The sequence below is a fragment of the Centrocercus urophasianus genome, unplaced genomic scaffold (assembly GCF_019232065.1).
Source record: "Centrocercus urophasianus isolate 14NV4802_14NV808 unplaced genomic scaffold, USGS_Curo_1.0 seq_1498, whole genome shotgun sequence".
Taxonomy (NCBI): Eukaryota; Metazoa; Chordata; class Aves; order Galliformes; family Phasianidae; genus Centrocercus; species Centrocercus urophasianus.
In genome coordinates this window covers 1-51,831 of record NW_024884695.1, presented here as the reverse complement: position 1 = coordinate 51,831, position 51,831 = coordinate 1, and the positions used below count along the sequence as shown (strand labels likewise).

The 51,831-nt window shown below is 38.8% G+C and overlaps 2 protein-coding genes across 2 annotated transcripts; both read right to left on the bottom strand.

The window, feature by feature from the left end:
* Window positions 1–4,966: 4,966 nt before the first annotated feature.
* On the bottom strand, window positions 4,967–7,535 carry LOC122158599 (cerberus). The gene is made up of 2 exons (XM_042815352.1): window positions 7,011–7,535; window positions 4,967–6,824 (listed from the first exon to the last, which is right to left on the bottom strand). Exons 1-2 carry the CDS (start codon window positions 7,533–7,535, stop codon window positions 6,531–6,533), a joined length of 819 nt encoding a protein of 272 aa, XP_042671286.1. The 3' UTR covers window positions 4,967–6,530.
* A 5,227-nt stretch (window positions 7,536–12,762) lies between these two features.
* On the bottom strand, window positions 12,763–51,802 carry LOC122158600 (FRAS1-related extracellular matrix protein 1-like; the record flags this gene model as incomplete). The annotated part of the gene is made up of 23 exons (XM_042815353.1): window positions 12,763–16,789; window positions 17,719–17,804; window positions 22,943–23,058; window positions 23,757–23,882; window positions 24,149–24,331; window positions 24,568–24,615; window positions 25,320–25,558; window positions 26,681–26,830; window positions 28,907–28,979; window positions 30,234–30,363; window positions 33,057–33,201; window positions 33,731–33,932; window positions 34,597–35,011; window positions 39,478–39,742; window positions 40,486–40,681; window positions 41,812–41,953; window positions 45,179–45,323; window positions 46,536–46,758; window positions 47,279–47,475; window positions 48,000–48,185; window positions 49,345–49,542; window positions 50,860–51,112; window positions 51,710–51,802. Coding segments are annotated over 23 exons (4,011 nt in total), but the record flags the coding sequence as incomplete, so codon positions are not given.
* Window positions 51,803–51,831: the final 29 nt, after the last annotated feature.

The following is a 51,831-nucleotide window of genomic DNA, read 5'->3' as shown; positions in this document are numbered from 1 at the left end:
TAGATATTTATAGACCTGGATCAGGTCCTCTCTCAGTCTTCTTTTCTCAAGGCTGAACAGACCCAGTTCACTCAGCCTTTCCTCATAGCAGAGATGCTCCAGGCCCTTCACCATCTTTGTGGCCTCCGCTGGACTCTTTCCAAGAGATCCCTGTCTTTTTTGTACTGGGAGCCCAGAACTGGACGCAGTACTCCAGATGAGGCCTCACCAGGGCAGAGTAGAGGGGGAGGATCACCTCCCTCGACCTGCTGGCCCGCTCTTTTTAATGCACCCCAGGATGCCATTGGCCTTTTTGGCCACAAGGGCACACTGCTGGCTCATGGCCAACCTGTCGTCCACCAGGACACCCAGGTCCCTCTCCGCAGAGCTCCTCTCCTGCAGGTCATCCCCCAACCTATACTGATGCATGCAATTATTCCTCCCTAGATGCAAGACTCTACACTTCGTTTTGTTGAACCCCATCCGGTTTTTTTCTGCCCAGCTCTCCAGCCTGTCCAGATCTTGCTGAATGGCAGCACAGCCTTCAGGTGTGTCAGCTTCGTATCATCAGCAAACTTGCTGAGGGTGGCCACAATCCCCTCATCAAGGTCATTGATGAAGATGCTGAACAAGACCGGACCCAGCGCTGACGCCTGAGGAACACAGCTAGTTACAGGTCTCCAACTGGACTCTGCACCGCCAATGACAACCCTCTGTGCTCAAGGAATGGGGCTACCTCAGGAGCTGCTATCTATGTATGGCTGCAGGAGCAAGTGACTGAAAACAGGGTGATGAGTTGGAACAGTGAAAACGTAGGTAACAGAATCACTGGAAAAGTCATTGTAACAACAACAAAAAAAAAATTAGCCTCCATTCCATTACAAATTGTGCATGCAAATTTATATGTGAAAGGCATAATGTGTGGTTTTGTGAAAACACTTCACCTTTTGAAGACTAAATACAGATGGGAAAAAATCAAGATAGGGGAGTAAGGACTTGGGAAATACAATTGAAAAAATAAATAAAGAGGGGAAGTATGACAGATGAAATTTTCTCATGCAATGAAAAACAAATAATGTCCTCATTTAGTCAGATGCCAGCTGTCATGGCATGATACTGGCCAGTCATTGGATCTATAGTCTTATCAGACTGATTGTATTTTACTCTTTTCTACTCCTGGATTTTCATAGTAAACAGATTGTGGAATAAAGGCAGTAGTCTGCTCAAGTTCAGTAGTGAGAACATCTGTTTCCATTTGTTTGTATTTCTGCTACAGGAAGAAAAGCAAGCAATCATGTACTTGGTGTACCAATTTAACTTAAAGACTCAAACACAGAAATTACATGACACTTTTACCAGAGTAGCAAATGCAGATAATTTGATTTTGGACTCTGTGATAGATAATGATGAGTCTTTATTAGTAAACTCTATTCTGAAGAAAAGAACTCACCTAGGTGAAATACTATCTGCATAGTACAGACTTTACATAAAGTGGATGTATTACACAGAGACTAATAAAAGTCTGCAAAATTAGAAAAATACCCATATTCTTCGGTGCTAAATATTGCACAATAGTAGAGAATCCCTCTTGGAGTTTTCTGATGTCTGTGTTGTGTTGTTGTTGCTGTTTATAAATTACCACACGACCCACCAGCTGTCATCATAAAAATTTTACTGGCACTCTGTAAACATTAAATCAGCATGCTAAAATCAAGCCATGTGTGGTAACAGCTGATGCTCTGTTATGGAGCACACATGCAGGAGAGAAGTGTGCACCATGACTCCCTGGATTCCTACTGCTTACAAGTCCCTTGCTTCATAAGACTGTGTTTCAGGATTCATTTTGTACCCAGTTGTGCCCTTTGATTGATGTGCAGAAGGTTGTCTGTATCTCGTGGGCTGAGTAATTCACTTTCTCAATAGTACCTGCTTTCCTGGATCCTTCTAAGTTGTGCAGTTTGTTACTGCCACTTCTTTTCTTTGGCACCGCTTACTTCAGTGTAAATCTTGCTAACATGTACACAAGGCTCTTGTTAGCTTTTGAATCAGAGTCAAATTCTTTCTGTCATTGAAGGACCACATTTCTGATACATAACAGCAGTCTGCATTAATGACATGCTACAGTGAAATGAGATCAGTCCTGATCTTGGCTCAGAAGTTTTGTCAGCCCTAATGTCACATCCTGAGGATGAATCATTTTCAGTTTAAAGGAAAATTGCTCTTGGACTCCATTTACTCTCTCTCTCTTCGACCTAATTACCAGAGAAATCAAAGGCATGATACATTTTGTGATCCATCTGCCTCAGTGGTAAACATGGTGAAATCTACTGATTTCAACCAGCCCAGAGAGGGTACATGGGGGCTATAGTAGAAGTAGACCAAGCAGCACTCTAATTTAGTCCACAAGCACAAGGAGCTCTTCTGCCAACGTGTCCTGCTGTAGAGGTTTGGGCATTAGCTCTTTTAACTTCTCTCTTTCTCCAGGGTTTACTGCTGGAAGTCCAGGCAGGATGACGGGATGGTCAAATGCCTCTCTATTAATGTGAGTTTGAACCAGCTTCAAAAGTATGTAAAAGGCTGGTAATAGTAAAACCCTAAACCAACAAAATAAAAATGCCTCAGATTTTTTTTTTCCTTCTTTTTTTTTTAATTAATTGTAAATTTGGATCCATTTTTCATTATTTGAATTGAAATGCATTTTGCTGGTACCATGGAACATGAAGCTCTGTAAACAGGATGACTTTGTTCTCAGCAGGGAAATTTGGCAATATTCTTGCAGTGGGCTAAGTACAAACTTGCTTATCTTGTCCCCATTCTTTCTCATTTGAGCAAAGTAAGTGCTGACAGCTGCCAGGGTGAGCCTTCAAGGGAGGAGGAGATGGTAGCTTCCTACCAGATATTCAAGGAGTTAGCAAATATCTGCAAAATATCATATGTAAATTATTTGTAATTCACTATCAGTATATGTTTGCTGTTCCCACTGGCAAAGTCTCAAAATGCAGATCTGCTGATGGAGGACCCCAGATATTCTCAACCCTACTCCACTTTCCTTGCACCCTTGCACCCTCCTGCACAGCACATGTGCCCAATTCCTCCACACAATGTGATTATGCATTTACACAGACTGGCAAGGGGCTCTCCCAAAGAGCAAGGAATCTCATTGTCTTGCTATTGCTGTAAGGAGGTAGGAAGTTTGGGAGATGAGATTTCACCACCTGTCAATAAAACATGCTAAAGCTTGTTAGCTGACAGCCATGATGTTAGCTGTGAATATTTCATAAGCGTGGTGGACAAAGTACCAAGTGTAAATTACTGAGGGCAGCTTCTGAGAGGGTTTCCTGGAAATTATGGTGGGGTGAAATTCATTAAGAGCTACCCTCTGGTATTTGATGTAATTACAGGCATTAATGCCAGTATGATGAAATCCTTACTCAGGAGAATAGTGTATAGCAAAGATACACTTCCCTCAGGCAGTAGGAATAAACAGTGCCTTTCCTCAGTTATTTCCAAGGTAAAGGACGTAACTCTGAATGTGTTTGGAAAATGTCTGAATGTGTCTGGTAGCTCAAATAAATAGCAAAAATGCAGAAGCTCAGACAGTTTAATAACAGTTTAATAAACTTGCTCTGTGAAGTTGGTTTGCAATAGAAACACTTCCACCGTAATCAATTGCAGTGGGAAAAACATTCATTACATGAAGCATAGAGTTTCTGAATGGATGCAGCTAGACAGAAGTCATGCAGGCTTACTGCTGTAATGGCATTACTACAGGATGAACCCATATATTGATAAGGGCATAGACCCTCACCTTTCTAACCCACATCATTATACTAGCAGAGGCCTTTGTAGCTGTGCTGAGAGAACAAAATCCTGCACAGGTTACTCCTAATAAGAAATTCTAGAGTCTGAGAAATCTGATCCAATTAACACATTCTTGATTTTGCAGGATGCCGTGCTAATTACATGCGACCAGTCATTGCTGGGTTAATTAAACATTCATCCAAAAAAACTACAGCACTAATCTAATTAGCAATTACTACAGCTGTCATTACCTCTTTTCACCTACTTTAAAGCTGTGCAAATTCACACTAAGCATCCAGTCCAGCAGACCCCTTACATGAATAGATTTCTTTGATTACAATAATCATCAGCATACAGAAAGAGCTTTAAAAACTGGATTGAATGCTTTACAGTCCAAAATACAAGCTCAGCTCTGCCATTTTTATGTGGAAAAGTCACAGTTTAGGAGTAAGCCATTGTTAAAATCATGAGACTGAAGGATTTCTCGTTTTAATTGTCTTGTGATCTTATTGGAAGTATAGGTCCTACCTTCAAATGGTTCTCTCTAAGAAGAAAATGCAAACAAAGATTCCTATATATCCATGCAGCTTTAAAACATCAGAAATAGAAAACTCTGAAAATTTACTTCTTAGGGTTAAATAACAGACTTAGGAATAAAGATAGAAAAAAAAAATTAGGAACTTTGTTTTTTTTTGTGTGTTTAGACTTTATTAAAATTGAATGTTAGTAATCACAACTCAGAATGTTTGATAAGGTACCTCGCAGTGAGACAGTGGACTCTTAGCTTTTCCACTTGCATACAGCATTCTTTAACAAAGCACCAGTTTTTGGGGTTGGCTATGCATTTGGATGTGCCCAGTAAGGAGAAATTGCTACTGTAAAAGATTGCATTACTTGTTCAGAACTACTTTGTTCTCTAAAGCTGTGTGGTTTCTAGCTGATACTGCCTTTTAGAAAAATATTTTTTCTTTGTTCATAACCTTTGCTTACTCATCCTCCTTTCAGTCTAAAGTGATAGCCCATTTTTGAATCTGGGTGCTAGTTCACTTCATCAGCTGGCATCCTGAGAATATTGATCGATATAATAAAGATAGAACAAATGTTAAAATAGGTTAAAATAAATATTTACTATGTATAATGCATCTGATACAGGGATCACAAAACACTAACAGCTTGTTATTTGAAATGACATTATATATCATACCATAACATACAAAGAGACATAGAAGTTTCACTTGTTAGTCCTCAGTGCAAAAGGACAGACAGAAAGCTTTTCTCAGTTTTAATATTGCAATTTTTATTATTTAAAAACAATTTTCTTTATATTTAAAAATATCTGCATACTATTGTTCAGTTCACTGTCTGCAAGTAGTGTGCAAGCAGCTATTGCAGCAGTCCAGACTCTGTACCAGGTTGTCACTCAGACAGATGCTCTTTTCTATAAAAATTAAACATGGGCCTTGCATTATGAAGCCATTATGGTGAACATATGTTTTTGACAGGTTATTATGACACTTCTGATCATTGTGCAGTCCATTTACAAAGGGATCATTTACCTTGAATTGACCAGCTGTATCAATACTTATTTCCAATACCCAAAGAAAAAGGTGCAGATAGTTCCATAACAGGAACAAAAGTCTGATAGTTTGGCAATAGCACTTGAATAATATTCCCAGCAGATTACAGGACCTGGATTATACACAGGATAAAGTCTGGTTTCTGAAAGGTGATCCATGTCTGATATGTTAGGGCTGCAAGGCAAACCCAGAGAGAAGCAACTGGAAAGCAAGCAGTCAGCTAACAGCCTCTGGTGCTGTGCTGGCAAGGACTGGAATCAGACCTTTCCCAGTAAAAAGCTTTCTAAAATTATTTTGCTGTTTTTCTATCACAGATACGCATCTTCTTTAGTTTAACTGTTGAGAACATGACTTAAACTTATCTTGCTGTCACTGACAACCTTGAAATTCATCAGACAGAAAATGTTTGTCGCCTTTCTAAAGTGAACTCAAACAACAGTAATAACTATCCATTAAATTCTGTGTTTAATATGGAAGTAGACCTGCTTTTTTTCCTCCTTCTACTATGTTAAACTTTCAATAACAATAAATGCAGAACAACTGCAGATTTATAAAAGGAGAGTAAATAGTTTTTATGGCAAAACACCATTTGCAAACATTATCTTAAGTGTGTAAGCTGTCAGGTATGTTGATTTTACTGGAAAGTGAACTCCAGCTGGGAACAATCAGAGGAATTCGTCACAGCTTTCTTTCTGCGTTCTGTCCATTTATATTTTAAATTCTCCAGTCACTCTCATGATATAAAAGCAAATCTGTTTTTGCAATGAAGAGTCTAAAGCCTCCTCTGTGTTACCGATAGAACAATACTGGCGTTCTCAGGAAGTAAACGCAGCATAAACTATCTAGTACTTTAGTTTTTGCAGAAATAAATCACATTAGTTCTTCAGCTCTTGTCTCCTAGTGTGCTAAGATGTTAGGTATAGGAAGGATGGAAAACATTTTAAGATTTATCTTGCTAAAATAAGGCTGTACCCATAAACCACATAATCTTGAGCAAGGAAATATTTGTTAAATTTTAAGTAAAGTTGTTGAAGCAGAGATGCGGTTTAAACAGAAAGTCTATGTCTTTCATATTATGGTGTATGATGAAAGTTTTGTCTCACTGATTATTTTTTTCTTTTCTTTTCTTGGCAAATCCTTATAATCTGGGATTTCAGAGTTACCTTGAATGGGTTAATTGTGCTCTGGTACGTTTCCAAGAAAATCTGACTGTAGAGATCCAGGCAGAGGATCTTCTATCTTCTGAGTCTCACAGTTACACTCTTCCACAATCATGACTTTTTTAACCACTGGGACAGAACTGGTACAGTTGAGATCCAAGTGCTTCATGGAAAACTTGGTGGGCAGGCATTTAGAACAAAAGGTGTAAAGGCGATCCTCTGGACCAGGTACATGAAAGGAACTACACTTGCCAAAACATAGATTATTCTGGATGATCACCTTCTCACAGTTCTCATGAGCAATACGCTGAAACAGAAAGCAGAATGAAATTCACAATTGTAGCAGTGATACATAAATCGAAGATAGTACTGAATCTTTCTCAGAGGCTAATGTTGCATATTCTGAAGTGGCCCTGTGTCTTAGCAAACAAACTAACCCATGTATCTTAGATTGCTGATTGTAAGAGGCAGGAGAGAAGACACCTGTTCTTACCTGGGAAAAAGGCAGAGTTCTGCAGGTTTCTTGGTGCATTTCATTGGTCTTGATTGGCAGAACAACCTCTTCAGAAGCTGAATTCTTCTTTAACATGAAATGGTCCCAGAATTTTTTGGCATCTTTCCTATAGGGAGGTTCAACCTCCCTCTTACTGGAGTAGTAGGATGGAGAGAAATTTTCCACAGGAGAGATCTCTCTGGGTGCTGCCCAGGTTCTCAGATCTTGGTGTGCATAGAGTTCTGCATTAGGAAGGATGAATCTGGACATTTTTTTCTCCCCTTGCTTTTGACTGTCTCCCGCTGTCTGTGGAAATGCTATAAAAAAACTTGGCTCTTCCTGGGTTTCCTTTACACCTACTGGGTTTTCCCCCACCAACTCATGAAAACTCTGGCTTTCAAGTAGATTTCTGTCCAAATAGAAAAGGCGCTGAAGTGGCCTTCTTTTCCTCTGCTGTAAATCTGACTGTGGCTCTGTGGCTCCAAGACACAGGAGCACTAGCAGCTGAAGGTGAAGCAGTGACATGATCCTGTTAATGCTATAGACCTGCTAAGGTGGCAGAGAGCACTGCGTGCTAGCTTTATACAGGAGCCTGTTGTCTGCTTGGGTTTGTGTGCTGAGAGGAGGGGACAGCTCAGAGGAGACCCTTGTGCAGTTAATTGCATTAATTTACTGAAGATTACAATTACGATAGTGGAGTTTGTGCTAATGAAATTGTTTTCAATCTGTATAATGTGTATTAGAAGTTCCTATCTAAAATCTAGTAGCCCAGGATGGCGTGGGAGACAGAGAGAATCAACAGGAGGAAATGTTTGGATAAGCCGTCTGGCTGAGGCCTAGGAATTACAGAAGCATTTGAGGTTGTGTATTAGCATGTTCAGTGTGGTCTGCATTGTTTATTTTGACTTTCCATTCCACAAAGCTAGAGACTGTCAAAACAGGGAGGATTATTTCATCGCTACAGGAAAAGGCAAACTGACTAATGTTTTCTAAAATATGAAGCTAGATGTAGAGATGTCTATCAGCTTGTGTTTTCAAAAGCTGCTTCTAATTTTGTTCTTTAGGGTTTGGAATATGATTCAAGGCCTGCATCAGCACTGCTGCAAACTGGCAGATTTGTGCTTGCTCACCCAGAGGAACCCAGCAGAGAGCACTAAGCCTAGATTGACTTCTTCTGCAGGAGTTTGGCAGATAGTGGAGTGCAGAAATACCACCAAATCAGAATAAGTTCCTGTTTTAGAAGCAGCACTCTAGATTCTCAAAAATAACACTTTTACTCCCTGTTCAGTCGCCTCATTGCAGGCATACAGTAAAGTTGGCAAACAAAATGAGGATTTAAGTGAAATACTGTAGGAATTATTTTATTATTCTAGACTTGCATGCCTCACATATATAACAACTATCAAACCTAAACTGAAGGCCACGTTTTTATAACTTATGCTTAACATCTTGTGTGAAAAAGGAGATATGTTAGTACAGCACACTAAGGGAAGTGTTGGGAAAAAGATACTTTCGATAAACTTCTCAAACATTGTTCTCAATCCGAAAACACTAAAAAAATTCAGATAGCTTGCAATTTCAGTACTCTATTCTCTACAGATTCCATTTTCTAATGGAAAGTCAATTTCAGTAGGCTCTTTTAAGTTTGTAGCTAATTCATTCATTAATTTGAAAACTGAGCTAGTCTGTACCAGATTTATGAAATAATATGAGTGTGAGCCTATTTGTGCTTTGAACTCAGTGGAATGATTGTATTGGCTGTCAGCCACATATGTTATTGACCTGTAGCTTCTGCCCAGAGAAATTTAATTCTGCCTTGGGTTTGGTGCCTTCCTGAAATCTCAGGTGTGCCCTGGGATGCAAGATTCTTACACAGCTGTTAAAAGTGAAATTGTAGGAAATTTTGGCACTGCAGCAAGACTACCTGTGAAGCATGCCTCCAAAATGTCCTTGCATCATATCTATATAAACATGTACAGTATAAGAGAGTAAAAGCAGTGAGTCAGGAAGAACAATGAACTGTACAAATGATTGTAGATAGTTAATTAAGTAGCCTAAAATTGCAGTTTGAATCCTCACATCCTATTTTAATTGCCCAACAGGTCTAGCTGATAAAAATGACGTTTGGGTCTAAAATTCCCTGTATTTGGTACAGGTTGGTAGTAGTCCAGTATTATTCAAGGAATCACAGAATCGTAGAATGGCTTGGTTTGGAAAGGACCAAATCCCTTGCCATGGGCAGGGTTTACATTATCTTTGGACACTTTGTCTTTTTTTTCTTATCGTATTGTAGTTGCTAGAACATTACAAGACAGAGACGATACTGGAACTTGTGTATTGTATTATACTGACACAGAAGGGGTTGACATGTCTGTTAATGTCTTTAATGTTAATGTCTCTCATGGATTTTATTGTTTAAAACAATACGTATCAGTTTTTAGCTCTTTGCTTCATAATTTAGAAGTAGAAAACTCAGTAAAACAGTTTAAATATTATTGCTTCTGGATTATAGCAATATGAAAAAGCAGTTATTTCTGTTTACTCGTAAGCTGTTTTTCACTTCCTTTGCCAGAAGTGTCTTTTTACCAAATCTGATCAAGTGGTGTACCAGCTCTCTATTTGAAAAGCCCACCTGTGATCTTGATCCTGTAATGCCTGTACTAAATTTTATCTATATATGCAAAACTTCACTAAATATCTCACACATGTGTTTACAGATATGATCACAAAGTGCCCAAAGGGCCCAATTTAAAACTCCTTTTCAAAACTTCCTGAAGTTCAACTTCAAGGTAAAAGAGAGCAGACTTCTCAGTTCTTGGTGAAATTTTAACCTAATCTACCTGGAAGAAAAGGCATACATATAAGGTGTTTTTTATTATGTGGTTGAGGCATGGCATAGAGTTTCTGCCAGAAGCTTCTCTTTGTGGCATGAATATGAGTGAAATGATTTTATTACTGTAGCATATGGATGGTTCTTCCTAGCTCTTTGCAAAGAATAAACCAGGTTGCAAGCAACAAATATGATGCAAATAATATAAGGATTTTACTGCCAACAATTGGATAAAAATTAAAATGATGATACTGGAATGAGTGTTCCAGACAGGTGTATCTAAATTTAAATGGTGTGGATTACTGGTGCAGTGCAAACGTTAACAAGGAATGCATAATAACTTAGTAAGATGCATATCACAGAATCACAGAACCACAGAATCATAGGGGCTTGAAGGGACTTGTGGAGATCATTGAGTCCAACCCACTGTTAAAGCAGGTTCCCTACAGTAGGTCACACAGGAAAGCATCCAGTTGGATTTTGAGTATCTCAAGAGGAGACACTACGACCTCTGGGCGACCTGTTCCAGCGCTCTGCCACCCTCAAGGTGAAGAGGATTTTTGTCATGTTTTTATAGAACTTGCTGTGTTCCAGTTTGTACCCCTTACCACTTGTTGTGTTGCTGGGCACCATCAAAAAAGACCTGGCCCCATTCACTTGATTCCTGCCCACTAGATGTTTATAAGCATTGATAAGATTGCCTCTCAGTCTTCTGCAGGCTGAACAGCCCAGGCCTCTCAGCCTTTCCTCGTACAGAACATGCTCCAGGCTCCTACTCATCTTTGTGGCCTTGTACTGGACTCTCTTTACAAGTTACCTGTGTTTCTTGAACTGAGGAGCCCAGAACTGGGCACAGAACTCCAGATGTGGCCTCACCAGTGTAGAATAGAATGGGGGGATCACCTCCCTTGACCTGCTAGTCGTGCTTATTTTAACACACCCAAGAATTCTTGGTTGACCTTCTCACCCAAAAGGGCACACTTCTGGATTAGGAGTATATGTGTAGATGTTGCTTCTGCTGTGCTGTTCTATCCTATATCCTGCATCGTATAACAAGAAAGATGGCTCAAGAAAAATAATGCAAACAAATCACTCTGCAACCAAAAATCAGAAAATAGAGCTCTGATCTCCTCTAGGTTAAGCCAGCTCTTTAATTTTCTTCTTTACCTAATGATCTTGGAGCCAAAAGCTGTGTGCCAGCTCTAGTTCCACTAGGGTCAGTACTCCGTACCAAGCTGTAGATATTTTTCAAAGGACAAATTTGGGACAAAATGGGTCCTAATACATCAGGGTGCAGTTTGTTCTATATCTGCACAAAGACTAAAGCTGCTTTGGAGTCAGCTGTGTGCATACCCATGCATGTAGTAGGATCTGTCCTCAGCATCTGCATTCCTCCATGAGTCTGCTTGCACTATCGAAGGGCATTCCAGCTCAGAAAGCGAGTTAGGACAATCACTCTGAAGTTAAAAATAATGAGTATTTATATGTCTGTTTGTGATGACATCCACTGCATAGAATAATAACTGACAACAGTCTGAACTGGGCACATTATCATTATATCCACATACTGCTAATCTCAGATTTCTATGAAAAGCAACCCTTTTTGCATAAAGTATCCTTTATAAAAACTTGTTTTCCTGCCTGATTACCCTTTCATGTAAGCATAGGCACATGTTTTCACTGTGTTTTGGTTGCTGAAACTTGTGGCTAAATGGAGCAGTGTCTTTCAAGCAGGCTTTGATTTGTCTTCGTAGTCACATTTCATTCAGGACATTCTGCTTTCACTAGAAATAGTCACCATGAATGTTTGCCCATTTTTAAAAACACTGTCAGGCCTCTAGATGATAAGTGCCATGCAAATGCAAAGTGGCATTATTCATTTGTTTCAGAGCTGGAGTTTATTCAGTCATTATGGACATAAACTGAGTAATTAGTTGCACTGCCAGTTGATGCCTAAAAATAATTCTTAGGCAGGGTTTGAATTACTTGCCTTCTGTTGAGCTAAATAATCTCATCATAGCGTGATTGATGATTAAATCATTAAAATGGATTTTATATTTTATAGTTCAGTATCCTATCATTTTAGAAACACATTCTATGCAGACAAACTTGTATCCAGATATATCTTTTACAGAGCCCATACGAAGACCTCAGAACTAATGAATTAGCACTATGCGGTTTACTCTCCAATTATTGCACTTATCAAAGAAAGCCATCTGTGGTCTTTGTTTTACTGAATTTCAGGGAAACAGATCACATACAGGCCTCGCGGGGAAGTTACAATTATGAAACCAAAAGGCTTTTATGAGGTAAAATATGAAAGAACAGACAATAAATCTGTTTAATTTTGTACGTTCAACCTGGGTACTATACATTATGAACTTCACCTTTTCACTATTCGAAGTCCTCTGTTATGCTATTTCTTCCCTGATTTTATATCTTTCCATTCACATTTTCCATTTTCCATGCTACACAAACAGAGCTAGAATCCAAGTTTAAAACCGTCGCTACAATTTAGATGCAAAATGTTGTTTGTCTCCAGCAGAGCTGGGTTAAATTTGTTTATTTTTTATGTGCTGACTCATTCATTGCTCCATCAGAAATGGACAGTTCTAATTCTTAACCTGGAAGATTTGGGGCAGGTACCCACTTTTGAAGCACTTCCTGAATCATACCGGTACATACCTACCAAGTAATTGACAGAATACCAAATTCTAAACTCAGGTTGAGGGGCCATATTTGGCAGGTGCTTGATTGCCTTAGCTTGTCATGCCATATGACTATGAGCCAAAGGGAGAGGGGAAAATTCATTCTTCAGGAGAACATGCCTTCCTTCTTGGATTTCCAAGAATAACTTGTAAGAGCTATGGTGATTGACTTTGACAACACACACAAAAAAAATGCTTTTAGCATAAGCCAACAAAAAAGATGCATGTATGCTTTATTTTATTAGTGTAAAAATGTATGAAGACTTTTCTGAAATTTTTATCCGTATGCATGATAATAGTAGCCTTTGTTTATTCTGTTTAGATCCAGTTATTTAGAGATCATTTTTCTAGACTTCTGCTGACTTCTCAGCTCTACAAAAATAAACAAATAGTAGTTAAGCAGTAGAGATAGAGTAAATATATTTTGTTCATCAAACAAATGTGCCTGACAGACTAATTCAGGAAAACACTCATACAAAAGAAGAGACAGAATTCAGAAATATCACAAAGTAAATAGGTATATTGTGCAAGCTCATTTCTGCTATGTTCAACTCTATGTTTTTTTTTATCATTAGCTAAAGAAAGAAGAAAGCAACCCTCTGCGCAAGGAAGTAAGCTGAAGAAATGTATTTTCACCAAAATAATATGTTTCCGTTTGTATTAACATTACAAAATCAGGCCCATAACAATATATATAGCATTCTGAATACAGTCATTAGGATAGCACCAGTCTTGTGATGTAAATAAGGCAGAATCACAATACTTAGTTAATCTATTTTTATAATTTTAGAATGAGTGAAGACTTGAATGCATTCATTATGTTTAAGTGGCACAAAAGAGATCTGAAAAGCTTCACAGATTTTTTTCCAAATTAAAGCTTTATCTCTATGAAGTTGGTAATAACACACTCAAAACAGCTTGTTCCTAAGTTAATGAATCTTGGTCTCCCTGTGTTTGGCTGAATGTGGGGGACGAAGAAAGGTCTTTTCTCCAGTTGCAGGATTACTTCAGAAGGTCTCCACCGACTGCAAGATCTCAGTAGTGTAAAAGCACAAGAATTCAGATCAGAAAACATTGATTTGGAAAATGCTTCAGGGGCCAGTTGCCTAGAAATGTTTTACACAGCTGTCATCTTTGAGTTATCTTCTCTGTCAAACTTGTCTGAAGTTGGTCAATAGATAAGATGTTTAACAGAGAGAGGAGGTGGTTAAAAGAAGCAGACAAATAAGAAGCTCACATTACATCATCATTCCCTTTGTAAAAAGCCGGCCTAAAGACTAAGCTGTTGCCTCTTAATTCTGAATTCTGTTGCTTTTGAAAGGCATATGGATAGTTCCAATGAAGTAGTTCTCATGTTTATCCAGAACATCCATAGGTGAACAGCAGCATTTACATGACTTGCACCCTCTCAAAATTACCCTGCTTATGTTGATCCCCTGAATGCTCCTTTCCCCCCTGAGTTTACTCAAAGTCCAATTTGAACAGTATTGAAGACTAAAAATGTTCCCAGTAACTTTTTAGGAATTTATTCTCTTTCTCATAGAGACATCACCTTCCTAATGCAACAGGAAAAAAAAAAGTGACTTATTCGTGCTTTCCCTGTTCTGAGTTTGTTGTTTTCTTCAAACTCAGGCATTCTAATAAAAGATACAAAAATTGCTCAAAAAACATTTCATTTTTTAAGATAGGCAAATTAAAATTTATGAGTGCATGCTCAGAAGAGTTTGTTGTACTGAAAAATAATTCTGCAGCATTTCAGGTTAGAAATGTCCTTGTGGTATCATATAAAAGTTTTAGCTTAATTAATGAATACATTGTTGTAGATTTAATGAAAAAAGTAAACACATACATTTTGCAGAAGTAACAATGTGTTCCATAGTGAAGGTTTCATATTCTTCAAACACTTGAATGTTCTTTAAGAAAGGTATAATATAGAAGAACTATCCCCTCTTCAAAAACCTGAGATCTTTGATTTCTCAGTCTAGGCATTAGCCATTTATTACTTATTGGTCAAGTAACAAGAACTCTATGGCCAAAATTCCCTCTCTCTGTTATGGTCATTCATTAAATAATTAGGAGAGGTATTTAAACAATGCTCATAATTTTCACAAAGATAGCACCAGTAAACACAGCAGGAAATCCCAAAGAAATAAAAGTTTCTGGTTATCTTAACACGCTCTCTTAGTAGTTTTTCTCAGTGATTCCAGAATGCAGTCAGAGATCCCACATGTGCTTTACTGGACTCTTACTGGCAGAAGTGTCTAGAAGCTTGGCAAAAAGGTAACAACAACAACAACAAAAAAGTCCTGGAAATGTGTTAGGTTGTATCTGTTGATATTAGCATTAAGGGTGATAAGGTTCTGTCCACAGAGTTTTACATCTAAACTTGTGATGCACCTGTGCTTATTTACCATAGCAACTTCACAAAGGTCCTCACTAAATGGAAGGGTTGTCCAGCTACTGACATGCCTATTCTAACATACCATAGACAAGAAGGAGGGATAACTACAACCCCGAATGGTATCCTGCAGCTTAGAGAGGTGATTCTGCTGCATCTGTTCCCTCACCAGACTTTGTGGAACCTTAGAAAGAGCAGAGTTGGAAATGGTGCAGAAATGCAATTGGTTCAGAGGCTGGACAAATCGATGAACTTACAGAGGGCATGGACAGAATCCATTGCTGGCAGCAGGCAGGCAGACAGGAGGGCTGAGATTCCATATAGAACAGGGCAAATTCTCCATATGCTGTACCACACCACCTGTCACTCTCTCCTTCTGGGCAGAGAGAATGTTCGGGAGAAGTGGGTTTGTTTGTTTGTTTTTTAGGAAGCTTAGGACTTGTTTCTGTTTTAACTCTGAGGCTGGCAGTAAGAAGGTCCTAAAACAAGTCTTTTGACAGGTCAAAGTGTTACCAAATGGGAAGTTACAGGCAGCTGGTTGGCTTTTTTTTTTTTTCCTGTTAAATGCTGATTTTTAAGCCTTTCTCAGAAATAAATCTGGATTTTTTATTATTATTTTTTAAAAACCTCAAATCCCTGATAAGGACTGAGATAATACTTAATACTTTTGAAAATCCATAGCTTCTTTAATATAATGTGCCTATCACAGTTACACTGTGTACACACATATTAATCCTATTGATGTTCGTGTATCACTGAATATCCCATGATATTCTGGGATTAAGCTTCCATATTAATTTTGTGTGCATGTGAATTATCCTTTGAGATAGCATTAGATCTAGAGAGCCCACATTATTTAATTACATTGCACAAATGATACCACCATCCTGGAACTCCAAAAAGCATTGCATGATTTTAGTCAGAATGTCAAACAACATGCAACTGTGTGTGAGAAGATTAATTTGGATCTGAAACTGTTCTTGGAAGGCCAAAAAAGTAACAAAAAAGCTTTGCTTGTATGGTATGCTATCAGTAAACCCTTCTGCGGTTGCTCTTTTTGTAAAACACTGTAGTAGGGCATCCACAGAATAAGCACCAGTATTCTGATAGTGTCTCTCCCATCCTCACCCAAGAGAACTTGTTTATAGCCACTCAGCAGAGTCTGCTCTCGTGTTGGTCCCAAGTTGTCTTTCTTTCTCTGTGACTGCAGGACAAAACTGCAGTTTTCATTGCAATTTAATTAAACTATTTAAATTAAAGCCAATCCACATTCAGTCTTTAAGACTGAAACAAACTGACTGATGATGATGATGACTTTTCTTTTTTTTTTTTTAGTAAGTATGTTTACACAGAAATTTTATGTAGGCTGTCAGGCCTAGTTCTTTAGTGTGAAAACGTGAATGAATCAAGTGACAGAGATGTATTTGGAAAGAGATCAAAGCCTTGACCAGTAAAGTAAAGTAAACTTGCTGTTTACTACTGACCTCTATTTCTTGGTAAGAGACCAAAACATCTGGATCTCTGGCAGCGTGTAAAATAATCTTTGGTGATAATTAAGATAGTTTTCTATCTGCATATCACTTGTCTGCAGATAGACAGAAACAAAAGGAATGTCCACATGCTTTCACAGGGATCCCAATTTTTTACAGCTTTCTTGAACATATGTAGCTGTTCCATCTGGCCTTCCTGCAGTCAGTTGCTTGCCATTTTCCTCTTTTCTGCACCACTACACATTTGTTGCCTCTCTTCGGAAAGTGATTGGAGCCTCTTCTCCAGTTTATGTAGGTAACAGGTTCTCCACCGTTCCACTCCCAGTGTCCAGGATTGACTTGGTCATTCAGGCCTGTGTGAAATCAGTAAGGACAAATTAGTGGCACTCGTCATCACTGCAGCCATATGCTAACAGAAGCATGTTTTTTTTGTCCTTCTGTTTAAATGGCATACAGACTTATGCTGCAAGAAAAAATAACATCTGGAGGAATACAAGTAAAATACACTTGAATATTTGTATGGCAATTAGATTCATCTGAATACAAGAAAATATCCTTCTCCTCATTGTTGGCTGAATCTAAAATACTTCCTTTCTTTCTTTGATATCTTGCATGCTTATCATCTCGCAAATTTCTCTTTTGACGCTGAAGAAGCCAAACAAAATATCTTATAGCTTCAGACTTCATCTAGATTCCACATGAAAAAAAAATCCTTACAGATCTTTGTAAATTTTATTCACCTTTTTGAAAGCATATTAGTTAACACCTCTTAAAACATGCATTTTCACTTAGCTTCTGAGTTCTCAAGACCAAAATGGGTGGCATATTTTCAACTATGAACTGTGTTCTTAGCTACAAGAGATTACCATCAGAAATTTGACACAATGGGTTTATAGTCTTTATTCTCATCAGAGGAGTTTATTTCCATCAGATTAATAGAATCATTATACCATTAAACATGATTCCAATTGACTGCAGTTTTTGAAGTTGGTACCTTGGATTTTCTAACTAGCTTTAAAATGGAAAAGGTTTCAAGGCAAAAAGCACTTCAGCAATAGTGAACTTCAATAAACTTTTCTTCTGATACAAAAAATAAAAATAAAACAGCCAGGTAATTGATGGGTTTTCATTTTTAGTTGATCTGAAATACCAGAAGACGCAGAAATATGACGCTACATTTGAAACCTGGGCGTAAACCTTTATTGCAGTTTCTTCTTTCCAAAGTGCAGAGAAACTGTAAGGTTCTGAGGAAACAGACTTTACTGTCAGCTGATGTACTTGCCTATCCAAAAGGGCTTCCTCCCACTGAAGTCCCACAACCACTGCATGTGTTGTTCATTAGCCACACTTGTGAGGCTCCCCAGGTATCTAGGATCAAAAAGAGAGGATGAGAGTGACAGACATCTCCCATGGACTTACCAACGAGAAGCACTGATTCTAATATAAAGCACATACCTGAAATTTTACAGGAAACTCAGTACTAGAAGGAAAGAATAATTGTATTTAGTGTTACTTGTAGAAGAATTGAAGTCATGACTTATGCCCCTTTGTACAGTGGGTTCACGACTCTACTTTGTGCAAGTACACCAAGGCCTGCAGGACATCTGCATGTTAGCCCTCACACTGTGTGCAATCATGCCTGCCCTGCACCAAGAACTACGTAGTAAAATGCCCCACCAAGAGCCTCCTAAGTTCTGGCACCATCAAAGAACAAAGTGTAGAGAACCTTACTGACATTTCCTGTTCACAGCTAAACGTGTGGCGGGATGGTCTCAGAAACACAAATGGTACACTGACCAAACAGAACAGTAGTTAGAAGCATCCTGATAGGGATCAGGCATTGTGCACCCCCTCATGGAACAGGCTCCCCAGGTTCCACTGGCTGATTGCAGTGCTGTCCTGCCAGCTCCCTATAGATGCTTTGACCAGGCTTCTTGGCAAAGTTTAGCACATGCTCTCCATTCCCTTATGTCACAAGAGTGGCATGTTTCCACTTCTCTAAGCCCAACCACCATGTCCATCTAGCAAGTTTCCAGTGAAAAAGGAACTAAACAGTTATTTTGGCAGATGATCTTGGAATGTTTTGACTTCTTCTTCCCCTCAAAAAATATCCAGGAAAGCAGAGCAGTTTACTCAGGGCGTGCTCCCAGGATAACTGGTTCAGTAGCAGAATACCACTCCCCTTTGCAGTGGCCGTTGACTACCAGTTGCTGAAGCTGGGGCTGAGGATGAATTTTCCTAGCAGCCTCTGTGGCATTGCCATTAACTAAGCGAGAACAATAGAGCATTTTATCTGTCTGCTACTTAAGAACAATCAAAGCACCAGAACTTAAGTCATTTGCTTTAGATAAGTGTTGTTTATTCCTGTAGTTCCAATTGCTTTAGGAAAACTAAAAACAAACAAAAAGTGTCAACTTGTATCACTGACTGTATGTAATATTTTATATACAGAGGTGGTTTGAGCAATAACAGTTTCAGACTTTTACTTCATGTACCACAGAGACTTCAGCATTGTGAAAGCATTGCAATAATTATAATGTTATCTAATCTTTTCTCCATAGGAGTGCTTTCTAAATACAGTCTGAGAAACACACGGCTGAAGGGAGAACAACCATTCTAATTGTTACACCTAGTCAGGGGTTTTGCTGTATTGTAGGGAAATGAAAGCAGTTCTGAAGTACCACTTAGGATAATTTTACTAACCTGTACCTTTAGAGATTCAGACAAGGGAAATGACAAGATAATCACAGCATCACAGAACTGTAGGGGCTGGAAGGGACCTCTAGAGATCATCAAGTCCAGCAACTTTCTGCAGGCTGCTCAGGTAGGCATCCAGGTGGATCTTGAATATCTCCATAGAAGGAGAATCCACAACCTCCCTGGGCAGCCTGTTCCAGTGCACCATCACCCTCACTGCGAAGTTCTTTGCAATATTGGTAAAGAACTTCCTGTGCTCCAGTTTATAGTCATTCCTCCTTGACCTGTCCTCACAGACTGCTGAAATGAGGTTGGCCATGTCCCTTTGACTCCCACACTTAAGAGACTTATAAACATTAATCAGATAATGTTATTTATGGAGTTGTATACATCTACCATCTTCATAATATGAATTACTCCAGAGAGGATATCATACTGCTTCATAAATTTTTTAAAAAAAGAAAAAAAAAAGAAAAAAAAATCAACAAGCAAAACCAAATCACACCAGTGATTCCTGTGCTAAGTCAGTTAGTTACTATTAGTAAATTAGTTAGCTATTAGTTTAGTAAATTAGTTAGTTATTATTAGTAAATTATTCCTTTGTGCTTCAAAAGTTATATGCAAAACACTTAGCATGAAGACTTTCCTGATTTTACATGAAATTAAGCAGCACACTTAAAGCAGCTTTGTACCACTCTGATAAATTGAACTTCTGCAAAAGCACGCTCAACTAGTTGTGAAGATCTTCACAGCCTGGAGGACACCTGATACAAACTGCTTCAGTAAATTCACATCCCAAACTGACAGTGAAGGAAGGGGGAAGTGTCTGAAAGTCTCTGCTCTCATTAACCCAGGCTTTTGTTTGACTGCCTGGGGAGTAATCCTGGTGCCTTGAAATAGCTGCCTAGTGTTGCTTCTGACACCTCTTGGTATTCAAAACATTCAGTTGAGATTGGTAGACATGCTGTAGAGCTTACAGCAGCCCTACATTTTTGGAGTGGCTTTTGAAGGTCAGACAAGACACCCTCAGCCTTTAAAATGACTTTAGATATCTGAGTCATCAGCACTAACATAGGTTACATCACTTGGAGGACTAAGCACTGCGTTAGCAGAGAGCAACAGGGTCCATCCTGCTTTGCATCATGCAGTGCTGAGTTGTCATGAAGGATCTAACCATTGTGGTAGTATGGCTCTTCCTTCCTTCCACAGAGAACAAAAGAACAGCTCCTTCCTTAGTAAGCTGTTTATAAAGGATCAAAAATTGGATCATACTTAGATTCTCAGTAAATATTTAACTTCAGGAAGATGAAGGCATGATTTGACTAATCAGGCAGAACAAGCAACAATGGATTCTGTCTCTCCAGTGAAGAGTCCCCTCAGTGGCAGCAGTGAAACTGTCTCCTGTCAGTGAGTCCTGCTGCCCTGATGCCTGTAGAAACAGTGTTCCTGTAGTATAAACAAGAACTGCTGCATAAATGACCAAAATGGCTACTGAATCAGGCTGCTTTGTGATCACTGAGCCATAATATCCCTCAGATGCTTCTCTGCACATTGCCAAGTCTCTTCATCCATAAGAAACAAAACTAGAGGAATGAATTTGCTTTTCTCTCTAATGTATTGCAGGAGGTTTTGAAATGATGTAAGGTTTTCAGAGCAGTGAGCTGAGTTGTTTTCAATTTCACTGTCACCATGGCACACAGCAACTTGAGTGAAGACAAGCACATCTTTCTGTTGTCTTTTACCTTTGCACATGGAAACCAAAGACTGGTATGCCTCTTGTAACAAATGGATGCAAAGCTCAGTGATGCAAAATGCAGCAAAAGAAGCCCAAACAGGTCTGCATAAGCCATGTGCATACACAGTTACATCCAGACAGTAATTGAGAACAAAATAAATCAATAACATTGCTTTCACTGAATAGTTTGGTCTCAAGTCCATCAACTTGGGATGAGAGCGTTTTCTTTAAAAGAACAAATGGCTGACTGATTAGTTGCAGACTGTTATAGCTTTAACATTGTGTTTTTCTCCTGTTTTATATACTATCAGAAGTTTAGCAACAAAATTGAATAAGAATTGAAAATAACATATTTTTTGTTTAAATAAGAATTATTCATTTTCAGTGAAAAGTAGCTGATATTCTGACTGTCAGTTCTTTTTTATTATTATTATTTTTTGATTCAGTACCTAATGTTTGTATGATATACTAAAAACAGAGGAATGACAATCATGCCGATCTCATTTTCTTGTTGGAAAACACCAGTCATTTAAATGTCAACAGTGGAAATATTAGGAATATTAACTACAGAAATTACCAGAACTGAGAGGGGTGGATGATGAGGGTTCAGAGAGGAGAGCAAAAGCACAAAATAAGTATTCAGTTATCTTCTAGCAACACTTTTAAGTGTGTGCCTGGGGTCACACTTTTGTAAATCAGTTCCAGGTGGAGGTCAGGAGTATTTCATTTACCATGATAAAACTTCCCCAGTCTGTGGTAATCTGACATTAATTAAATTGTCACTGCCCTAGGATTCATTTGCTTGGGGATTGTGATATGCCTTGACTCTTTGTGTGGCTTTTTCACACTGCCACTAACTTACTGTCACTGAGTTTAACTTCCGTATTACACACTGTAGCCTTCAGCACAAAGTTATCTCCTACAAACAGTATGTGTCCTCAGGAACACACTCTTTTAGGAAATGGAAATGCCTCCCAGCGATTAAAATGATTAATTCACTGTGAATTCCCCAGGAAGCAACTGAACGTTGAATCTTTCAGAAAAAAAAATCAGAACATCCACAACTGACAACTTTTTACTTGGATAAATTGAATCGTTAGGTAAAATAATCAACAGTGTGAAATGTGTGTTGAGTTTTCATGAAGAGTATCTTGCATCACCTAGAAGGTCAAGTTTCCATTTGCCCACTACCAAAACAGAATAAGCTAATGTAACTGTCTAGAATGAATCAAGGTTTGTTATGCCTGCTGGTCCATGTTTCATATTCCCTGCATGCTCCTTAGCTGCTTACTGAATATATTCTGTTTCTTTCTTGTCCAACCTGTGTTTCAATTTTCATTTCACAGAGCAATGGAAATGGACTATCAAACTCCCTTGTTTTGTTCAATCTGGCGCTCAGAATTTGACACAGTATCCAGAACATACATAATCCCAGGGTAAGGTAATGTTGCCATGGCTAGCATTTCTTTCAATCCTAAACTCTGAAGACCAAAACCATAAAGCAGGCCTCCAAAGATCAAGACTAGCTTAAATGGTGGATTTTATACTTGCCTCCTTCTTTGAGATAACTATTATTATTATTAATTAGTTTTCTTTTATCCTTAGAAGTAAGAAATTTTCTGGAAGATAAGACTGGATGTTGAGATTTTTGAGTAGTTACAGATTCTGAGAAGCTGCATCTTAAGAAGACTGTTATGAGGAACGCAGGAGCTGGCAAACTGTGCTGTTGTTTTAATCTATTGAAGGCATAGCAAAGGAAGTACTGAATCAGAGAAGGCTGAAGAACTGAATTTTTGCTACATTTTTCTTCTTCCAAATTAAGCCACATCTCCCAGTGGGAAACAGCCATGAATTAATATAGTGAATAAGGTAGGATAACCAAGGAAAACGTAGTGAGACTAATAATAATATTTCCGTTTTCCACAGGGCCATAATGCTAGGCTTGTTCAATCATTTTGGTGCTGTGAAGCATAATAGAAGTGGGACTTAGCCAAATCACCACAACCTTAGGAACAGCAGCCATTTCAGGAAAACAACCAGTGCACAACAAATGTGTTTGAAAAAAGTCTCTTACTGTTCTCTGCAGACCTGAGCAGCAGTATCCCAGGTGACCTTTTGATTCACTACCAGGAAATAACAGCTGCCATCATGATGACGCCATCCAGAGGGACATTTTTTCATGTCTGCCTCCTACAATGAAAGATGAAAAGGAAAAACAACTCTTGCTCACACTAGTCAGCTCTACACATTAATAATCATGCTGGAGGCTGGAGGTGCTGCTTATGGCCTCTGCAGGATCTAACTGAACATGGACATTGACGTATGTCAGCAGAGCTAAAATATCATTTAAAAGACATAAAGAACTACATACCTACTAGAGGATCCTACTATTTGTAATTAGTAGCTTAAAACCAACATAGTCTCAGATCTAGAAACCTTCTCAGAGTGTAAATTACTTTGGATAATTTTTCTGGCTCCTGTGGTTTGTGTAGGGAATGCAGTGTCGCATGGTTCAGTCTGAGACTGTAAGTGGTGAATGAAGATCCATGCTTATAGAATGCCTAAGTTTTCTGGTTTTATTAAATCACATCAATTACGTCCAGACTTCATTCACTGGTTCTCTCATACTTATTCCCAGAAGTGTGTGTTTGTGCCCACATGGCTGGTCCAGAACCACCCACGGGTGACAGATGAAAGGTAATCCTAGCAATAAAGCCCTCATCTTGTCTCTGGGAATCATCTCTTCTGGTGACAGCAGACCTGGCTCCGGACAATTCTTTCATCTCCTGTGCAAATCAATTATTGTTACAGGGTGATCCATAACTTCAGAGTCTTGCTTATTGTAGATTCCATATTCTGATTTAGATGCATACTCATGACATTTTTACCTTGCTTTGGGAACTCCAAAATTTCCATTCTATCCCATCACACTGAAATAACTTTTGAATGCTTCCTTCATAATGCATGAGCCCCTTCAAATCTGGTGTACAGGCCCTTGAAAAGGAGTGAATGTCCTGGAAAAGGGAATAGCATATGAACATTCAAAAGAAAATACTTACACAAAACAAGCTACATGAAACTAGTGAGACAGCTCATTTTAAAACTTAGTGACATGAAAACTCTTAAGGGACTGCACTGTTATTTATCTGTGTATTGTTTAAACTTTGTTTTGGAACAAGAAGAGTCAGGCTTCAGATCTCAGAGGCGTTAACTCATTTTGGGAAAGAGCATGACTGAAAACAGATGGTAAAAATGTCTGTGGAAACAAAAGGTTTCATACCCGATGTCTTGAGCTTGGTTCAGATGCCAGTTCTGCCTTATCAGCTTGTGGGATTTCTGTCTTCCTAGTGGAAATGGCATTTATCTGTGATTGTGCTTGGTTAATTACTGACACTTCAGCCTTCTTGTTTGCTTTAGCTGATGAGATGTCATCCTCTGTTTTGAGTGATACCATCCCATGGTACTTGGTTTCACAGTATCAGACACAAGCAAAACAGGAGAGGTAAAAGAGAGAGTTAGCACTTACAAGCAACTTTTGAATACTGCCTTCTCCTCCTGCCTGCAACCAATCCAATTGTTGTAAATCAAATTATACCAAGGAAAAAGAAAGATACATAGAAAAAGAAAGTACTGGTCTACATAAAGCCAGTAAATAACAGAATCACAAATAAATCATAGCAATATTCATTATACTCTTACTTTGTAAACCACATCTGTTCCATTTCTAAATACAGATGAAGGATGAACCTGAAAAAAGGGTAGAATATAAGAATGAAATGAGTGTATTTATGCATAAAAGAAACAAACAAACAAAAAAAAACAACATGTGAGATTTACTGTGTAGTGTAGGTTACAAATCACACACAGCATATCTTGGGCTGAGTTCTGAAAAAGGAAATCGATGGCTTCTGAAAACAGCTCACATTAAATGTGTACTATAATCCAGATTAATTTTTAAGATCACAGTACCTGAATGTGACTAAACCACCTAGTTAAACCAACTTTGCTTAAACAGGAAAACTCAATGGGCAGTAACTATATCCTGCTTAAGATGACAATATTTTCATCTTTACAACTTCAAGACCAGACTTACATTGGCTTGACTCTGGTGATTCCAGTGAAACTCTGTGTCTTTCTTGTAACTGACCTACAATTTAGACAAGATCAGAACCTACATAATTACTGGTGTTGCTTGTTGCATGTTTCCTTGAGCAACTCTTTTTTCATTCCTCCCTTTTATATACATAGATCTTCAAATTCAGGAAACATTCCTATGCCCTTCCAGCCCTCCCTAAAGAATATTAAATAATTCTACAGCTCCTAGGCCAGACTCAAAGCAAACTGGTTGTTTATAGTTACTGCACAGTCACTGCAAAAACAGAACAAATATAAATGAAGACAGCAAATACCAATTAATTCAAAAATCAGCTAAATCACACAGACGTTCTTACTATTCTGCCATTTCCAGTCACTCTCAGCCTGGCCCTTGACCGATTTGCCAAGCTGGGCTCCTGCAGTATGTCACCTCTGTGTTCTCTCATCCTTTTGGAAGGAGGTGGTGGGATCCCTTCCAAGTTAACGCTGCCAGGCCTGGGAGGTGATGAGGAGCCTGAGGAAACTGCAAACAGTGTGCTTCTCCTCCAGAAGTCTTGCTTGCTTTGGCTGGAAGAATGTAAAGAACTGCATTGACCTGAAAGCATTAAAAATGGCAGGTGGTCAGTTCCAGCTGCATGAGCAGATAACTGGTCACATTGACATGGCCACATAAACAGCTCGTCATTAAAAGCTGGAAGATTCTTTCACTTGATGTGGTTGGTTTTCTGTTTGTTTGGTCATCCTTTTTTATGGAGTTTCTTTAATTAAAATTGCCTATGACTGCAACAATCAAAACAAACAAACAAAAGTGTATGCACTGTGTCTATCTAACCAGAGGTCAGAATCCCTACCAAACATAGCAGTTTCCAGGTATAAATTAGGGTTTGAAGTGCCCAGTTTTTGGGCAAGGATGGGTATCTTTAACTAAGATTAGTGGTATTCCCATCATGACTAGCCAGTTTCCTATCCAGAAACTCAGACATTGTTGCTCCTTCGATCTAACTGAGTCAATGAATATCTTTACATTATGAGAAAAACTAAATCTGCATTTTTAAAAGGATTTTTTTTTTAATCAAGCCTCAATCATTATAACACATTCATTTAAAATATAGCTTCAGTAAGCTGCTTTGCTGAGTCATTTGTATGTTTCTGCTGCTTTCTGGTGAGCTTTTAGGCACCACATTTACTTACTGAAAAACACAATAATAGTAAGGAAACAAAGGCTTGAACTCTGTAGTAATCACTGCTGTGTACTGTAATGTTGTAGATTGTGATTGTTAGGCATTAGAAAATGTACTTCTGAGAGCTGAGTGTAGTTGTTAAGATTCTTTTTTGAGAGGAAAGTCAATCTTTTTCAGAAGCGTGTGACTAGTGTTATACAATCACTGGGGGAAAAAAGCCAATTCTAATGGAGTCAAAAATCCTTTTTTCACTTCAATAAATGAGAGCTGGACTCATGTTGTTATGAAAAGTGGCTTGTTTCCCCTCCACTCTTCTCATTTTGTACTTGTTGCTTTCCCCATGCTGTGTTTCCTAAGAGGACGGATGTGATTGTGTGAGGGAATAAATGGTCTGCAACTGCCAGGCTTGTTTTCTCTAAAAAGAAAGTAAGCATTTTGAAGTGAAGGTAAGTGTTAGGAACAACTTGTGGTTGAAAATAAGTAGCTACCTAGCCAAGACTGTCCCACATTTAAAGACGAAGATCAAAAGAGAATACCTCCTTTTGAGTCCAAAATTTTCACTACAGCTTTTGTCTTGGTGCCAAGAACAGCATTCACAGAGGAGTTCAGAATTACTTCAAAGACTTCATCATCTTCCTCTAATCTGTCATAAGTAATTGCTATATTCCACATCTTGGTTGACATTCCTAACAGAAATAAACATTTTAATTACTCTTTAATTGCTGTTTCAATCAATCAGAGTGTCAGAAATATATTAATTAACATGTCTGCAGCTAGAATGAAGTAGCTTGTGTATGCTATTGTTCTGCTACCAACTGACTGGACTCCTGCTGTTCTTCTAAATAACTTAAGGTTCAAATTTGTTCCCAAACAATGTTGATTCAGTTTGAGAGCATATACTGTAACAAAAAAGCTGCTTCAAACATGAGAAATGACACTACAATATATAAATTTTGGACTTCTGGAATTTTCAAGATAAAATGTAGCATATATATGTGCTGAAAACTTCATCTAATATACCTGCAAAAGGATAAAAGAATTGCACAGGCTTGAAGTACAGCCTTTCAGAAGACATATTTTATACCTGTTTACAAAATTTTGACTCAGTTGACTGTCTTTACTTGAGGTAACTTGAGACTTGGGTTAGTGGGAAAGAGAAAAGATCATTCCAACATAAAGGATTAGGCTGGTTATTACAAAGAAAGCTTTGAAATTTGTTTGGAAAAAGTCAGAGGTAGTGCAACAGAAACTGATCTAAATATACACACTGCTATCATAAAAACATCACAGAAAATGTTTCTAAAAACCCAACGCTGACATCCAGAATTAATCACAGAATCACAGAATTGTAGGGGTTGGAGAGATTATCGAGACCAACCCTCCTGACAAAGCAGGTTCCCTACAGCAGGTCGCACAGGTAGGCATCCAGGCAGCTCTTGAACATCTCCAGAGAAGGAGACTCCACCACCTCCCTGGGCAGCCTGTTCCAGTGCTCCGTCACCTCACTGTAAAGAAGTTCTTGCGCACATTGGTGCAGAACTTCCTATGCTGCAGTTTCCAGCCGTTTCCCCTTGTCCTGTCTCCACTCACCACTGAAAAGAGCCTGGCCTCGCCATCCTGCCCCCCACACCTTAGATATTTATAGACCTGGATCAGGTCCCCTCTCAGTCTCCTTTTCTCAAGGCTGAACAGACCCAGTTCACTCAGCCTTTCCTCATAGCAGAGATGCTCCAGGCCCTTCACCATCTTTGTGGCCTCCGCTGGACTCTTTCCAAGAGATCCCTGTCCTTTTTGTACTGGGAGCCCAGAACTGGACGCAGTACTTCAGATGAGGCCTCACCAGGGCAGAGTAGAGGGGGAGGATCACCTCCTTCGACCTGCTGGCCACGCTCTTTTTAATGCACCCCAGGATGCCATTGGCCTTTTTGGCCACAAGGGCACACTGCTGGCTCATGGCCAACCTGTCGTCCACCAGGACAGCCAGGTCCCTTTCCGCAGAGCTCCTGTCCAGCAGGTCATCCCCCAACCTGCACTGGTGCATGCAATTATTTCTCCCCAGATGCAAGACTCTACACTGTTTTATGTTTTTATTAAACCCCATCCGTTTTTTTTTTTTGCCCAGCTCTCCAGCCTGTCCAAGTCTTGCTGAATGGCAACACAGCCTTCAGGCGTGTCAGCCAATCCTCCCAACTTCGTATCATCAGCAAACTTGCTGAGGGTGGCCACTATCCCCTCATCAAGGTCACTGATGAAGATGTTGAACAAGACCGGACCCAGCACCGACCCCTGAGGAACACCGCTGGTTACAGGTCTCCAACCGGACTCTGCACCACCAACAACGACCCTCTGCGCTCTGCCAGTCAGCCAGTTCTCAACCCACTGAGAGAACCCTAGTCTATGCCTTGCACAATGTCTTCCAAAAATTCAGGCTTGCATGTGCAAGTGGAATTATTATGATAACAAATGGGCTCTCATTACTAGATAATCTATTTAGATGGGCAAAAGCAATTTTTTCAGATGAAACTGAATCTCCGAATGCTGAATCCTGCAACTCTCTCCCAGATTATTTTTTTGCCTAGAGACACCTACAGTGTGACAGTAAGGGGACCTACTGCACTTCCAGAAAATGAGCTGGGGCATTTTTATTCCTACTCAGTTCCTCTATCTATGAACACAGAACATGTTTCACTCTCCAAAATGAGAGTTTACACTTTCAAAATCAGGGAATACATTTTAAAATGAGTCAGTGCTCTTGTTCATACCTGGATCAAACTGAATAAGTTTGGAGGGAGTCACTGTAAAGTCCTTTCCCAGCACAGCAGATATTTCATTGACCTGCAAAGAAATTAAGCAATACAGGGCAAGCTGTGACCTATGTCACCAAACCAGTGATTCTGCTCTACGGTGAAGGTACTTTTCTCTTCATGGGGTCCCAGTGAGACATGCCAAGCTGTACCTGTGCTTAGGCTGAAAAACAAGATGAAAGCTTACAGGATAACCTTGTGATATGCAACTGTCATTTTATCCTCACTTACGGTTTAAAACTTGCCATTAAAAAACAAAAACAAAAACCATTCACTCATCTCAAAATCTTGCATCAGATTGCAGCTGGACAGCATCAGATCATGCTGCTGATCACTAATCCTGGGAACCCAATTTTGGGAAGGACACATAATGGCTTCCTGGAAGGGCAGCATCAGCCAGGATGTGTTTGCCCATTCTGCCCTTTGAGAGGCCTTGGAAGAAGAATTTGCACAGAGATCTGCCTGCCTGCCAGACCAACAGACTCTTTGGGATACATGAGAATGTATCCATGCACAGGGACACCAGTGCCCCTGAATTTGCTGGAGTCTGCGAAGAATAAGGCAGAATGGCCCCTGCTGAAGTCATAGCATAACTCTCACAGACTTCTGAGGGAGAAAAGACAGAACTGTATTTCCAATTAGGGTTACAATGTAACTGTAAAGGAACTTGTTAGTATTTTGCTAGCAAGGTCTGCTAGAAAATCTTGGGACTTCCGTACTAGGAGGAAAAATAAAAGGGGAGCTTGTGATGTCAAATTGCACAAAACCTATTTTACAAAAATAAAAATATACAGCTTTCAATTTATTTCTTCTGACATGCAACACAGCCTGTTACTGAAGGTATGGGAGTTCGTTGGGCAGAGAGTTATGAGGAGATGGAGACTGGTTTACTGTGACGTTGAAGCTGTAATAGCTGCTGGGCTCCTTAGCCTGGGAAGAGGAAGAGATCCCAGGTCCCCCAGTCAGGGATTGCCCAGAGCATCAGGTCACGGATATACCCAGCCTGGCCACACCATGAGACCACTTGCTCTGTCACAGAAGCTCATCAAAACTACAACACCACTCCAAAACATTCCAGTTTGGGCTTACCGGCATTTCTTCTCAAAACTATTCTGGCAGAAAGTTTTCAGCTGTGTGTACAGGGCTGGGTAAAGTCCCAGTGAGTCTGGATTGAATTGCATGGCTTTTTTACTAACTAATGAAATATCAGCTCCGAAGAAGAAACTAATGGGCTCCACTGCCTGTTATTCAATTTTCAGTTAAAAACTTGTTGTTTCATCTTTACCTTCACCACAATAAAGGCAGAGTCAGTAGAGTGCCCTGCCCTGGTGATTTTCAGAGACACCATCCCCATGTTCTCACACACTTCATATTCAGTCTGCTGCATTTCAATGCGAGACCAGCGTAGTTCCAGCCTGCAAGCACAGAAAACAAAGCCCATGTAGAACAAAGCCATCAGCCCTGCTGCCCCAGCCCTGCTGCCTGAAGGGTCTGTAAGGTGGCCTCTTGACTGTTGGACTAACCAATACACATATTAAGTCTTTGCTTCCTGGTCAATGTATTTGTGCGTGACTTGGCAGATTAGAAAGTGAGAAGCAGTAAATAAATCCCCCACTTGAGCCCTTACATACTCCAAGCAAAGACTGAACATTGATTCAGAATGAAAGAGGTTCTGTAGCAAGTTCGAAAAGAGTGGAGTTTGTCTGTAGCATTGAACAGGCCAAGGCAGGTTCTCTTCACCTGTGTAAGTTGTTTTTATTGTCTCTCCTCAGTATTTTCTCAGCAATATCCTCATTTCCTCCCTCCTTTCTTCATCTCTAACTTGCCTCCTCTACTGAATAGGCGCACCCCAGCACTTACTGTCTTTGCATATGCTTGCCCCTAACCCTTCCTTTAATAATGCCTATGCTTTTGTCTTCAGCCATAGAGTAAAAATTTCTCATAACAAATTTAGAATGGCCTATAGAGAATATGACTGAACCTCAGAGAACCATACGCTGAACCAATAAAGAGATCAACTTTTGAAAAGCGGAAGGAAGGAAAATGAACCCTTGTACTTGCAAATCAACCTGAACTTTTCTAAAACACATGTCTAACCATACATGTCCAACCTGTGGGCTGCATGTGGCCCTGGACAGATAATAATGCAGCCCCACATGATTGTGAACTTTTAATATTGTTATGTGATTTTTAGCAATATTTTTGCTCGTAGCTCAAGCATTGACTGTGTAGGCGACAACAAAATGCACTGGAGTTGAGGGTGCAGTTGCAGTGCTGACTGCCTTTTGCACCCACCACAGTCAGATCAAAACCAACATGTATTACACATCTATATGCACTTGTGACACTTGGCAAGTAAAACACAATGATTACCAATAGTATTTCAACATACCAAGCTGTGTGTGTCTTTGAAGATATGTAGTTTTCATTATTAAGCAGATGTAATTTTTCTCATTTAACTACTGAACTTGTGCTGCTGATAGTTTATCAAATTATTTAATAAGTTAACATGTTCACTAGTTTCAGGAAAACAAGGTCAAATATCTCACTAGTGTTACGGTTTTGTTGCCCTCTTTTGTAAGTTTTAATAATAATAAAAAAAGGCTTTGTTACTTATGTAGATTAATGACATTATGTGTTTTATATACAGTCCAAGTCAACTCTTTTTCATTCATTGCAGACCAGGAAAGCCATAAGGTAGAACAGTAATAGCCTAGACCTTTCTGGGTTGAACAGCTCTAGCACCACTAGAGATTTCTTCCTGTCCTCCCATATCCTCTGAACTTCAAAGGGTAAACAGCTTATACAGAGGCTGATTTGCTTTTTTTCTAAAGAGCATGTATGAGCTGAAAGCAGTCCTGCAGCATTAAGATAAAAGGTGGCTTTCCATTATAATAATATCATTAGAAGTTCAGAATAATCAAAATTTATGCCCTTAAAAGCCAAATTTCTCTTTGTTCTGAGATCCAGCACACTTCACATATAAGTTCCAGTTCTCTGAAAATCCTATTTCCCACAGGAATAGTGGATTTTTTCTCTCTTCCTAAAAAAAGAATATATATATATGTGTGTGTGTGTGTGTGTGTGTGTGTACAATAAGTGCTACTACTTCTATTCAAGAACCCATAATTTCCCACGAATAGGGCTGCATGTTAGTAATGCATTTAATATCAGTGCTTCTGTAAGCAAGCACAGGGCAGCCAGAGAATGCTCTGGTTAGTTTTGTTCAGATGTGTTTGTATACAGGGACATCTCTTGGCACACTGTGTAACTGCGGAAACACTGTCTCCCGCTGTTCTGTCTGCATCCTCTCTGTCACTCAAGCAAGAGCTCTGCAGAGCAGCTTGGAGCTTGAAGCCAGCTTTCTGCTTCTTCCCTTTTAAATAACATTGGTTCTTTTTCCCAGCTACTTCAGATTAAATAAATTGATTGAAAATTCAATCCTATATATAGAAATAAAAGAAACATTGTCTCCTCAGAAAAGCTTTATCCCATTTTTGGTCTTTAGCATCAAGTACTCTGCAATTTTTGTACATTAAGCTTATCATGTGTCAGAAGAAAATTCTGATTGCATGCTTAGTTGAAATTTTGGAATTACATGACAAAGAGATTAATATACTCCCTCCACCTTTCCTCAGAGCTCTTTTGAAAAATATGATTCTATTAGATTTTACTGCTGGCATAATGATGATGCTTGCACCATCAAGATCTCAGACCTGTGAGAATCAACCTGCTGTCAGCACAGGAGAAGAGTGACTTACAGCTGCAAAATCAGCTGTAAGAAGCAGCAGACCTGTCCCTAAGCTACTGTCTTATATCTCCAAATGCTATGGGTCTAAATCACTTACAGTAAATTCCATTATACGAGACTCTGAGACTCTAAATGTGCTCTAGTCAAAATAACCTTTTTTACTTTGCCACCTTGAGGGGAATAGACTTCTGTATTCTTTAAAAAAAGAAATGGTAGTTTAAGTTCTTAAAATTATATCTAGGTTCACTTCTACTTAGCTTCAAGGAGGCATAGATTCATTTGCTCTAAGCCACAAGCCACCCTCAACAGTGATGTATTTGCTACACTGCAGTTGTCAAAACTGCAGATCAAAGTTACATTTGGGGAATTGCTGAATTTCCATTGGTATCTGTGACTTGAAACTCCAAGTTGTCTGAATGCACTTCCCACAGTGGATTGATGACATAAAATATAATTTTACTATTTAAATCCTTTTGGCTAAAGCCTTCATGGATAAGTCCACCTGAGAAAGAAAAGAAAAATTAAGATAAGTCAAAAGCCCATTACGCAAGAACCACTTAGCTCACTTGCATCATCTGTTTTCAACTTTTTGTTTTGCAAAACACTTTTAAGAGACTTTGAACTTCCCATGATCTGTTTATATGGCTACACAGTAACATCCCAGTTCGTTATAAGCCCCAGCCAATTAGTTCCTCTGTTTATCAAGTGACCTAGTTCACCTATTTCTTTTTCATAAAGTTCAGAGTACAATTGTTTTATTCTAGCTTTACTACTTCCTGCAACAGTCTTTCAGGTTTCCTTTCCCACAAGTAGATTCCCACTTGCAGTTACTAACAGTCTTCTGGAACTCTGGAGGTATTAATGATGAACATGAGACTCAAGTCTTAGTTCAAAAGTTTTTCTGTTGCATTCAAAACTACTCCAACATTTGCCAAGAAATTTTGATTTCCTGTATCAAGCAAGCATTAACACGATGGTTTTGAAATCTGGTCTGGTATGTCTCAAAGGACAAAGATTATAGAATACAGTACCTGTTGTTATATTTTCCAGGTAACCATAACGAGGACCTCGTAAGATCTTAAAAAATATTTTGTCATCCTCTGTATTGGAGTCAGTTGCCTTCAGGGACCTGGAAGTAATGTAGATCCCATAATTGCCATTCTTCAGCATTTCCACATCAGATAAGCAACGGAGATGAATGATTCTTGGTGCCATTTTGTCCAAATGATCTACCTAAATCAAAATTAGACAAATGTATATTCATTTTACAGTATCAGAACATTCTCTGTCTGTACTACTTCTGCTAAAAGCACAATAGCCCACTTAGGAGAGCAGTAGTCACTTTGACAAGCAGTCTGTTCCAGTAGAAATCTGATATACAGTTAAGCATTAGTTCCCATGAGAGGTTTCCAGGCTCAGTTTGGACAGCCAATTGTTTCATGCAATGAGAGACAGAACATACTTGGGAGATAAACACAAATACCATATATCTCTGTCTTGTTGTCTCCCACATTCCTCATAATCCTTCTCCATTTTCTTCATCACAAATTTAAGCTCCATCAGTTTATTTGTTACCATAGTTGGACTCAGTTTTGGTATTGGAATGTTGATATAGAATATTATAGCAAATTTAAGCAGGATGTCTTTCTTTTCTTAAATATAATCCCTTTCTTTGCATTTATATAAGCGTAGTTATGTATTTTTTCTGAGCGATGTAATGTAGTAATTCTTTAGTTCTCCAGGTTATTGATTCACTGAACACAGAAAGAAACCTTTCTAGCTTAAAAATATCATTATTAATTCCAAGACTTCAGCAAAAAGCAATTCTTAGTCAACAGCATTGCATTTTCCACCATATTTATATATCTCTTTTAATTAAGACTGTGGTCACACTTGCCTGAATGATGAATGCCACTGGCTCAATCTGCACCCTCCCATTCACGATGAAGCCTTGATTAGTCCTATCTGTTGCAACAAATGTAAATCTGTCAATCTGGGAATCCCCACCTCGGTGCTTGTATGCAATATCCATATTGTCCACATCACACTGGGTGAAATTGTATTGTAGCAGTACAGCCCCTCGGTAATAGAGATGACCATACTGGGGGAGCTGAGCCAAGAGGAAGGTAAGGTTTTCTTTGGCAGTGTCAGAGTCTGTAAGCTGCAGGACATCAGGAGAAAGGAGTACCATATTGCCTTCCGTTAATCTTAACCCCATGTTCCTAGATAGTGTAGGCAAAGTTTGGTCAACTGCCTCCAGGGAGATCGTGAATGTTCCATGCTTAGTCCTCAGTCCATTGCTGATGATGAATCTGGCAAAGAGAGGCAAGGTAGTCTTCAGCATGTGTTCTTGATTCACCAAGTACTGAAATAAAATGATAATGCAAACCTTTATTACAGGGCTTGCCTGTGGTGATACTGAAAACATGAGAACTAGAGCTGATTTGAGCTCAAACTCTGACCATGGGATGGATGTATAACTTAGAAGCATGAGAACAGATGGGCAGGTATACAGAAATAATTACACTGCATCTGCAGGAATCTGGTGTGATGCCAGAGGAATGGCTTTGAGGATACACCATCAGTCTTCAAAGTCCTCTAATCTTCTATTTCAGATACAAACGGAGCAGATCTGAAATTATGGGCTGGCTGAGGACATAGATGCACATTTTATACATATCCTTACGTATCTTCAGTGAAAGTGCTAGCTTTATCTACAGCTCACAGAAAGAGATGTGTAAAGTACATGATCTACCTGGACAATGGGTTTGTTCTATTCACTGCTGCACGCTTGTCATACCCAGTAATCCCAAACTACTTTAAAAAGAAGAAAAATTGGAAAAGAAAATAGAAATCCATTCTTATCTTGCTTCTCATAGTAGTTTAAGCACTAATTATACTTATAAATTTCTGCATATTCAGAAGAACTAACATTTCTTTACAAAACTTAAGTGAAATTTCACTGAAATAGTAAGATTGTGTGGAATATATTGGGCAGAACTGTACAAGTAGCTAGATTAATTTTTAAAATGTAGCTGTCCATACCACACAGTCAGATCTGCAGTTATTATCCCATGCTGGCAATTTGTATTAACAGCGGCATAATTTCTTATAATTCTCTCCCAAGCAGTAATAGCTCCAGATAAACAAAATACATGATTAGACTTTACTGGTACTTTTCCTTGCCTAAAGTAGAAAAAAATAAAACTATCCACGTCTGGAGAGAAAATATGTTGGAAATCTACCAGCTGGATATGGGTTTTTGCCATACAACTGACAGCGTGCTCTGCAGACATTTATCAAATTTTGTTGTGGATAAAGAGAAAACCAATCTAAGTTGCCATCTAATCACTGCCAAGATCACTACTTCAGTATTTTTTTCTGAAGGAAATAACACTGCACATCCACTGAGGGTATATGAAAATAAAAATTGCCTTGGAAACATTTCACGATCTCTTATGTCACATCACAACATAGTACATAAGGCTCATTTTCCTTTGTACCAAGCTTTCTGTGGTTGTGCATAGTGCATAGAAAAGCTTATTGGAGAGTGGTTTTCAGCCATATTTGTTCTGTCTGAGCCAGTTTTTCTTTGCTTTGCAAAGAAAATGTTCATATTTTTCATCCTTTCATTTTTCCTATTCACCAGTGCACAGTCTTTTGAAGGCACATATATCCACACTTACACTGTTGATCTTGATTGGGACAGTACCACTGCATGTCTCAGAATAGATGTGGGCCAACCTACTTAGCTGCTCTCCATCTATCACACTTTCATATTGCAGTGAAATGAGGATAGGTTGACATTTAGATTATTTCTCTCCTCTTACTCTCTTGCCTATGGACACTGGAGAAGTATTAAAAGAAATATAGGGCCAGAAACTGGTCTGCTCTTGCATGGTTTGAATATGTCACCTTCAGTAGGTCAGGGAGCAGCTTACTGCATGCATCACATAGGCTGTCCATCTAAAACTCCTCACTACCTTCACCAATGCTGGATGATTAGGGCTTGATCAACTTGTAAGCAGGCAATACGCCATGAAGCAGATGGGAATGAGCATGGGCATAACAGGGACAATATAACAGTTAGAAATATGTTTACTGAGGATGGTATTCCCAGCTGGGAACCTAAAGACATCTGTCTGCACTGACCTAATGCTATTGTGCCAGTGCTAAAAGCATTGTGCTATTAGTAATCTAGCTAAAATCAAACACAGAACTAGAATAGTGATGATAAATAGTATGCTAAGGGAAAAAAGAAAAAGAAAAAAAAAAAAAGCCAAACACGTTCTGTCAAGACCTTATCTGCATCTCAAAAAATCTAAGAGATTGCAGCTGAAGTGAGTTTCCTCCAGCTCCTTTGACAGCTGTAAAATCGTTTTGGATGATATCTCAAATCATACGTAAGTGAAAGACTTAGGATAATTCAGTTTGTGAAAATGAAGATTCATCCATAATCTTCTACAGAATGCCAGGCAGGAGAAAACCTTTTGATTATGTACATCAGGCTGAACATTACAATGCAAATGTTGTATGCCATTTGATTTCACAGGTGAAGTGAAATCAAGCTGTCTGTGCCCAAGAAGCCCTTTTTCTCCTGCACCTTGGGGGTTTGGGGCCTTTGTTTATTTCTCGTTTATGGCTGCTTCATTTTCCCCTTGGGAGTGGAGAACAGCCAATATTCTCCTCACTCTGATGAAATTTAGGGGACAACTCTCAGGCACAGTTTGGAGGACATGTTGCGTGGTTTGATTTCACCATTACCAATATTTCATGCTTTCTGCAGTTCGATGGCAATAGAGTTGGCTGTAGAACCTACCATCTGTCATGGCATTTAAAAGATAAAAATGGAATCATAAATAGTGCCAGCTCATTACAAAATTGAGCCAGCGTGTCAAAATGGAGGACATTAGCATGTACTTTTAGCATCCTGCTGCCAGCATCTGATGTCAAGTTGCTAATCACTTGAAGTCATCTGTCCAAACAAGCACTGCCAAATCTTTCTTCCAGGCCAGCAGCACCAAACAATGCACACAAATTTATGACCAAAGAAAGTACTTCAGTGGAAGGTAAAAATCTGATCAGATCATTTCCCAGCCTCCTACCCACCCATTCCCCATAATTACCCATATAATTAACATAACCATTCCTTGTTTAAATAATAATAGTATTGTGCCACAATATTTATGTGTATATAAAACCAAATTATTGACCAAATGTTAACATCAAGGAACATCAAGTATTGTGATTAAAATATTTATTGAAAATATTTATTAAAGAATCACAATCTTACTTTTATTAAGGCTGACTTTCTAATTTTGTTTTAAGCTGTTGGCCTAAACAAAGGACATTGGCCTTATCTGTAAGCATAGTTTTTGTAGAATTATTGGTCTATTTTCATTAGCCTGGTTCAAAAGTCTTACAGATTTAAGCCACTTATGCACTACCTATCCTAGTGCTTTCCTTGTCTAAGGTAATTCTAGTTTTGGTCACAGTGTTTCCCAACTGTATTGCTAAGTTTCCATGTAGCCAAAGAATATTCCTTCCCATTTTTCTATTATAAGTGGATCAGACAAATCTCAGAACTAGAGTAAATTCAAAATCAGAATTTCCATCACATTGAATTTAGTAGAAGGGATAGTTTTAAGTTTTTCAACTGAGGAGAGTCCCAGAATAAACAGGTTTATTTGATATTTTCATGCCCCACTTTCCTGGCTTGCATGGAAAAACACTCCTAAAACAGTTGATGAAATACATCCTTGCAGCTTCAACATGCATCATGGAAAATGCATTTCAAGTCAGGAATCTTTTCACACTCTTAGAAGTGTGTGAATAGCTCTGAGTTGCAACTGCTAGGAGCTAAACATTTCATTTTTCATAATCACAAATGAAAAACAACTTTTCACATGGAAATCTTGAATTTTACAGGAAGTTCTTTTCTTGTCAAGGGCTCTTTTTGGACAAAATTCCCAATGTTAGAAGGAGTTAGCATTCTTCCTTCAAAAAAAAAACATATTTACTTCCGAGCTATTTTTTTTTTTTCCTGAATTTGCTCTTTTCTAAAGACACCTCTACAATCATTACCTAGAAATAACTCACTGCATTATTCCATTCTCTAGCTAATGGAGGTTTATTTAATAAAATAAGAAAACATTCACGTTGAGATGGAGCTCAGTTTAAGCTAATCTAAGAGAAAAGTTCAGAATCAGATGAAAGTAAACTTACATATCACTAGACAGCTGAATGTGGCCTATATGTAGTCAGCTTTGCTCAAAAAAACCTGGCTGTCTGTATGAATTTCTGAACTACTGTTATGTCAGAACAGATAAATAGACTCGTTTTTGGTATATTGAAGAACCACTTATGCATTTAAAAAGCCCACAACACAATAGACATACATGAAAAGACAGGCAAGCAGTTGGCTAATAGCTGGATGGAAAAGGCAGGCATATCAAGAAGTCAAAGAGAAATTCTACAGAGGATATTCTAAGTCCATCTCCCCTACTTAAATGTTAACATCTGTGTATGTTTGGGTGTTAGAGTAATACTTAAGCCAGTATAATTTAATAAATGTGGCTCTAGTTACTATTTCAGTATCAATTAAAAAATGTATTTATTACTGAGGCAGTCACAACTACGTGCATTGCAGTGAAAATATCTTTGTCACATGAACGTTGAGAATTCTCTCAGAGCTTCCTCTTCCTATTTATACATATTTTATCAGTAGATACCCAAGAACACATAGGAGAAGGGTATGTGGAGAGTTTTAATGTCTTACCTGAATGCATCTTGCCTTGAATGTGCCTTGGTGCTGTGAACATAGCAGACTATCTGACTTGCAACATCCATTTGACTGAAGCTCGCTATGGGGACGTCAGGATAGCTAACATACTCTATTTGTCCATACTGAGGAGGGGAAGTTATCACATAGAGAAGCTCTTCAGGCTTGTCAGTACCATCCAGTGAAAGGAGGACATCAGTCGTAATGTAGCCTCGATCCCCTTTTGGTACTTTGAGAGGCTTTATGAAAACAGCAATGTCTCCTGCAGGATAAACAAAACAACACTAAAATAGTGGTATTGAAGTGAAAGCTGATCTCTTACCTATCATTTAGCTATACACAGTCCCTCTCCAGTAGAAAAATGATAGAATCATAGGATTTTAGGGAATTTCACAGTGGGAGGGACTTCAGGATATCTCTAAACTATCTATCTTCTGCTCAGAGTAGAGTCAGCCATACCACCAGTAATTTCCAGGCTGCACAGGGCTTAATTCCACTGGGGCCTGAAAACTGGCAAGAGTGGAAGTAGCACAACATCCCTGGACATCTGTTCCAATCTCAGTTCCAAACTCACTTAATTTAGTGCTCTAAGAGTTATCCCATGACTGGTGACTGTAAGACCATAGCATAATCCTGGAAGGCAGGGACAGTTTTGAACAGTGTTTTTCTTACCTTATTACACTCTTACCATCCTTCTGCACTGTAGTTTACTCACAAAAGCTAGTTTCAGAAGAATATTTTCTACTCTGTTTGAACAGCAGCTGGGATTCCTGAAAGGTGCAATGCGCCACTGCTCTGGGCAGTGCCTTTTCAGATCTCAAAATCACTTCTGCAGCAGCAGGAACATCAGGGCTCTGGGCAGCAGGGAAATCTGAGCAGACAGACTTTGGGGTCTGCAGGGAGATTTGCCACGGGCCTGCATAGTGCTTGGGGATGTATCAGGACATGTATCAGGACATTTTTTCAGAAACAGGCACTGTGAAACAAGATCAGGCAGATCTTTACCCTTTTCCATGTTCTTGATATTTATGTAGAAGTCTACAGCTGGGGATCTGTTGTACCCATCCCACAGATAAAATGTGAACAAGTCTTGGTTCTTGGACCCTATAGCTCCTGTGTGGACGTATCTTACAAGGTTCATATCCAGTTCTTCCTGAGTGCACTTCATTCCGGTTTGGAGAGTCACCCAGTCTCTGCCTACCTAGAAAGATTGAATATCCTTCAGTAAACAGATGCGGTCTCCTATGCATCCTCCATAGTTAATTCTGGTTATTAGCAGCTATGACAGCTGATAGTGACAGCTTCCTGGCTGTCTTCCTAAGCTTTAGAGTCTTTGCACATAGAATATTTTGTGTTTTGAAGGGCGGTATATAGCTGCAGTTGTTCCCAAGGATCCGTAAGAACGCTGGAGAAAATATAGCTATCATGAGTAAATGCAGGTAAATGGAATTCAGTCACTTTTACTCAGGTAAGTACATTTCTACACACAGACATCAATAAGATGAAAATTAGTTTGCTGACCCAGCTTATGTTTTCTATTTCTTAATTAGACAAAGCTATTTATCTCCCAAACCATATCTCAAAAAATAGTGGGGAGTTGGCCAGGTGGGAATCCGCTGCTTGGGAAATAGATGGGAATTGGTTGACAGGTACCTTCTGTATTCAAACCATCAGCACTTTTGTCCTAGTGTATGAGTCTCTTATAAGTCAAAATTTTCATGGGGTCTACAGATTCTTGCAGAGATCCACAATTAAAATACATTACATTCACAGATCTTGAAAATCAGTTATTTTCTATTATATGCACACGTTTAAAAGGAGTTTTTTTTTTTTCTTTTTGTTACAGTGGCTTATGTTAGGTCGATCTATGCTTGCTATGTATTTTCTATATTATTTCTTTTTTCCTTCTTTCTGCCTATATTTTCGTTCAAAATCATTATTTCTTCCTCTTTCAGCCATATCTCCTGCATTTTTTCTGAACTCTGAAGTACTGTCTTGTCACCTTTACTGACCTAGGAATTTTTGCCTCCTGCCTTGTCATTTGCTTTCTATCACTCTAAGCTGACTTACAGCATCTCTCTTCATTGTCACCTCAGATGTTCTGCTATGCTTTTCATCTTCCCTCTGCTCTTCTTGAGGATATTGGCCTTAAGTGTCAAATTCTCTGAGAAAGCATTGTTTAGTTTAAAAACTCCTTTTACTGTTGAACTAGCCATAACAGTCTACTTTAAAACATGAAAGAGATTTGGAGAAAGGGAAGACAACTTCACTATGTGGTAACAAGACAGAGTTGCTTGCATGCCTACTTTATGCTGAAGTACAAAGACTAACCTTGATTTGAAGCTGGCCATTTTCTGGAAGTCTTTCAAATAAGTAGAAAATTCTCTCTCTAGGAGTATCTTTATCTTCAGCTGACAGAACAGCACCAGAAATAATTCGAGTTTCACCCATACGCACCTCTATATTATCCTTCCTGCAAAAAATCAGAATTTATATATGGCATAACAAAAGAAATACAAGTTTTGCAACATATAATTTCTCTCCTGGGAATATGGATTACCCACATGCTGACAGAAATAACTGAAGAAAGAATGGAATGAGGGCCCCTACTTCAGTTCAATAGAGAAGAGAACCAAACAGGACAGAACAGCTACTTCTAGTAGTGGTGAAAAACAACAAAGCAGCTACCTACAACATTATGGAATTCACCACATCTGTCTTTTCCCTCAGGTGCTATTCCATTTACCCTCTCACAGTGAAGGCAACATAAGCAGAGAGCCTGTCTTAACATGCTACTGCCACTACAGACCATAGAATATTAGCTCCATTGTTACTTAAATAAAAGATTCTCTTTCAGTTGAATGCTTTTTATCTTTAATAGACTCTGCCCGACAAAGTCCTAAGTGACTTTTCTATGCTCCTCATTGCAGAATTTTTCTGTGTTCTTGATCCAGAAGAAATAGTCATCATTAGCCAAAGCAAAATTTGAGAGAGCTTTGGGGAAAATCCCACATGGTTTGAAATAAATCCAGATGATTGCTTCAGCAAAATTGACTGTGTCTCTTCTGTTTCAGTTTTCAGCCAGTAACCATCCTTCATTTTGCCTTTGCATATACTGCTTTACTATTTTTGCTGTTATCTACCTTATATTTTTGTAATGTAGCATCCAAATCACATTATAAGACTACAGAAAAATTTCATAGAGCTTGAAGGGAATTCAGCATATTCAGACACCCCAGGGATGGGACCTACTCAAGGTAATCTGTACAGAGGGCACAGAGCAGGTTCGAAAAGGACAGATTCCTTATGTATTTTGGCAGATAAGCTCTACCAGACTCAACTGAACATGTGCAAGCCATATTATTTCACAGGCCAAATACTGGTGGATTTTCACAACAATTGCCAAAGGTGTTCTCCCTGGATCAGCCATTTCATTTGCCAAATATGAAGAGCTTGCTTCAAGACAGAGTAACAACTAAGATTTCCAAATAAGGTCTAAAAATTATGTATTGATATCTGAAAATATAATTACTGTCCTTGGAAAAAATTGAGCATTTTTCATAAAGTTGCTATATTCAAACTGAGTATGAAGCATAGAGATTTCATGTCTGGCAAAATGAGAATCAACCAGAATGGGATCATATAACAAGGCACATCAAGCCATATTAATGATAGGTCAGGCAACTCCAAAGTTTTACTCATGTCACTGATAATCACACGGGGGCTTTGCAAACTAGAAGACCAGGTATTTGACCCAGAGACTGTGTAAGCTAGGGAGTAAAAACTCAAACAAACAATGACAGAAGATAAATTTAGCTACATTCTCCAAATGCATTCTAATCCCAACACATTTTTCTGCATAGCAGTTAGTCAGTTAAGTCTTTATAGCACCCACATATCTGATCTTGAGATTAAACTTTCAAGTGGAATGCATGAGGGCCTTACATTCCCCAAGGGCACTCCTTGCTAAAGGATGCAATCCAAGTAGTGACAGATTGAGTTTTTGGCAGTCCTGTAGATAGGGACAATTTGCCAGCCATTCTTCAGCGTGTGGACCACAGCTAATGAAGATGAGAACTGAAACTCCTTAGGGCAAAAAGGTACAATTAGATCAAAGTACTGTCAGTCATATGTTCACCTGTAACACACTGCAGTGATAGCAAAAGGGAGCTCCTACCCCACAGCAAAGATGGACAGCTGCATATGATGGTTAAACTACATTTTTGTCAAGTTGGACAAGTTAGGGTACTACTACCTAACTGCTGGCATTACACCACATCACAGTGGAAGAGTAACAGCTAACAGCCATCACAGTGGAAGTCTAACAGGTAAGAAGCACTAAGAGCATACAATGAAAAAACTGTTTGGCAAGGAAATGGCTCAGTATATGTTACTGTTCACAACAGAAGTGGCAAATTAGCATTCCCAGCCAAAGAAGCAATGGTTTCTGGATTCAGCTGAGCAAAAATAAAAACTCAGCTTCCTGCTCTCCATCACATTTCTTCAGAGAAAAACAATGAAAAACAATATACTAACCTTTAACAAGCAAAGAACAAACTAGCAGTGGCACTTAATTATCAGATTATCAGAATCTGATATGACTACATAAACTATATCCTTTATTCTAATTCAAAATTGATTTTCCCCTTTGTTATCACTATGTGCCCCTTGATAATCCTCACTAGAAAACCAACATTTGTTACTGTAGGAAGATCTACATTGTAAACAAAACATTCAGAATTCTCTAGAATAGCAAATGTAGGTCTGGTTTGAAGATAAGCCAAAACTAGGATATTCTGTAGCTAAACATCCTGAGGGATCAGAATTCCTATTTTAATGGCAGCCTGCTTGACAGCCTGTGAGTCATTTCCAAAATGTAGGCTTTGGAGCCATATCCCCAAAGCTTTCAGGCCCCCAGCTCTCCATCTGCCTTCCTAAGGCTGGAAAGCAGCCAGGGGGATGGAGTCCCTAACAATACTCTGCGGCTGAAAAATGAGGATCCCAAGGGACAAGTTCCCTGCTGTAATGTCCAGGAGGTTCAACTCACTCACAGCCAGCTGTTTATCTGAAAATTGTCTGCCAGGAGATTTCTGACCAGATCTAATTCATTTATGAATTCTAGTTTTAGACAGTAAAGGAAATTGATGTATACCTCTTCAAAAGTTGAATTATGGCTGAGATATAGAGTATTTTTAGGAGAAAATAAGATAATCATCAAACTGAAAGACTTTCCCCAGTGAGGCATGAAGATACCAACTTCGTAGTCTCTCTCATGCCAAAATCCAGAGCTGCTTCCAGAGGGGTGTTTTATACAGGCAGTTTCCCTAGGGAAGAGGAAAGCAAAGCATCTGGGATGGATAACTTGGTGGACATGTGTAAGTACTGGTCCAATTTTTAAGTTGGTTTTGAAAGATAAAATAAATTTGTTGTCCATCTTTTTAAATATTTTATCTCTAAATGCAAACACCAACCCTATTTTCTCAATACATAGCAACATTCAGTGTGTCCTTCTTTCTCTAAAAATGCTTTTACAAAACAGACTAATAGTGAATGGCCCACATGGAAACATCTGTGTTGGCATTAGGCTGTGACTAATTATGGTGTCCTATCCCTATCAGTCACTGATTAGCTGTTTTGATCATTTTTGGATCATTTTGTCTGAATTTTTTCCTGTCAGAAACAGGAACACGTGGCTTACTTGCTCAGCACTGGTTTCTCATCATTAACTGGGATGACCTTTACTGAAATGGTTCTGAGGACTTTATGTTTCCCATCTGATAGCTGGATTTTAAAGCTGTCATTGAGGTTTTCTGAATCGTCATGCATGTACATCAGTTTCATACCTATACATCGGGAAAAAAAATTAGGAAAGAGAAAGGGAGAGAGAGAGAGAGAGAGAGAGAAAAAACAAATAAATTTGTCTCCTGCAAAATATTTTGTTCTGTTTTGCTCTGCTTCCATCACTCTTCTTGCATCTCCCCTCTATACACTCCCTGGCCACAGTAAATATTGTTCAACACCAAAAGATGTGCTTGGTGGGCTGCTTCTGTTCATTAATCTAACAGTATACTAGTGACTCAAAGACACTAAGCCTATCAATCTGAAGGAGCAGTCTCCTTCATAAAATGGTCCCTATTGTCTGCTCCCCTCACTCCAACTCATTTTAACAGGAAACATAGAAAGGATGGGATCATCAGTTAACACTTCTTTGTACCCCACATAATCTTCAGGAAGCTTCAAAATCTTGGAAAAGAAAGCTGTACTTGTGGCTATGGCTGACCTGAACATGACTGGTTCTCCACTATGGAAATGATGAAAAAGCCCAGTAATTGGAAGAGAGTAGAAAATAAAACTTGAGAAGTCTTAGTAATTTTTGTTGCTTACACATTTTTGAGGGATATTTCTTGATGGGTGGAAAAAAGTCTTTTCCTCAGGATTTGCGGACTGAACTACGTTTTGTGAGGCTGAATTAAGTTTATGTCCCTCTTGATACTGATAGATACAGTTTCCACACAGTGGCCTCAGTATGGAAGAATCTACCATAGTCTTAAATGTTAAATACAAATTTAATCACATGTTCTTGAAAGATGTTTGCCACTTCAAAGTAGGATAACTGATAATGGCAAGCTATTGAACCGTTTTATACTCTTTTCATTTACAGCTTTATCTATATCTACATCTATCCCAAAGATTTCTCACAATCAGCTAATATGTTTTTAAATCAGTTTGTCTCTATTTTAGGTGTTGTGAAACACTCTGAAATGTCTTGGTGATATGCTTTAATACTCCCTTTGTTTTTTTCAGGGTAGATGGACTCTCTAGACATACTACTACCCTTTCTGACATGTAGGCCTCTCAGGGTGAATTTATTGACAGCTCCTCAAATCATTAGACAGCATTAGCATTAGATAGGTTTATTTCTATTCTTAAACTTTCTCTTGAAAGTACCCCTAAGGCAAATGAATAAACAGATGCAGATTTCTTACTGTGCCTCCTTATCTGTTACAAATTACTAAAGGAATGAAAGACCAGCGTCAGAAGAGCACTGCACCTACCATTCTTCAGTAGCTCCATAGAAAAGTCATGAACAAGCAACCCACTGCTGTGGTGGTGAATTAACTCTTTGTACTGTAGAATATCATTGCCATGAACTCCATTAATGAGGAATCCATGTGAAGGCTGCTGCACAACATCAAATACCAAATGGTCTTGAGGCACATCCAGATCAACAGCATTGATAACAGAGAGATCCAGCTCTTTCACCATACCTTCTTGAACCTGAACATAAAAGAACAAAAGTCATACTCTTTTACATAAAAAGAACTTAAAATATTTTAGCATGGTTTCCTAAGTAGGCATTTTTTTTTTAGGAGTCTGTTTCGTCTATCCCTTCCTCAGTAGCTTGCTTGTCACACAGTTATTACTCATATTAAAACCACAATTTACAGAGAGGGGATAGACTACACCAGGTACAAAAATTACTCTGCAAAAATTATGAAAGACACTAGTGAAAACAGAAGTATAAAGATCCTTCTGCATTCTAGACAACGTATTTCTTTAAGTCCTCGCTTACTTTACTGCAGGTTACCAAACAGAATTGTGCACAGCTCCAATCTCACCAAAGCTCTGTCATACAGATTTAATGGGATTTAACAGAGCAGTTTCCTAAAACAAGCTGAATCATGCAAAGGAAAGGAAAGATCTAGAGAAACGTGTTCAAAAAATGTTTTGATTTAAATTAGAAAGTATTTTCTGGTATAAAGTAATTCTATGGCAGGCATTTTACTTTTTTCCTTACAGTAATGTTTCTTGCTATGAATTCTGGGACTTCATCATTGGTTGGGTTGATCAGCACAAAAAATGGAATCTCTGCTGAACGACGCAGGCCATCGGTGGCATAAAGTACAAAGTGGTCTGCTCTTGGCTCCACTCGCATGTGCCTGGCTTGTACATAGTTTATACTCAGGGCTTTCAGGTGCTTCAACTGAAACGAAGCTAGAAATTTTAGAAATGTTGAGTTAGCATTATTGTTTTCCTGCCCACTGGTCTGACACAGCGTAAACAATTCTGAAATGATGTCCTTCAGTGACCAAATCACTTCTGAAACTTTGCCTTGGAGATAAACACAGGATCAGGAATTTTCAAATTCTCAACTACAGCACTTTATTGACAGAAGTGAAGAGAGGCTGGAAGAAGCTTGCTTGAGAGAGTAAAGGGGTAGGCAGAGAAAGCAGATTAATGTTTCATATTGCTACCTCTAATAGATTGCAGCTGGGATGCATAAAAGAAGAATTGCCTTGTTTACTCCAAGTACCTCTTCTTCACATTTGCAGAACTGCAGACTCTCTTTGAAGTTCTCCTGCACAGTCCCACTGCTCTTAATTTGCCAGCAGCTGCTTTCATCAATAAGACCATATTAATGCTCACACCTGCATCTACCTTTCCACAGCCCATTGTATTGCCCTCTATGAGCACTCTGTGTTTCCTCTGCTTCATTACTATACATTGCATACACTTACCTATACTTATACCAATGTTACTCTTTTCAAACCCAGGAGAAGGCAGTATATTTTCAATATAACCAAACTGAGGAGGAGAAACCAAGACAAACTCTAAGTCATCTGCAGTGGTGTCAGGGTCGGTGGCAAACAAATGGTTAGAGGTAAGGGCTGTTGAGGAGCCCTCCTCCACAGCAAACCTTGCACCTGCACAAAAATACATGAGAAGCATTACTGCATGTTTAGCTCACTTACTGTTGAATGTGTTAATGAGAACAGAAATAATAAATAAGGAGGAAAAGATAATACATTATCTGTTACTGAATTTGGTCTGCTTTTGAGATTTTTGCTTACACTGTTGACTTTCCCCATCACAAAGCAAAGGGGAAGGGTATTGCAAATTGATTTTACTGGTAAGTTATTAAGTACGGTTTACATGATGTTCAAAATCAGTTGTTACCTCTGTTTGTCAGAGCATTAATTACATGATAGCTGTTACGAATTGCATATAATGAACAATTTCTCACGCACCACTGCTTAATTTCCCTGCTGGGACAATACTTCATTTCCAGAACATTGCTTAGGTGATAGCCTGTAAATTACAGAACTACTCATACATATGTTTAAATATTCTCTGGAATACAGAACATATACATGATGCCTACAAACAAATGACATTGAAAATGACAAACGTACAGAGAACACACCTTTAACAAGTATATCTCGTCCAAACCTTGTGATTAAATGGAAATCTAACTTTCTGTCCTGTTGTTAGGCTAAATGTACATTGCCACTACTATTTCTTTTTCATCTGAGTGTTTTTGATTATGAAAAGTACTGGTGAAAATGTAGTTTCATTATTAATTTGGTCAGTTACAGACATAGTCTAGGATTGTCTTTATTCATCAACAGAACATAGGAAATAAAATATTTCCTCCCTTGATATTTAAATATTTATTCAAACTAATACTTCGTTGTGTTCTTAACATGCAAAGATTGATGTAGAGTTGTATTTTGGCACTGTATAAGCCTAACAATTGCCTGAATCTAAGTTCAAGGATGAGATGTTGCTCAGTTTTACTCAGACACAGCTTATGTGTGCAACAATACAGGTATATAGATGGATAGGAGCAGATTCAAGCACTCTAATCTCCAGCCACGTGGTTTAATCATGCAGCTGAAGAGCCACAAGCCATTACTGACATTTGTACTTGCAATTGAATTTGGTGGTTACACTGCATTAGCAAAAGAAAAAAAAAAATGTGGAAATTTTGATTCAAAACTTTTACATACTGATCTCAGCTGACTCTATCAATACTGCATAGTACAGTTATAATAATATGCTGTAGTGAGAGGAAACTTTCACCAGTTGCAATAGATGGAGGTTGGTTGTCCACTGGAAGTACAGTGATGTTAAGGTTATACACTGGGAGTGGACGGTGAAGAGGAACTGGAGGAGGAAGAGGTCTGTCATAACAGCAGTCTTTCACATCTGGGCCGGCTTCATCATCAGAAACAACAAAAGTTAAGATCTCAAAGGAAAGATTCAAGCCAATCTCCCCACCTGGAAGAATAAAACAAAAAAACAAAACAACAACAACAAAAAAAAATGTTGCATTTGAAAATAAACGTCTTAACTGTAGGGAACTGAAACTTCATGAAGAAGAACCTTGTATCCTGCTAGGAGAGTCTGCAGGCAGAAGAGAGACCAAAATGACTTCAAAAAAAAAAACTATGGTAAAAGCTGACAGCCCTTATGAGAAGTATCCAATGGTGAGCCCAGTTCTCAGGCTGATACGTTGACTACAAAGGGCAGTGACTCCCTGCCCCACTTACAGTAAGTACTGGCAGTGCATTTACCATGTAGAAATTAGGGAACATGAAATACAGGCAATTGTGCTTGTGCAAGTCAGATTCTGCCCCTTGTTGCCTGTGCGAAGCATGGCCTTTAAAACAGCATTCCCAGCATCTAAAGGATATTGAAGAAAAGTTTGTTATGAGTAGCCATAATCAAGTACTTCATTCTCTTCTCAAATACCAGCTGTTCATTTTAGACAGTGCCAAGCCTGAAAATATCACATATATTCCCCACACTAGCACAAAATTAAAGACTAATTACACAGAAAACCAGAGCCTTTGGAGGAAAAAAAAAAAAAAAAGATTAAAGCTGTCATCAGGAATGAAGAAAAGAGAATCCCTTTCGTGCTAATGAAAGAACTAAATTAAGCAGGAAAGAGACTTAACCAGCCATTGATTTCTATGAGTAATTTTACAAAATGTATTTGGGGATTTTGAAAATAAAGCCACAACATGGTGTATTTTTAGAATCGCCATTTCCTTGAAGAATCTGGAACAATTCTTTATCTTGAAGCAAAGATGGACTGTAATCTCTCCAAAAACGAGTACCTCTGCAGACTGGCAAGGCGAGCAGTTAGCATCTCAGGTTGTCAGCAGTTTTCTATTAAAATTCTGCATCCTCATATCAAACATTACATTACTTGAGCTATGCACGATTATGGAAAAAAGTCTAAGATTTCTTTAATGTCATGAAACAAATAAAAACACTCAATTTAGTTCCTGTTTTATCAATAATTTTCCCGGGGAAAAAAATCATATTGTATCTGCAACAGTGAAAGATATTTTCCAGGATTATGATGATTTCATGTGTTTGATGTACTTTAATTTTCAGTTCAAAAAGGAATTTGGAAATGACATTGAAGCAGTTGGTAGTTTTACACCATCAGACCTGTTTCAAAACCAGCTTAGTTTTCTCTCCAATCACAACACGTGGGTTTTTCAGCAGCTCCTGCTGCAAAGATTTTGTGGGTTTAGGTGAAGATTTTCCACCAAAACTGTCTGACCACCTCCCAGTCTCCCTTACCAGTGTGCTTATAGGTGACCAAGCCAGAGATGACATCAGCCTGGGAGAAACGCTCCACAACAATTCCAGCTTTTCTCAGCACCCCCTGGGAGGGCTGGCGAACCAGCACGAACACCAGCTTCATGTCATCACTGTCTGCATCTGTGGCATATATGTACTCTGAGGAGAGGACCACTTCTTCACCCTCCGGGCAACGCACCACATTGATAAGCCCTGTTTGCATAACAGGTGGCTCATCATTCACGGGCAACACCTAATCAGAAAGAGAATTTAACATCTTTTAACACGACTTTTATTGTCATTCCAATGAAAACCTGCTGTTTTAAACGTTTAGCTTTCCGGTTCAAACCAGCAACAAAGTGTTAGGGTCAGAATACACAGTTCACTCTGTGAACTGCATTGAAACAATTGAATTAGGGCCACTGTTAAAAACCAAGAAAAAAAGTAAACCAAACTGAGAAGACTGTGTGGAGGAAATGGTACACTTGCTACTGTCTTCAGTTTCTCAGTGAGAAAGATGAAAATCCACTGTTTATCTTTAAATTCACTGCACAATTTTGGCAGTGACATTTATAGTTGGAGAATGAAAACTCCCTCCTATGTTTAATTACAGAGAGAATAATTCCAGGCAGAAGAGCTCAAGTTAAAGCAAACACAAATGCCCTTCAAACAGTCTGAGAAAAATTGGCTTTTACATTTGGCATAGTACCCTGAAACTGAAAGATGATGTGAAAAAGGAAGCCTAACAAACCCATTATCTCTCAGCTTCTAAGGTCTAAAGATTTTCAGAAGGTAAACTTTGCAGTATTTTACATAGACAAATGCTCTCAGAAGTTTGCAACACACTGACCTTGACCTGCAGAGTGAACTCTAAGAAGTGGATGCCATCTGTGGCTGCAAAAAGGACTTCGTCTGTAAGAGTCTCAGAACCATCATGCCGATAACTGGAAAAAAAAAAAAAAAGAGCTAAAA

What these genes read in the sequence shown, in the direction of transcription:
- LOC122158599 (XM_042815352.1), bottom strand. Translation starts at nt 7,535, where the DNA reads ATGTCACTGCTTCACCTTCAGCTGCTAGTGCTCCTGTGTCTTGGAGCC. An exon ending in GAACTCTGCCTTTTTCCCAG is followed by an intron (nt 6,825 to 7,010) that starts GTAAGAACAGGT and finishes TTTCTGTTTCAG; the next exon opens with CGTATTGCTCATGAGAACTG.